The sequence below is a fragment of the Mandrillus leucophaeus genome, unplaced genomic scaffold (assembly GCF_000951045.1).
Source record: "Mandrillus leucophaeus isolate KB7577 unplaced genomic scaffold, Mleu.le_1.0 Scaffold143, whole genome shotgun sequence".
NCBI lineage: Eukaryota > Metazoa > Chordata > Mammalia > Primates > Cercopithecidae > Mandrillus > Mandrillus leucophaeus.
The window spans coordinates 4934647-5006735 of record NW_012101399.1 but is presented as its reverse complement, the minus strand read 5'-3'; the positions used below and the strand labels follow the sequence as shown (position 1 = coordinate 5006735).

General features: G+C 38.7%; 1 protein-coding gene across 2 annotated transcripts; it reads right to left on the bottom strand.

Moving 5' to 3' along the window:
* Positions 1–47730: 47730 nt before the first annotated feature.
* On the bottom strand, positions 47731–70019 carry SLC40A1 (solute carrier family 40 (iron-regulated transporter), member 1). 2 transcript variants are annotated; one of them, XM_011974258.1, is made up of 9 exons: positions 69951–70019; positions 67029–67126; positions 66445–66512; positions 61720–61879; positions 59381–59496; positions 58249–58375; positions 52484–52729; positions 50696–51343; positions 47731–49322 (listed from the first exon to the last, which is right to left on the bottom strand). In XM_011974258.1, exons 1-9 carry the CDS (start codon positions 69959–69961, stop codon positions 49009–49011), a joined length of 1788 nt encoding a protein of 595 aa, XP_011829648.1. In that variant the 5' UTR covers positions 69962–70019; the 3' UTR covers positions 47731–49008. The 2 variants fall into 2 exon arrangements, with proteins under 2 accessions (XP_011829648.1, XP_011829649.1); XM_011974259.1 differs by lacking the exon at positions 69951–70019 and having other exon boundaries at positions 67029–67490.
* Between the last annotated feature and the right edge of the window lie 2070 nt (positions 70020–72089).

Here is a 72089-nt window from a genome sequence, read left to right as displayed (position 1 = left end):
TTAAGTATGAAAACATTGATTTTGACAGTTTGTAGTCCAAAACACAGAAACCTCAAAGTTGGCAGAGAATATTATCTAGAAGGCAATGTCTGACTGAATACTGAATTATTATCTCATTCCCACAAAATATCCTATCAGTCACTTTTGTTATGATTCTACCATATGTTTGAAATTGAGAGGATTTTAATAAACAGTCTAATTTTTCCTCTTAACTTTAAAACAATGTTTTTGAGGGTCAGTGGAAATGACAATAAAGATTTGAATTTGTTTTCCTCTAGCCAATGCCAACCCCATTTTTGCAAAATCACCAACTGTGGTATGCTCTGCTTTCCCCCCTCCCCCGATAGAAATGTGTTTATGTATCTAACCAAAATAGAAACAATCCCTGTAATCAGTTCCCTCGGAAATGAAGAAAACATTGGCTCTTCCTTCAGAAAGAGGATGTTGGTTCGTGGGAACAAGTACCAGCAGTGAGTCCTGACCAAAATACAGGGAGCACTGATGTTTTTTAAAAAATCAGGTATTTGTATCAGAACAGGATTCAGCTACTTCAGAAGGTTTAATACCTGTCGAGAAGAAAAACATTTAAGTCTTGAGTTCATCACATCTAATTAATAGGTTCAGTTAATCAAATTTTTGAAGATGTATCATTTTACCCCTAAATCTTTTAACAATGAAAAAATAATCATTTTAACCTCTAACTTCAAAAATCCAGAATAACTTTCAAATATTTTTATTATTAATGCAGGCAACTGCCCAAGCAAATACATTAATCTTATTCGACATCTTCAAATCTTCAAATATTGTCTTGAGACCTGAGATCAGAACCACAGATCCTACAATTCTCAGATCCTACAATTCTCAGATTCGTTCTGAGGTCCTGGAGCATGTCTAACTCAAGAGCCAGTATAATGAAATGGAGCAAGGGGATGGTTCAGTGAACAGTGAGACCAGCCCACTGTGAATAAGATATAGAAATAAGTGTTAATGATGAGAAAGAAGAAAATATGGCAGATTCTAGACTTGAGTCGAGCCATAGACTATTTTAGGACACTAACCCAAGGAGAGATGTCTGAGGTAGGTACCTCATTAGCATTCTTGAGTTGAGAGCAACTTGACCAAAAAGGGCCAGCCCTGGGCAGGGAATGTTCTGCTTATTACTCTGAGCAAAATGGTCTCCTTTTTACCTGTTGCACGTCCATCATGTGTGCTATCTAGTGATACAGCTGTCTTCTTATGCATCTTGAGGCCAACATCTGTGCCTTATAATATATACTACCATGTATCAATGCCTGGCACAGAAAAATATGCAAAAATTTTTTAAATGGATGAATAAATGAATGTTTATAATACTCAAGTTATAATACTTGAGCTTCAATGGAACAAATCACTGAAAAGTATACCTTTGGCATCATTCAAACTGTATATTTAGATTATATACAATTTGTTTCTTAATTAATGCCTTTGAATTCATGAATTTAAGGAAAGTAGTAAGTCACCAACAGAAAAATGTGAGACCATGTCTTCTTATTTGGAGTATGCTGGTATTTAAATGGAACAATACTCAGCATTTTAAAACACTCAGTTCGAAGCTATTTCTGCTTTCTCATTTTTGCTTATCTTCATCCTTGTCACCAGCACAGTCACACCCTGTTTTTATTCTACAGCATTAGTTCACCTTTAAGCAAAATGTGGTGCTTCCTCTCTTTGGCGATCTTCTGTTCCAGCTTCCTCCACAACTACCCCAATCATGCTCACTAAAGCCACCTTTCACCATCACTGTTCAATAAAACATTTATTAGCAATAAGAACAATATTCATTGGCCTTTATTATCTCTGGAACATGACAGATTAGATTAGCTAATCTTAAAACAATATTTTACAGATAATAAAGCTAAGAGTTTAGAAAACTTACATAAATTGTCCATGATCACATGGATGTCAAAGCGCTGTCCTTAAAATATAAACGGAACTCAAAAGAGGGGTTAATGTGGGAGTAGTAAGTTTGGTATTAGCAGGTGACGACACATTGGTAATTGTTGATGCTATGGAAATGCATGAAATAACTAATTTAGGGAGAGAGCATTGAATAAGAATAAAGGATGCCAATGTTTACACAGCACAACCCCTAGTTGCAAAGAAAAAAACTGAGTGACAGTGTTGATTTTACAAAGAGGTCAAGAAAAGTGAGGATTGAAAAAGCGGTTCTGGACTTGTCAATTATACAACTACTGGTAATTCTAACAAGGTCATTTTCTAAGAAGTTGTGGAGATAGAAGTCAGTTTGCATTAAAAGATCACGAAGGTAAGAGAGCAAATACAGATAAATCTTATACAAATTTTGGTTTCAAAGGGAAGAAGAGACAAAGCAGTAATTTGTGGTAAAGGCAGAATCAAGAGAAGATTCTTTTAGTCTTTTTTTGGCTTGTTTTAAAGGGGGAGGAGACAACTATAAAATATGAATATGAAGTCACAAATAATTGACTCAACAAAGGCCTAAAGCAGGAGGGGAAGGATTAGCTCAAGGACATGAGATGGGAGGAGGTAGTGGTGGGTGACATTATAAATACTGGAAAGATAGAGAAGGGAAATCATGGGCTTTATTTTATCCATGACTTCAGAGGTAACATCATACAGTCAAAATGAGAAAATGAGTAGGATAAAGAATTACAGGAAAATTGAAAACATTTGAAACTATCTTAGCATAGAAAAAGAAAAGAAACTAAAAATAAATAAAGGACTGCCTGGAAGAATCAAGAGCCCAGATGGAGAATGGGAATCACTATAAATTTCTCAATTTTCCCTACAGAACCCAAGGTTGGCAAGTTCCCTGCCCATCACAGCTCTTAAAATCATTCTTTCTAGTAAGAGGATTTGAAGATGGGAAGCCAAATTGGCCAGATCGGGAGGTTCCACTCTGTGAAATCAGCTGCATTCAAGACACAGTAAGGGTTTAAAAGCTAGATGCAGTGCTCAAGTGGTACGACAAAGTAAACGCCTAACTTTATCTTTGCCTTCTCCACCTCTGTCTTAGTCCTTCCCAGAGTATGGTTATCCTTCACTTTCCTTTCTTTCTTCTCACCTATTTTTCCCCAAACTCTACCCAAGTTGTGCCAGTCATAAAATTACAGCAGAAAAATGCCTGTGTGTTGTTTACAAATTCATCACGTGGTTGGTGAATATTTTTATTTTATGTTGTCTCGGGTCAATGTGGAGGATAGAAAGCCAGTCACAAGACTGAGCAATCATTCCTAAGACCTGCCAAGCAAAGAATCCCGTTGCAGAAATGTTGATGATGTGGGAGCACTTTGTGGTTTCACTGGGTTGCTAATCACAACATTGCAACTTTGAATATTTTCTTTGGACTTGTAATTCCACATATATTAATAGCACTCCCATGTCTACAATGTGGGTTTAAAATCATTTTAAATTAACTTGCACTTATGAAGTAAAAAATTATATTCAAATATCCCCCACCCCCTACACACACACATTCACCTTTAAAAATTATCAACTTCTCACTAAGTCAATCTTTTCTCTAGTCGAAAATTTCAGGTAATTTAGACATAGGCTAATTTTAATTTTATTTTTAATATTTTATTAATTCAGATGGTTCACTAATTCTAACTAGTCTTGGTCATAGTGTTTTATTATAACTTTATTTTAGTTTTATCTTTTGAAGTATAAATTCACTTCATTCCTATGAAATTCCTGAAAATAAAAACTTATTTCAAAAATGTCAATCTATAATGCTTTATTTTTGGATCAGAGGTTTCATTTTAAAAGAAGTAATTTTCAAAAGCCATGAAAGTTCCTGTCTTATAAGCCGAGTTAAAATAAAGAAAAACCTTTACCAGACAGCACTTTTCAAGCCATGTATGAGATAGTCTATCTACTTAAATAAATCACATCTGTTATAAAAAGACAACAATAATTTTAGTATTTACATTTTGCATTAATTCTGTTAAATTATTTTTATTACATTTTTGTTATTTATTGTGATATCATTTTAATGGAATTTTACTATAAGTTAAATAACCTTAACTTTCTCTTCTATTTCAGAGTACTTGCCTAATGATGAGCTCTCTAAATTTGCCATTTCTGCAATCTACACTAATTCTGTTAATACTTTTAGAATGGCCCGATTATAATTCCCGATAATGCTGCAAACTTATTCATGCTACAAACGTAATTTGAGGACTAGCCGGACACTGTGATAGACACAATAATCCAGAAATGCACCCTACCTTTGCCCTGGAAAGCCTCTCTTCTCCTCTCACAGACCCCAACCCTCTGTGTGAGGGATCCTCAAGGCCTTCTCCTTCAGAACTTGGCTCAAACATCCCCTCCCCAGAAAGGAGACCCGTGCACTGCCCCCATTGAGCTGTGACAGGTGCTTCCCTCACCAGCATGTACTTTGAATTACTCTCATAAAGTCATCTTCCTTCATGAGAATCTATTTTTCTGATTGGATCCTTCACCCAAATGCAAGCTCCTCCAAGGCAGAATGCATTTCTGGACAGCAACTGGGGATCCATGAAAAGGTCAATATGGCTGGATTTTTGGGTGCAAAGGAGAAGGAGAGGGGCTTATTTTCCCTGATTTTGTAGTTATTTGAAGATTGGATTTTAATCCTAAAATTCAAGTTGCTTCCACATTGAGAAGAAAGTTTATATCTAAGAGTTTGAAGTCACAGCTCCTCCATTTTTGAAAACAAGATGAAAAATTGTCTTTTAATCATTTTTGAACTTTGGGAAAGGAAATGTTCAAAGAATAAAATTTTAAACTGTGGTGCCCTTCTGAGGAGGAAAGTCACATACAACAGAGGGAGCAGAGGGTCTGCAACGCCGGCGGAGCAAGAAGCAGGGGAGCTTCAGGACTGTGAGTTCTTTAAGAGCACCAGGTTGCAGTGGCTTGACAGGGCTGTCCCAGAGATGTTTCCTAGTAATGAAGAAAAGCCTCATGAAGGGCTGTCTCCTTCCTGATTATTTTACTTTTAACCCAACACAACAAATAGAAGGCAGATTTCCCAAACACACCAAGGAAGTTGAATGGCCTGAAGAAAATCTGACATCTGCAAATCAGCATGGACTAGCTCTCAAATACTTTGCATGAATAATAAATGAAAATGGCAGCTCAAGCAGGACAGGCAGGTGAGAAAAACAAAACAAAAAACCAAAAAGCAAAAACCCAAAAGCCTGGCCAGGAGATAAGTACCTGATAAAATCATTCTTTTCAAGGAATGCCAGGAACCCAGATTTGAAGGTTGACCACGTCAACCCCTTCAGTCTCTGACTCCTCTCAAGAAAAAAAATGTGATAAATAGATAAGACTAAATTATAATTAGCATTTCAGTAGTTGTTTATACAGTACTTCAAGGTCCTTAAAAGCAGTTCGTTCTAAGCTTCTTAAATGTTTGGGCATGCTATTAATTTGTGTTATAAAGATGACAACTTATTTAGCAAATGTACACAGTCTAGCCAATTATGATGAACTTCAAAATAGTAGAGTCCAAACCAATAGACTTTATTGATGTGTGCTTGCCCACACTACTAATTTAGCATTTGAAGTTAAATTTAAAGGCAAAGCCCTTAATGTGAAGCTGCATCAGTTATTAACTAAGGATTTATGCATTCTTACACATTGAGTACATATATACAATGCATTTTAAGATGAAAAGAAAACTTTAAACAGGCTGGGCACAGTGGCTCAGGCCTATTCCCAACACTTGAGGAGGCCGAGATCACACCATTGCACTCCAGCCTGAGGGACAAGAGCGAGACTTCATCTCAAAAAAAAAGAAAAGAAAAGAAAAGAAAACTTTAGATAATAAAGTGTGATGAACTCCTGGTCAATTGGCAAGTGCTCTCTTTTCCTAAAGATTCAAGCAGAGGAGGATCAGTCATCGGATAGGAGGTATCCAAGGCTCCAACTGCTTGGGAGGCAGAACTCTCTAGATCTGGGAATCACAGCTCTAGGTGGGGGCCAACTCAGGAATTACTGTGAAGCCCATGAAATCTTCAGATACAAAATATACCTTAAGACATTCTAATACAAAGTTTTGGGTAGAGGTCTAGAGACAGCAGATTTAAAACATGGGTGAGGCTCTGACAAAACTTGATGATAGTGCAGATAGTACACTTTGCTGATGATTTCAAAATCTAAGCTAAAGCACTGCTCCCAAACTAAAAATTAATGTGCTACTATAAGCCTAAACTTATAAAAAATCATGGCTGAACTCTGCTTTCTAAGTAAGACCTTTAGGGGTACTTTAACTTTTTTACTTGTTAAAGCCAGTACTAAATTGGATATTATCTCCATGCAACGTAAATGTGTTCACCATTTTATAGGTGGGAAGCATGAAGCCAGGGAGATAAGGCATTTTCCCTACATCATACAGCAAATAAACGACAGTTTGTAATATAATTCAAATATCTTCATTCAATAACTGGAAACCACAACAGTCACATAGCTAACCATTCTTGAGCATGGTTTTTAATTCTTCACATGATTTTTTGTATTTATTTTCCAATATATAATGTAGGTACTACTCTCATTCTCATTTCACATCTGGGGAAATGAAGCACAGAGTGGCTATACAATCTCTTTGAGGTCACACACAGCTAGTAAAAAGAGAGGCAGGAGTGAAATTCAGGCAGCCTATCTCCCCAGTCCATGGTCTTAACCACTATACCCTCACCCTTTATTTTTCTACCAACTTCCCCATTGTAACTGTTTGTGGGTGCTTTATTTATTAAATAACCATAAACGACCCAGGTGTAGAGCAAGTCCTCCAACAGTGTAAAGGCAAAATGAAACCACTAGGCTGTCTTTTTTGTCTAATTATCAATAACCAGGATCTGCCCAAAGGAGGCAAATGCACCCCCAACACCCCCACTACCCGCAATTCTTGTCATCACTTGTGGTCTCTTGGTTCAGGGCCTCAGTGCTCTGAGAATTCCTAACTCTACCAGAATTCACATTAATTTTACTGAGGCATTCTCTCTATGTGCACAGTTGTTTGTTTTATAGAAACGTAAACACATTTCACCACTCACTGTTGCTTAAATACCCTCTATGATATTCTTGCCAAATGGCCTAGAAATTTGAAACCTCCCATGGTAGCTCATTCCATGTTTGAACAACTTTAAATGTCAGAAATTTCTTCCTCACATTTAAACTAAATCAATCTGCAGCTGCCTTTTATTTTCCCTAGTTATAACTTTTAGGTTTCATCTGATTTTTCTTATTTTGAGCATTAAATAAAAAAGACAGGCCTCATCTCCAGGAAAAAAAAAATTTAGACATGAATAAAAACTTTTACAATCTTTTGGGGAATTGCAGGGTTCTGAAGGCCTATGAATGGTCTATGGACTTTGGGCTTAGACACTCTTAATAACAGCCCTTCAAATACCTTACGACAAGTATGTTCCCCTCTTTACTGATATACTGTGTTCAAGTACTTATACCTGTCTTCTCTCTCCACAGAATTGCATCTGCTTAGATTTTGCTGCTCATTTCAGCCCATGGAAACCTTTCTAAATCCAATTCTATGATCTAATTTATTCATTTCCCCTCCTTGGAGTTGCTTTTAGGCTTCATCAGCATGCTCTAGTCTTTTCATTACAGCCAATGGAAAGATACGGGTTGGGAAACAGCTGGAAACAAAACACTGCAGTTGGCAACTAGCAACCTGCCTGTCAAAGAATGTCATTCAGTGTAAGTAGGATGTGCCCACGACATTTTTTGCAAAGATCATTTACTGGGACCAAAGTCCATGAATACACAAGGAAGTGTGCATATTTAACAAACAGAATATAATCATATGCAGTTAACTTTATTCCCGAAAGAGATCTGCTTTTGTTCTGTTTTCTTCTAGGTTGGCTTAGGTCAGGAATTGGACTAACCAACTCAGGGAGTATGAAAACACTTGAGCCACATGATTAAGAGTTTAAGTACTGATTGCAAAATTTCCTTTCACAGTCTAGCATGTGACCTTATGAAGCTCACATATTTTCCCAGGTCTGAAGACCCCAAAACTTTTAGCCTTCCTACATAAACAGAATGGCTACCCAGTGGCCATCCTTTTGACTTGAAAGATTCTCATGGACACTAATTTAAATGCCATGTTTGGTATTAGGGGATACTTTAGTAGTTTAATTTACTTGTTTTAAAATAAACTTTTTCATGCTTTGAGGGCAACTTTTACTTCTAGTGTTCTAGAGTTTTATGGACAAATTCACATTCACCCTGTCCATGTACTCCATAGATTTTATAAATGAAGTCATATCCCTTTTAGTGTTTATCACTTCAAAACTAAGAGTTGTAATGAAGCCAGCATTGGGGAGTAGAAAGAAAATTGAAAATGATCTGTCAAGGCATCCTATTCTGTTATTAACTACCCAAGAGATTGTGAACAATTAAATTATCCTTTCTGGGCCCCTTATTTCTCATATGTAAAAAAAAAAGAGATTGTGACTTCTTCTCTAAGGCCTCCTCCTTTTTTCAAAATTCTGTCTTTTCTCATTTTCTTAAATTAGAAGGGCATACTAAACCATCAGAAGTAAGACAAACAGGCCCGATGCAGTGGCTCGCGCCTGTAATCCTAGCACTTTGGGAGGCCTAGCGGGGCAGATCGCCTGAGGTCAGGAGTTGGAGACCAGCCTGGCCAACCAACATGGAGAAACCCCATCTCTACTAAAAATACAAAAATTAGCCAGGCATGGTGGTGGGCACCTGTAACCCCAGCTACTCAGGAGGCTGAGGCAGGAGAATCACTTGAACCCTGGAGGCTGAGGTTGCAGTGAGCCAAGATCGCGCCACTGCACTCCAGCCTGGGAGACAGAGTGAGGTGAGACTCCATTTCAAAAAAAAAAAAAAAAAACTAAGACAAAGAGCAGCATCTGGATTCCTTCCTGTGTATTAAACTGCAAACTTCAAAACAAAGTATTATTTTAATACACAAGAACTATCATACAATATAATTTCATTTTATTCATGGTACACAGGAGATCACAGGATACAATCCCTCTAACTCAGTGGTTCCTAAACTTGGTTGCAGGTTGGAAACAACTGGGGAATTTTTTAAATGGCTTTTGCCTATATCTTAATGTATTAACCCATGTTCACACTACTATACAGATACTACCTCAGGTTGGGTAATTTATAAACAAAAGAGGTTTAATTGACTCACAGATCTGCATGGCTGGGGAGGCCTCAGGAAACTCACAATCATGGCAGAAGGCGAAAGGGAAGCAGACACCTTCTAGGCATCAGGAGAAAGAACAACGAGCAAGGAGGGGAAACCTCCACTTTTAAACCATCAGATCTCATGAGAACTATCACAAGAACAGCATGAGGGAAACCGCCCCCATGATCCTCCCACCAGGTTCCTCCCTTGACACAGGAAGATTACAATTTGAGATGAGATTTGGATGGGGACACAGAGCCAAAATCTTACCCTCAAATCGTCTGATTTAATTGGTAAAGGTAATAAGGCCAGATGGAGCAGCAAGAGTATAAAAACTTCTGCAGGTGCAAACAATTGCTCAAACTCATAGTCCTCAATTCTGGCTGCATACAAGAATCACTTGGTGATTTTTCACACCTGCCAATGCCTCGCCCCACCTCCAGATTCTGATTTAATTGGCCTGTGGGACCTGGGCCTTGTAGGCGTGAAAACTCTCCAGGTGGTTCTGATGTGCAGTCAGCGCTGAGAACCATTCTTCTATTCCCTACCACACAAGTTCTATCTAGTTGATCATCCTGACCTCCTACTCCACCCCACACTGGCCACTCATTGAATGAAAGAACCTTGGACCTTATTACAAGGTAAAACTCTACCTTCATTATATCAACCTGGTGCCAACTTCCTGCTTTTTCTCTAGGATTATAATCCTTTTATCTTGTCAATTAAAAACTGCTCCTTATCCTGTGACTTTGTTTTTTGATCTCTCAAAAGCTTCTTTTCAGATTGCAACCCCACTCCTTTCTATCACTTCCTGTCTGCTTCATTCATCACTCTCCCCAGTAGTTTGAGTGCTTTTGCCCGTTACTTCAAACTTCTGGATTATCCTGACCAAATTTCTCCTATGATTCCAAGGAGAATTATTGAGAATCTAAATAATACTAAAGAGAATCTAAAAGAGACATCAAACTGAAAAAAATCTCATTATGGCCAACAACCAACCAAATGCCGGGCATAATGTAGCAACAGAATTAAAAACTCACACACATGCATTAGAATGATTTATAAAATGATGACACTTTCTTCCATGCAAACTTGGTTGTAGTTTTGGCCATGTGCTTTAAGAAAAATAAGGATCAACCCAGAAAAAGAAGAGAGATGAGAACTGTGTATTATCAAGGGAATTAATAAGTTACCAAAAGAAGACGAAAGCAAAAGTTAGAACTTTATTACAGAAAAATGAAGGCTGGCCGGGCGTGGTGGCTCAAGCCTGCAATCCCAGCACTTTGGCAGGCCGAGACAGGCGGATCACAAGGTCAGGAGATGGAGACCATCCTGGCTAACACGGTGAAACCCCGTCTCTACTAAGAAATACAAAAAACTAGCTGGGCGAGGTGGCCGGCGCCTGTAGTCCCAGCTACTCGGGAGGCTGAGGCAGGAGAATGGCGTAAACCCCAGAGGCGGAGCTTGCAGTGAGCTGAGATCCGGCCACTGCACTCCAGCCCGGGCGACAGAGCGAGACTCCGTCTCAAAAAAAAAAAAAAGAAAAAGAAAAATGAAGGCTGAGGGTGAATCGCTTGTAAATGGGGACTAAAATTATATTGTCTCAACTATGGAATACAAAGGTGAAAAAAGAATGTTCTAGGAAAAATGAAAGGTAATATCACATAGCAATTATTTGTGAAACCCTAAAGTACTTGTACAAGGTAAAAAATAAATAGGTTTGTTGAATGCGTAGGTAAATTTTTTTTTTTTTTTTTTTTTTTTTGGAGTCTCACTCTGTCCCCCAGGCTGAAGTTCAGTGGCACGATCTTGGCTCACTGCAGCCTCCAACTCCCGGGTTCAAGTTATTCTCCTGCCTCGGCCTCCCGAGTAGCTTGGGACTACAGCTGCGCGCCACCACACCTGGCTGATTTTTGTATTTTTAGTAGAGAGGGGATTTCACCATGTTGGCCAGGATGGTCTCGATCTCTTGATCTTGTGTTCCGTCTGCCTCGGCCTCCCAAAGTGCTGGGATTACAGGAGTGAGCCATTGCGTCCAGCCAAATTTGATTGTTGATTGAGGCACAGTGGAGTTTGCAGAATGTAAGAAAAAAACACTAACATTTAGGGAGACCTTTAAGAGTTTTTAAAGCATCTTCATATGCATGTTCTTCTTCAAGTTTTATAGAAAAATCAGAAGTTAGTGGTGTTCTGAATAGTTTGAGGCCAGTATTGTGAAGGCATCTGTCATCTGCTCCCACAAAAGTGCCTTTAAGATGCTGTCTGAAATGTCATACTGTGCCAGTCAGACCTTTACTCTAGTGGTGTTTCTATTCTTGTGACCAGAGGTGAATTTACCACGAAGCTAATGAAGCTTTAAGGTTTAACCTCCTTTTTTGCAAGAGGCTCTTTCCAAAGCCCTCAAGAGCCTGGCAATGGTTCCCACAGTCATATATTTTTGTGAAGTAGCAAACATAAATTATTGTAATTTGTTGTAATTTTTTATCTTAAATGTCTACTTTTGTACATAGTCTGCATTGGTAATTTTGTATTATTTTTCTTAAAGATGGAATATGTACCCACTTCTGCTTATGATCCATTATCACTAAGTCATAGAGTCCTGCTAACCACCGAAAGACCATTAATATCCCCTCCTCCTTCTCCAACAACACTCAGCCTTTGCATTTTAGCCATTCCTTGCTCTCTCCTCAGCCATCTTCCTCATTTCTGATGACGGCCTCCTCACAGAGAATGTCTTTCCAGAGAAGACACAGAGCATTAGGTAAAGCCTTCCGATTATTCTTTTACTCTCTACATGGTCTTTCCCTGTACCATTTCTTGTCCTTTTCCTCCATCTTAGAGAAGCCGAAGAACTGGACTTCTACCTCAGAACTCCAACCTCCTCCCTGCAGGACCAGCTCTCCCCTCTCAGTCCAGTCACCCTCCCTTCTCTTGCTATGACAGACGGAGTGGGGGCTTTCCTGTTGCTTTTGGATACCCTCAGCATTTTCAGCTCTTATGGTCTCATTTAGCAGTTTCTCTCTTCTAATTTTCCATGTCGTTAACCAAGAGGAAAAGTACAGCAAAAACTGAAAATGCCTTTCATCCTGAGCTGTTTTGGCACAAACGTCCCAGAAGGGAGGGAAGAAGATTTGTAGCAGCTGATCCTGGACCAAGCTTGGGAGCATCTAGTACTTTCTCTCGCTGTAGATGTTGCCAAAATAGACAGTGAGAAACGTAAAAAGGAGAAAAAACAGCATGGTAGTTTTGTGGGTTTTTTGTTTTTGTTTTTTTATGTTTGTTCCCCACCCCCACCCCCGACAAAGTGTGGTTTAGGTACACCTAGTTCTAAAGTCAGCCTGAGTTAGAGAGAAAGGACAGTCTGGGGATGTGCGTCCCCCGAGGAGGGTTTCTTTACACACCTCTGCATGCCATAGAACCAGGTCAGAATCACTGCTGAGCACTGATTCCAAAGTTCAGCCATGAAGATTTGAGTGTGTTCACACCACACTACCCACCCAACACAGAAAAGGGGTAAACTTTTATTTAGCAAAGATTTCATAACACAGGCTTAAGCACAAAGAGCTGTAGTACTTAGAAGTTTGTCTAGAAGATGTATTATGTACACTATCTCAGAATATTTTTGTTATCATGGTTTATTCTGCATTAACTGACAGTTAATACTAACTAGTGGTTCTGCAAAATGTTTACAATATGTTATAATGCTATAATCTCTTAATTTTCTTCCCAGTAAAAAACTTCTGTTTAAATCAGATTAAATAAAGATTTTAATAAAAAGACATTTAAATAAGAGTTCAGGGCGGGATTAGCATTGTGGTTGAACAGAAACACACAGTCTGCCAAGGAAAAAAAAAAAAAAAAAAAAAAACACAGTTGAAGGGATTTGAACTTTGCCCTAGATTTTAGTCTATGAATTTGCAGTACTTTAATGTGGCATATTTTGTTCAACCTACAAAAATCCACAATGTATATGGCAGTCCAAGACAATGAACTTTTTGTTGCTAAATATTTAGTACAACAAAACATTAATGCTGTGCTAAAGTTATATGTTTTCACTTATTCAAGAAAAAAACTGCTGATTTCCCAGGTGCAAGTGATTTAGTAATTAAAATAAATTAAATTACAAGCAAACACGTAGCCATAGATATTTTTTCACATGCCATTTGATAGTTCTCCAGTACTAATTTGAGTACTGCTGTGCTGGGGATTTAAAAAGAGCATACAAATAGTAACCAAAGCCTGAAAACTCCTGAGAATGTTAACATTCTTAACATAGAATCATTTTTGCTATGTGTATGCATCTTGACTTTTGCTCACTCATCACTGTCACCCTGGCCACTTAACTTTCAATATTAGAAGGTGCACATTCACTGAAAATGCTGAAACACAATGATATGAGATAGTCATGCAATCTCTTGCTTAGAATTACCTAACAAAGAAAGCTCGATGACTAACACAGAATTCAGTCTATTACTAACATTGGCTATTTTTCACTCTATTCTTCACCTGAGTTCTACAAGGCTACACTGCCTGTAACATGAGAAAACAATTGGCCACACAAAAATACAGGTCATATTTTCTATTATATTAGACTAAGGCTTACAGCATAGCATATGCATGTCTGTAAAAGACAGCCAAGATATACAAGCTGAAAACAATAACCAGCATGACAACACTTTCCTAAAAGGATTGGACTAGTTCCTTAGAGTTTATGACAATGGAAATGAACTCATATTCATCGGTCATCAATGCCACTTAAGGCATATGCACACTGAAAGGGCATTGTGGCCCAAACATCATGGAACACACAGCACAAAAAGTTGGGCAGACCCACCTCCTTTATAGCAATAGCCACAGCAATCATCTTTCGAATGAGAGAAATACACCAGTACACCAGTACTCAGGTTAGTAAATATTGGTTACAAAGGGTTGAAAACAGTTTGATGTATTCTGTGTCTCCTTTTTGCCCACTGTACCTCGCTGCCTTTTTAATTCTCTTACTTCTGTGCTTGGCATATAGTAGAGTTTTATGTACAATATGCATGATAGGCAGAAAAGTGGATAATTTGGGATACAATGTAGCTAGGTTTAATTCTTAAAAATTAGAATTTTTAAGGATATTTGAATTGGGAGAATTATCCAGAGGGGAACTCTAAAAGGTGACCTATTTTTAGTGCAACTCAAAAAGGTGTCATTAATTAATTGATTCATTAATTCGTTCAACAAATATTTATTGGCTATCTTTTGTATACAAGGCATTATGCTATGCTCCTATGACTCAGTGATCAAGGGGATTGCTGTAGTTTGAATGTCTCTTCCAAAATTCATTTTGAAATTTAATTGCCATTGTGATGGTATTAAGAGGTAGGACCTTTAAGAGGTGATTGGATCAGGAGGGCTCTGCCCTCATGAATGGATGGATTAATGCCATTATCATGAGAGTGGGTTACTTATTGTGGGACTGGGTTCCTATAAACTAATGAAGTTTGGCTCCCATCCTCTCTGTCTCACAAGCTTGCTTGCTCTTCTACCTTCCACCACGGGATGATACAATACGAAGGCCCTGGTCGGATGCTGGCACCATGCTTTCTGTCTTTCCAGCCTGCATGAATAATAAATAAATACATTTCTGTTATTAGTTACCCAGTCTCAGATATTCTGTTATAGTGGCAGAAAACAGTTTAAGTCAAGGACAAATCTGGACACAGATCTCACCGAATTTACATTCTAGTGGGGAAAATAGTTTTTTTAAAAAGAGCACATAAATAATGACCTAATTATAACTGTGATCAGTGCTAAGATGGAAAACAATGTTGGAAAAATTAAAAGGTGAGCACCCAATCATGCAGGACCTTGTAAGCCATATCAAGAATTTCTTTTGTATCCTAAGAGAAATGGAAAACATTTTAGGATTTAAATCAGGGATATAACTTTTTTTTTTTGAAATGGAGCCTTGCTCTGTATCCCAGGCTGGACTGGCATGATCTCAGCTCACTACAACCTCTGCGTCCCAGGTTCAAGTGATTGTCCTACCTCAGCCTCCTGAATAGCTGGGATTACAGGCCCCCACGACCATGCCCGGCTAATTTTTCATTTTTAAAGACTAGTGGTCTATACGTAGAAAAAAATGGAGGAGATGAGCAAAGAGAGATGATGACAGCAGTGTGGGTGAAAGTAAAGGTCCAGTTGGGAGGCTATTGCTATAGTTCATGAAGGAGATGGTGGCAGCTGAGCCAGAAGCACAGCAATGGATATATGAAGAAGTAGACAGTTGCAAGGTTCGTCTACAAGGTAATGCCTTGACAGATGTTTTAAAACAGACAAGAGTCAAGGATAACATTAGCATTTCTGTTATGAGCAATTGGGAGAATGGGGGGTAGGGAAATTGAGACTATATAAATTAAGAGTAGATTTGATGGACTAAAAAATGAGTTCAAATCCTGACATGTAAAAAATTGAGATGTATGGGCTGGGGATGGTGGCTCATGCCTGTAATCCCAGCACTTTGGGAGGCCGAGGCGGGCGAATCACGAGGTCAGGAGATCAAGACCATCCTGGCTAACACGGTGAAAACCCATCTCTACCTAAAAATACAAAAAATTAGCCAGGCATGGTGGCAGGCACTGTAGTTCCAGCTACTCAGGAGGCTGAGGCAGGAGAATGGCGTGAACCTGGGAGGTGGAGCTTGCAGTGAGCTGAGATCCGGCCACTGCACTCCAGCCTGGGTGACAGAGCAAGACACCATCTCAAAAAAAAAGAAAAAAAAAAAAATTTTGGATGTATGAAAGGTATCCAAGAGTAAGTAACATTTACTTAGTAACACTTACTAAGTAAATATTGCAGGTATGTCTTTGAAGCTCAGAAATGTCTGTGTTTAATATTGGTGTATATTATGTATATATCAATCTCTAAATCGTTGGTGCATACATAACATTTTTCATAAGCTGTGGGAGTGTAAGAGCCATCATAGGAAAATAATGTGAGATTAGAAAGAAACAAGGGTCCAAGACTGATCTTTGAAGAACTTCAATTTCTAAATAGAGAAGGTGGCACTCCCGAAGTAGAATGAGAAGGGTTGGCCAGATGGGGTAGCAGGAACACTAGATTTTTGTGTTATAGTAAGTTGTGTGTTACAGAAGCCATGGAAAGAAAGACTATCAAATGAGGAGAATGATCACTCAGGGAAAACCAAGTATGGGGAAGATTGGGAATAGATATTGGATTTTGTAATATGGATACCATTGAGATCTTAGCCAGAACAATCTGAGTAGTGTGGTGAATTGGGGGAGACTTAGCTATGAAAGGGAAGTGAAGGCATTGGGGAAATGTGCACAGATAACTCCTTCTAGAAGTCTGATTGTGGGTAAGATCTTGAGGTTCTATCCTGGGTTATGTAGCCTGCATTTCTCCATTTGTAAAATGAGGATGTGAATATAACCATACTCAGAAAACAACTTGAGAAAAACAAGGGTAAATCCCTGTGCTTGGCACCATTCTGATCAATTAAGTTCACATAAGATTTACTGTGCATGTGCTAGATTCCAGGATAAAAAGATAACTAGGACGAGTGCACTCTTGCCAAGAGCTTATGATTTAATGAGGGAGACAGAATAAAATACATGCATTTAAGAAAATGTGGTACATTTGAAAATGAAAGTACACATAATGTATTATGAGAATAAGGAAGACAGCATTTCTCAACCAGGGAATTTGAGAAGCTTTCTAGAGAAAAAGACACGTGAACTAAGTTATGAAAGAAAAAATGGGAATTAGGTGGTGAGAGGAAGCAAACATACACCAGAGAGGGAAATTACGAACACAAGTAAAGGCTCAGAGATATAAAACACAATTAAAATTCTTCATACACCCTGCCCATGTACAGGGAATCTACAAACACATCGGTCACTAGAATATATTGTTGCAGTATGAGAGTTAAGTCTGGAGAGGCAAGCTCATGGATCATTTGTGTGCCATGTTAGGAGTATTTGACTTTATACGCAAGTAACTGGGTTCAAATCCAAGATCAACAACCTGTTAGTGCTGTCATTTTGGGTGAGTTACTTAAACTTCCTGAGCTTCAGTTTCCTCAATGAGAGTGTTTATTTTCAGTTTCTTTAAATGAAAACTTAAATAATACCTACATCCTAGCAAAGACATCATTAACTCTCAATTAAAATTAAAAACTGTTATTAGAGGAGGAAGTAGCCTTAGACAATTTCATCCAATCTGTTTATTCTGCATATAAGGAAATTGAGTGCTAGGGAGATTGATAACTTATCCCAATTAATGCCTTGAAGAAGCAGTAGAATCTGCAGCAAATCTAAGTTCTATTATCTAATGCTATGACACTATTGAATATCTCTTTCTTCCAGAAGTTAAAGGCTAAAGTAACCAAAAAGTGAAAATGCAGGCAGAGGACAGGTTGTCCAATGTCAAAGGGCCAGAAGAAATGCAATTTTCTGATGTTGAGCTACAAACTGAAGGTGGAAAATTAAGACAGGGACAAGAGGCCAGGTGCAAAGGCTCACATCTGTAATCCCAACACTCTGGGAGGCTGAAGCAGGGGAATTGCTTGACCCCAGGAGTTCAAGACCAGCCTGGGCAACATAGTGAAACCCTGTCTCTAAAATAAATTAGTCAGGAGTGGTGGTCTGCATCTGTAGTCCCAGCTACTTGGGAAACAGGATTGCTTGAACCTGGGAAGTTAAGGCTGCAATGAGCTGTGATCGCACCATTGCACCCCAGCCTGGGTGACAGAGGGAGACCTTATCTCCAAAAATAAATAAATAAATAAATAAATAAATACAGGGACAAGAGGTAAGACATAGTAGCTAGCTACCCTAGTGTAACATATATATATAATGTAACTTACATGCACATATATATGTGTGTGTGTATGTTATATATATATATATAAAAAACTAGGAAGGAAAAGATATCTGAATATCTATATCCAGGTATCCAGATATTTTATATATATATATATATATATATATATAACGAGAAGCATGGTTTTGACAGAAACAGATATTTTATGTATGTATTGCAAGAAGCATGGTTTTGACAGAAGCCAGGCCAAGCTCATAGTATTTCCATTCATCCATTTACTAGTTATGTGACTTGAGTCAACTATTTTCTGTATCTGTAAAATCTGAAACTGATGTCTTACTGATTTCTAAAGAAGCTCAAATAAGTTAGCATGTGTGAACATGCTTAACAATTACCCAATACACAGGAGGCACCTAAACATTTTGTAAAATTCTTTCTAACAAGAATACCAGGCAGATTGCCACAGACACAAATTGAGTATACTTAACAATATATACCCAGACAATTTATTCTCAAGACACCACAGAGAATCTGGAAGTGGGCAGTAGACTATTTTATAGACCATTTTCTATCTTCCAGATTCCAGACTGACATGGCAATTCCTGGACAGCTGATGTCATGCTAGTCAAAAGCTGAGAGACCAAAGATCAGAGTCTGTACTGGACGTGGTGGTGCCTTTAGCTAACAAGAAAGGGACATGTGATGGGTTAGTAAGGCAGGTGTGGCACTTATCATAGAAATAAATACAACCAAAGGTAAGAAAAGTTGAAACTGGGTAAAGTAGAGAAAGAAGCAGTCCACCAATGCTCATCATGTCAAACACAAAAAGTGCTTTGGCTGGGCAGACATAAAATGCTTTCTCTGTAATTATTAGCAGCTGTTGCCTGACAATTATTTTGAGCTTACTCCAATATATAAAGTAAGACAGGACGAGTAAGCACTTTTCTTTAACTGCACGACATTTAAGGAAGAAAGCATAGAGATTTGCTTGAAGCAGTCATAGGAAGTATTTCTGTAACCTTCACATGATTTGGTATACTCCATCTCCCTGATGAAGAAAGGACGGGTCTTGACAGAACAAACTCTGAGCACAGTGTACATGAACACTTGAACCGTGTTTCATTGCTGCTTCTTTCCTTTGCTGAAGTCCACTAACTTCTCTGTCATGGGCATTTGCTAACACACCTCTTGTTGAAACAGCAAAGCAAAAAACAAAGGTAGACAAGCTCATCACATCCTTTTAATCTTTAGCCTTACAAATGTTTTATCAAATTCGTACCACCTGACACCTCTCTTTGCCTGAGATTAGACAACTAATTAAGTGTCTAGAGTGAGGACAAGAGAGAAGTAGTGGAATATAAATACCAATTGAGAGCTTTAGCTCCTGGGTAGATGGTGGTGAAATTAGCAGAAGTAGGAACATGGAAGGACATAAGGGGGAAGATTCATCTGAATGCCCCATAGGACACTGAGTTGGTGTTGTCCATAAGTACTTAGATATACATATGGATCATCGGCCAAAATAGAGAAGTAACTGAACAAGATCAACACAAACCTACAATACAATGCTAGGAAGGCACCAAAAAATTGTGTGTAACCTTCTCTGTCTCTTAGATGTCAGATTTGCTTAGGAATTCAAGTAGGAACTGTAGTGGTTTAGAAAGCAAGTTTCTATCTCACCAAAGGAGGAACAGAAGACAACCAACCACAAAATCTGAAGAAGATAGACTGATTAACCTGGGGGATAAGAGAGATTTTCTAAGCCAAAAGATTGAGATCTTCACAGACAGGTAGAAAGATTAAAATGCCATCTTGAAGACCAGAAGAGATTGATATGACAGGGAAAGGACACCCCCACCTTCACCTGCCCTTTTCAGGGGCTTAGAAAAGGGGAAGATGGGTCAGTTGCTACCAAGTAAGAAATTGTGACCTCTTGTAACAAAGGAGAAGACAGCTGAGAAAACAGAAAACTATTGAGAAGCATTTTTAAAGCCACAAATAGGAATGAAAAATTGACTGGGTAAGCTTAAATATTGAGAGAAGTCTACAAAGTGATTACAGAGTATCTGGACTGATATGATGGGGGAAGATGAGGAAGAGCAGCCTCAAAGCCTTAGAGCATATTGGGTAACTAAGCATAAACAATGAATAAGCAGAAACTCTAGGCAAATATGAAGTGGTAAAAGTATATTTAGAATAAAGGGTGACATGGTTGATCAGGAATTCCTAGAGCAGTACCAAGAGACAGAAAAGAGCTGAGTCACTATTAAGAGGGAGAACTGACTCTCAACCTTTGGACACTGAGAGAGCCATTAAATAACTCAGGTCCCCAAGTGTGTTTCATTCCCCATGAGGCCCACATATAGAACTACTCCTGTGCTTCCATGAGATTTCTGTTGCCTTTCTCCTACAATTATTTTTTCATGAAATCCCTCAGTACTTAACAGAGTCTGACGTAAGTTGTCCCTTTTTCTGGCAGCCAAAATTGCCTAACATACTAAGAAGTGAACTTCATCCTTCTTACAGTGTAGTGGCCAAAAATGGATAAAATCCTATAGATGTATGCTGCCCAGTGAGGAGTAAAAAGAGATTATTACCTTCTCCACTCTGGACATTATCCCCTTTATCCTTTTATTGGCAGCCTCATCAGATTGCTGCTTATACTGACCTCTGTGCCAAGAATCCTCAATTCTTTCATTACTTATGTATTCATTCAACATATATTTATTGGGCTCCTTGTATGTGCTAGGCACTGTTCAAGGCACTGAAGATGCAAAAGTAAGCTATACTGTCCCTGCCCTTATGGAGTAAATTTAGCATCTGGTGGTGGAGACAGACATTGAACAAGTATCACACTCATGGAAGTTGATTCATTTCACACAAGTGAGGAGATGGCCCCAGAACCACTCATGCTCACCATGAGGCTGTCCGCCATCATCCTCCACCCCTCCACTGGCAGCAAAACAGAGGCGCTTTCGAGCTCCCTCCCAATGGAGACTCACAGTCTCTACCACTCTCTCTCTTTATCCTCACTTACTTCAGTCAGCACAAAAAACTCAGGCCTCTCAGGAGATCCCACAAACCCAAACCCCAATATCCATAAGGCTGTAACTCCAGCTCCCACCTCATCCCCAACTCCTCCAACCCTTCTGCTGTACCCTGAAGAGTGCTCAGTGCATCATCACTACCCAACATCCTCAAAATGTCCATGAATGCTCCTCTCTCCTGAGGGCTCCAACTAAAAGCCGCCTCTTCCCTGAGTTCCCTGCTTCCTCTCCAGTCCTCTCAGGTTGTGGCCATTACAGGTCTCTAGTCCTGGAGGTGGGAAATGTGTCCTCCTTGCTCCTCTTCTAAATCTTTTTCCATCTCTCCTCCTAACCCCTACACACACACACACACACACACACACACACACACACACACACACACACAGAACTTTGAATCTTATGTCATCAGACAACACTATCCAGTACCTTCCCTACAGGACTCATTTATTCACCTGTCCTTTCCTCTTTAAACTTCTCCCAACACCTTTACCCCACCTCTCTCCTGCTACTCCTAACTAATGACCCAACTCCCCTTTTCAATGATAAAACAGGAGAAATCCGAAGAGAACTTAAATGAGCTCTTCACATCTACCTGCCTAATTATATCTGAGTCATGTACTCTCCATTTTTGTCACTACTGATGAATTATTTGTATTCTTACTTAAAATTACTTGTGTGTCTACTCAAGGGCTTTGCTTTAGCAGCTCTTCCATTTCTTGTTCACACGGGGAGATGTTTCCCAATAGCTTATAAAGATAAACATGTTACACTATATATACTATATATACTCTGGAATAGATATATAATAGTGTATACCTATACTCTGGAAACCTAGCTGTCCACTTAAAAATTAGGTTGCCTTTAGCAAGCTTTGTTATGTGTCTAATTTTCAATTTCCTCATCTATCCAATGTGAAAATTAATGCCAATTTCATAAAGTTGTTGAGCAGGTTAAGTGACTTATCATATGCAAAGTACTTTATACAAAAAAAGCATTCAATAAATGTTAGCTCCAAATTTCCTTAACACTGCGGGTTAAACACAGGTAAACAATGGAGAAATGAAAACATTACTTTGTTCAAATGAACTGCACTCAAGCTATTCTGATAACACACTGTACAAACTTCTCGTTATCTTTCACTTCCAGCTCCTGTCTTCACAAACCTATTATTTTGACTCTACCATTCACTACAGCCAAGACGAGACATCAAAATGGTATCTATTTTTAAACACTTACTAAAGGATGCAGAAAGGAAAATCCATTTCTAATGATTTTATGCCTAATCCATGACACTTGGTAGATGAAAAATCGGTCTCCTTCTTCAACTGTAACTGTTCTTAGAAGTCACTTAATTTAAAAATATATATTAATCAATATAACATACACACATGGTAACAAAGCAAATAGGATATATGATAAAAAGCAAAAATAGCACCCATATCTTTCTCTTCTTACCCCCAATACCACATCCCAGAAGCAAACTCTTCCAATTGTTTCTGCTTGTAGTTTTAGTGGTTACCTCCCTAATTCCAGATACTATGATTTTATCTCTGTTTTGATTTATCCACTTTAGATAGTATCTAATTAATCCCATACATGAGCGCTTAAAATTCAGGTCACTTACTCATCTCTACTCTTCTCAATATATATTATTAGTATTAATAATTCTATCAGTTACCTTTATATCTTCAAATAATACATTTAAACCTCTATTTCTTATCCCATCAGCTTTTGCAGTATCTCTTGCAACTCACTTATTAAAAGCATAATTTAATGTAAGCTTCATAAGGGTAAGAAGTTTTGTCTTTTTCACCTTTCTCTGTATCTCAAGTACCTAAAACAACATCTGCACCCAGTAGGTTCTCAGCAAATATTTATGACTGCATTAATGGTATCAGTGTATTGGCATCCTTACCCTTTCTTCTACATGTTCTATTTTTCCTCTTATCCATTATACTTTGGGGTTTTTTTTTTACCATGTAAATTTATTAATATTTGCATTCAGTCCTGCAAGCACAGAAAAGCCTTCTATGCTTTATCCATAGGTGACTAGGACTAGAAGTCTTTGCTTTTCCCAAACATTGTTCAGTTTTAGAGAAGAGCCACCTGGTGTTTTGCATGTTGGTTTGGGGAAGAAGGACTGAGGTATGTACTGGTTGCAGCAGCTTCATTGCAGACTTCAAACAAATCCCCTGATTTCAACTCCAGTTCTTACTCCCTTGCTATGGACTCAGGCCAGAGACTTTCTGGGATTTTGCAGAAGAGATTGACTAATATCTCCTTGTAGCTTATCATCTATAAAATGATGAGTTTCTTAGCCTATTTCATTCACCAAGATATTCCCATTCATTTGCAATCTCCCAAAAGTTTATTAAAATAATTTGTTGGTTTATCCACAATTTCATTGTCTACAATGTCATTAGTTTACTTCTCTTTGAGCATCTCTACTTTTTTCTTAGTAGATGTTAAAATGAAATCTTGCACATCTTAAACTAGAAGCAGTAGAAGTAATTTTTAAAGTGTTCTATTTAATTTGTGTGTATGTGAAAGAATTATGGGATACAGATTATTTGTTTTAGACAACTTCTTGCCTTTCTTGCTCTGACCCTGACTTCTGACATGAACTATAACATACAGTTGATCTTTGAACAACAAAGGTTTGAACCACGCAGATCCACTTATACATGGATTTTTTTTCAATAAAAGTTACACCAAGTATGCCTTACTCTCTTGCCTCCCCTCCCACCTCTTCACCTCTTCTGCCTCTGCCACCTTAGGACAGCAAGACCAACCCCTTCTCTTCCTCTTTCTCAGCCTACTCAATGTGAAAATGACAACGATGAAAACCTTTATAATGATCCACTTAATAAATGGTAAATATATTTTCTCTTCCTTATAATTTTCTTAGTAACAGTTTCTTTTCTCTGGCTTACTATATTTAATAATACAGTATATAATACATGTACAAAATATGTGTTAATCGACTATTTGTTATCAATAAAGCTTTGAATCAACAGTAGCCAATTAGTAGTTAAGTTTTGGGGGAGTCAAAAATTATATGCAGATTTTTGACTGCATGGGGGAGCTGGTGCTCCTAACCCCCATGTTGTTCAAGGGTTAACTGTGTTTAATACGTTAGTGTTGATTCTCTTAATTTTCCTTTCTTATTGTTAATTTATTTCAGAGATTTATGTTAATTATGTAATCCATCTTTTAAGACACCTTTTAAATTTGACAAAAATCTAGTTAATAAGAAAATGAATTTAAAAAATAAAACCTCCCTCCCCTCTACATACATACTGTAGATAAGCTCAAATCCTACCTCACAGAGAATCAAGAAGAGGGAGGAGTGAGGAGGGGTGAACAAGCAATTATGACCTGGCTTCTTCCTCATATGGCCACAGACCCAATGTATGGATACAACCAATGTTTCCAAGGTGATGAGTCTAGAGAATTCTAGAAAAAATGTCCAAAGACTGCCTACACTTATCATACTTCTACAGGAAGAGAAGCAATTCCCTTACCAATATTTCTTGATTTATCCAATAAACATTATTTTGGAAGGAAGGAGTGTCATATTTATTGATTATACTATGTTCTAACTCTTCTACCTATGTTACATTTTCTGATTGTTACAACAAAATTAAGAAGTAGGTTTTATAGTAGACTTGTCATTTGAAGACTTAACCTTGGGGATCTTAGCTATTTGCCAGTAACCCCAAAAGTGTATAATGTGTAATTTTTCAAAAGCATTCATTTGATGCTGATGCCAAGTTGAAGGCTGAAGTAGTTGAGCAAGTCTTTAATCAGGGAGTAAGATGGAATTATTCTGAGCACCTCTATTTCAGCTTGAGTTTGTCTTCTCACCTCTCTATTGTAGCTCTCCAGAAATATTCTGTAGTATTCTCACATTTGAGGATTCCCATGCCTCAAGATTGTTACTTAAATGTTTCAAGGGTCTATTATAATCCAGAGGTAAAATAATGTGACGATGTTCACTCAAGAAAAATGTCAAACTAGTATTTAAGATCATTTTATTCTGGCCTCCAAAATTCATGTTCTTCCTTGGCTACCACTAAGCTTCCCTTAATGCTGGAGATAAAACTGCAGCATTAATTCATTGTTCCCCACAAATCTATATCCCCATAAGGAAGGGGGTACCTCTCGCAGCAGCACACTATGCTTCAGGCAGGCCGAAGATTCCTCCAGAGTCAACCAGGCAACAGTGAAGCTTTGTTACAAAATTAACTCCCTCCTAACGACCAAAAGGATAAGATGAGCAAATGCAAATCACTCAATTAAATCAGTCAAGCAACCAATTTAATATCAGGTAGAGATCTGTGACCTGAGGAGAATATGAACTAATTATGAAAAATTAACAAATAAACCAAAATTGAGTTAAGAAGCAATGGCCTAAGTTCTGCCAAATTCAGAGACAGTCTATGACTCAGGCAGCCTGTGGTTCACCAGCTTCTTGGTACATTGGAGGAGTTTCATAAAACTCCATTGTTCTAGTTCATAATAAGGTGGAGTGTGAAGTGTTCCAGTTGTTTTCAGCAACAAGTAAACCAGTGCCTTTGGGCATGGGCAATACTTGGTCAATGACTGAATCTGTTCCTCCCTCCAAAGTATCTCAGCTTGGTTTCTTCAAACCAATTAACTCCGTTTTAGTAAGAGTAGGTTTGCCCATGCCTTCTTTAATGAGATTAGTAATATCAATCCTTCCATAAAATCACTAATAAAACAAACCCAAATCTTCATCCTCAATTGACTCCTGCAGATATTTATGAGTTTTTCCTACTGGGTGTCACGTATGCTGTTTGATATGGATGTGGACTCAGTTCTGTTCTTTTTTCCAAGGAAAAATTTCAAAACAACTTTTTAAAAAAAATGACATATGGGCCCTATGCCGCTTAGTTAGCTGAGATGCCCTTAGATAAGAATTGTAACCATTTAGAAGGCAGGTAGGTCAGTTAATCAATGAAATTATCAGTGTTTTCTGTTAAAGAAAATAGTACACAGAAAAGGTAAAATCTAACTCAAATTGCATATAATAACCACTGAAGACATTTACATGACACTTCAGAGTTACAGAATACCTTCACATCCATGACTTCACTGAATCCTTAGAAGATTCTTGGGAGACAGATGTTTTCTTTTTACAGGTTGAGTATCTTGCCTGAGGTGACACAGGTGCTGCATGACCACAGCCAACTCCACTTATATATAGTTTCTTTTTTTTTTTTTTTTGAGACGGAGTCTCGCTCTGTCGCCCAGGCTGGAGTGCAGTGGCCGGATCTCAGCTCACTGCAAGCTCCGCCCCCCGGGTTTACGCCATTCTCCTGCCTCATCCTCCCGAGTAGCTGGGACTACAGGCGCCCGCCACCGCGCCCGGCTAATTTTTTGTATTTTTTTTTTTCAGTAGAGACGGGGTTTCACCGTGTTAGCCAGGATGGTCTTGATCTCCTGACCTCATGATCCGCCCGTCTCGGCCTCCCAAAGTGCTGGGATTACAGGCTTGAGCCACCGCGCCCGGCCTATATATAGTTTCTTTACTGAGAGCAAACCTGACCCCTGCTAAGTGAGGTACTGGGTTTACAACCATGAATAAGACAATGTCTTTCTTCACACTGTGTTTGCAGTGTGCGTACACGCATTCTCAGTAAAATGTCTAATACTTGTTGGAATCAGATAGAAAGCCCAGTGCTTTTTGCCAACACACAAGAAAACTCCAGCCAGACATGATTCCAGTTCAGCTTGACCCGACCCGCTTCAGTTTTGACCTGGGCAGATCATAAATCATGATGAAAACATTGCCCAGTACTTGTGCCCATTACCTCTTTGCCAGATCCACATGAGTTGCCAACAGACTGATTTATCAGATTGTTGTTATGAGGACGGCTAATGCCACATTCATTGTGCCAGGCAGCATCTGTGCCCAAGCTCCTCCCTAGGAAAAAGCAGCAGCAACAGTTAAAGTTGCAAGAACTAAGAGGAAACTATGACCTAAGAGAGGTCACCTATGACCACAGGTCAGCTAGGCGTGAATGAAAAATTATTCTGCTGATTTATGAAGTGGAAAATAATAACAGGAACTAGTGTTTAGTAAATTCCATGAATTTTACTGAAATCTTGTCAAAAACCAATATGTGAATCTTTCAAACTGTTATAGCCAAAGGCAAATGTTAGTGGTCTGATTAGTGGACAGTTATCCCAGCAGGCAGGTAAAATGTCACAAATGACTTTAACCTGTGTCAGCACTGTCCCTCCACCTGCCTCTCTCTGCACTGAGACACCTCCCTCTTGTATACTGAGGAATGAGATTTGTCCCTCATGTCTTTCCTGAACCCAGGGAGTTGCTCTGGCATCGCCATGACTCACTCTGCAGCTGGGAACCATCTAGAACTTGCACTGTCCTCATTGATGGAGGCCGCCCTTCCTTCACATGGGGCCAGCAACAGGAAAGGCTGTTGTTGTTGTTTTCTGCCCAACCTATTTGTTTCCCATAGTGTCACCCAGTACAAAGCAGTACAGGTATATCATTGTTACTGATTGGCAAACTAACCGAAGGAACTGGGCAGAAAAAGGAGTAGTTTAGTCTAAGAGAGATAGTCCAGGGGCAAAGCACCCAGCAAGTTGAGGGCCTTGCAGTAGTTCCTGCATGAAGCTTCCCCAACTCATAACCTGTTGCCCTGTCTGCACCTTTCTGGTGTAATCACTGCTCCTTATGTAATCTCTGAGATGCAAACCTCCACCTTTGTAAACCCTCACCCTTAATCTCAGTGGTCATCCTCCCCTCAAGGGTTAGTAACCCTGAGTCATTCCATCTAGAGCAAATTCCAGAGGTGCTCCAGCTGGGCAGTCCAAAGTGGTGCCGTATCAGGTAAGCATCATGTCTAGGTCCTCTCTGAGAATTTCCCATCAATGAAGGCTATAGACATTCCTCTTTCTTCAGCTATTATCCTGCGAATGACTGTCAGCCAAGATACACATATCTCTAAAGGACAGACATGCACTCTCAGGGATGGGATAGCCACAGTGTAACTAGAATCACAAAGTGGTAGCCACAAACATGTTTTATTTGGGGCTGCATTTAAAAAGAAGAGAGAGAGAGCGAGAGAATCAGTTTCTGGGGCAGACAGAATAATGGCCTCCTCCAGAACTCCATGTCCTAACCCAGAACCTGGGAATATGCTTATTTCCAAGGCAGAAGGGACTTTGCAGATGTGAATAAGTTAAGGATCTTGAGGTGAGGAGGTTATGCTGGATTACTCAGGCAGGCCCAATGGAATCGCAAGAGTCCATATAAAGGAAAGAAGCAGGCAGGAGAATCAGAGTGAGAGAAAGAGAGGTGATCACGGAAGCAGAGGGTCAGAGACAGAGATGTAAAGATGCTATGCTGCTGGCTTTGAAGGTGGTGGTGGAGGCCACAAGCCAAGAAATGTAGGTGGCATCTAAAAACCAGAGAAGGCAAGGAAATGGATTAGTCTCTAGAGTTTCAGAAGGGAGCATGGCCCAACAACACCCTGATTTCCACCCATGACAAACATCCGACCTCCAAAACTATAAGATGGTAATTTGTATTGTTTAAGGCACGGTCTGTGGTAACTTGTTACATCAGTAGGAGGCTGATACAGTTTCCACTATTTAAAAGCAGAAGTTTTGAGGTTAAAAAAATAAAAAATAAAAAATATTTCAGACTACTCTTAGAAAATAGAAAAAAGAAAAATCTCTCCACAGAAGGCCTACTTTCCAGGGCAGAATTGGCATAGTAGCCTGTGCCTCTGTTAGTAGGAGAATGGGGTCTGCAGTTCTGTACCACTCCTACCTTCGCTGTGTTCTCAAATGCTGAGGGCGAAGAGCCAGCTACAGATTACGATGGACTTCGCGGTTGCGATTCATGGCTGCCCTCTTCACTCAGTACCCCGTCAACACAAGTGGTCACACTATTCTTCCTCCACCCTTTTACTGACCTGAACAATAGCCGAAATCGCCAGTCATATGAAGTTTAAAAACCTGCCAGTGGAAGGCTTCTGCTTTTATCTTTGCCTCTGAAAGGTATTAGACAGGAAATTGGAATGAACCAGGGATGAGAGGTAAGTGTGTCCACGGGCAAGCGAGAAGGAGGGACAGAATCATCCAGGTAAGTATCACCAGCGTGGCTCTATATGATCCCGGGTTCAGACAGTTTACTTTGACAGTATTATTTCATAGGTCATTTGTAGTAATCACCTACACAAATGAGGATTCTGCAGATTATGATCACTTGAAGTCCTGGCTTTTTATTTTTTTCAATTTGAGGGAAGAGGGAGCCTAAATTAGATTTTAGCAATGTCTGGTCAGTGATTAATGTATACTATGTTTTATAAAATTATCTTTTAAATCCAGTTAATGTTAGCCAGAATCTGGGTTGTTTTGGCTGAAAAGAAAAGCTTTGGACACAAAACAATCTTCTAATGGTCTTGAAACTAGAAATGCATAATGCTGAATGTACTTAAAGCGTGCCCAAAGTAAAGAATTTCTGCCATGGAAACCACCCGCTCAGCAACTTGACCACTAAAAAATGTTTCCACTGTATAGAGAGAATCTTTGGCCAAGCCAGGAACACCAAAGATGAGCCGTAAATGCCTGCAGTTATACAAAAGGCCACTTTATAAATGGCATTTGGTATTTTTCTTTTCCAGTAACACTGAATATCAAAAGGCAGCATCGACAGTACATTTCCAGAAATCATAATCATTTCCTCAGTTAAATACACCTATTCAGAGCCTTCACCTATTAACAGGCAACTTCACCTGGCTTTATTTTTATAACACCTCTGATGGCTCAACTCTGCAACTGGCCAATCATTGTGGACAGACCAGTTCTATTATTAGATTGGTTTTGAAGAGTAAGCAGTCCAGAATAGTGGCAGAGATTTATTCTCCAAAATTGGCTGTTCCCTCTCAATGTAAACTCTAGTCAAAGAACTATTCTCTCTGGAAATGGATTTGGAAAATGAGGTAGTTTTAAACTGCTTGTGTGAATACATTTTTTCTTTTCTTTCTTTTTTTTTTTGTTTTTTGTTTTTTGTTTTGCTTTGTTATAGACAGAGTCTTGTTTTTGTCACCCAGGTTGGAGAGCAATGGCACGATTTCGGCTCACTGCACCTTCTGCCTCCTGGGTTCAAGCGATTCTCCTGCTTCAGCCTCCCTAGTAGCTGGGATTACAGGTGCCCGCCACCACGCCCAGCTAATGTTTGTATTTTTAGTAGACACATGGTTTCACCATGTTGGCCAGGCTGGTCTTGAACTCCTGACCTCAGGTGATCCACCCGCCTCGGCCTACCAAAGTGCTGGGATTACAGGCATTAGCCACCTCGCGGCCATGAATACATTTTTCCAGGAACTAAGTCACTCTTTTCTCTGTGGTACGTGAAATGTCAATGTGCACCACATGGGTAAGCACATTGTTAACCTATTTGTGTTTTGGAACCTGAATTAGTGTGCTAGGGCTGTCTTAACAAAGTCTCACAAACTAGGTGGCTTACAAAATAAATTTACTGTCTCTCAGTTCTGAAGGCTAGAAATCCAAGATCAAGATGTTGGCAGGGTTGGTCCCTTCTGAGGGCTCTGAAAGAGAGTCTGTTCCATGCCTCTCTCGTGGCTTCTAGTGGTTTGCTGGCAACCATGGGAATACTTTGGTTGCATCACCCTGGTCTCTTTCCAGGGTGAGGAAAGTCAACTTTCCTCCACGTTATACTCTGATCCTGTCCTCTTTTCCTGCTCTATCCCTTGTGACTGCATTTATTCCCTGGCTCCAAGATCACCTTTAGGCAGCTGATTCTGTATAAGTTGCTATTTCTAGCCTTGATTTCTCTACCTAGCTACAAACTCATGTTTCCAGTTGTTTGTATCTGAATGGCAGTAAAACTAAAACTGAAAACATCATCACATTCTCCTTGAGCCATTTTCTCCTATTACATTGTTTCTGTTAATTTATTATTCTTGCATTCAGCCAGGCGTTGTACCTTGTGGTCATCATACATTTTTTTTTTCTCTTGTTCTCTTATATCTCGTTTTTCTAGAAATCCTGTTGTCTCTGTTTCTGATATGTAAATTGTCTGCCTCTGACTTGTTCTAGTCCAAATCCTCATTACTTTTCACCTGGGTGGCTTAAATTGCTCCCTGTTATTTCAGCCTCTCTTTGCTGCATTCTAAACTATTCCCTGTTCATCCACTTTAACCTTCCAAAAGTTCAGCTGAAAAACATAATTGGTTCTCCCATTCTCTATACATTTTAAACTGAGACATAAATTTTAAACTTGTATTTGTAACTGCTATACTGTGGATATACTCTTCTAGTTTTCCTCATCACCTGCCAGTGCTGCACAGGTACCCACTTTGTATCAGTCCGTTCTCACACTGCTGATAAAGACACACTGGAGACTGGGTAATTTATTTTAAAAAAAAGAAGTCGCATTGACTCACAGTTCAGCATGGCTGGGGAGGCCTCAGGAAACTTACAATCATGGCAGAAGGAGAAGCAAACACTTCTTCACATGGCGGCAGCAAGAAGAGCGGAGCAAAGCAGAGGGAAAGTCCCTTATAAAACCATCTGATCTCATGGGAACTCACTATCATGAGAACAGCATGGAGGTAACAGCCCCCATGATTCAATTACCTCCCACTGGGTCCTACCCATAACACACGGGGATACAATTCAAGATGAGATTTGGGTGGGGATACAGCCAAACCACATCACTGTTCTTCGGCCAAACTAGACTACTTTCTTTCTTTCTTTTTTCTTTCCTTTTTTTTAATTAAAAGATTCAATAGAACTGGATTATTCCAAACTAAGCATCCTTTAAGGCCAAAGACTGACTTATTCCATATTCTACATAAAGTGGTTTTCTGACAGACTAACAGGATCTGTGATGACTAGTATTTTATTTGATGCTCTTTTATTCCACTTAACATGAGCCCTAATAAAGGAATGGGCTTATGGCATACACTCAACAAATTTAGTAGCTGACAGCCTTTAGCAATAGACCTTGCTTTAGAGTTATTAGCATGCTTATCTTATTCTGTCTGCTAGATTGTAAGCTCCTAGAAAGTGAGGATTCTATTTTATTCATCTCTATAAGCCCTGACAATGGTTTGTTCTGGGCCTCGAATAGACAACCAAGCAAAGACTATTAACTTAAACTAAAAACTGTACTGGAAAATCAACTTAACACACCAAGAAATTGTGTTCCCAGCCTATATGAGCAGAAGGTTGAAATTATTATTTGATCTTAAATATCTTGTTAAATTTGCATTAACCACTGGATTATGTAACTTCATCTTTGAAACATCATAACACCTCTCTTACAAAAGTTCCATGGGCTGCTAATGGCTGGGGACTTGGAAAAGAGGGGTGGGAAACAGAAGGAAGCTTCATATGCTTATAAACTCTGTTGAAAGTGGAAAAAGAAAAAAATAATCTTAAATCTTAGTCTCAAGAACGTCCCCATAGACAAAATTTGCAAACATAGTTATTTCTATCGCTCTTTAGTACAAGATTTCTTACAAGAGACAAGGCTTAGATTTGCCTCCTAATTATTTAAATTGAACAGTCAGTAATAAATGTTGGTCTTCTTGGGCTTCCCCACAAGCTGACAATGAATCATCCTAGTCTATGTTTCTAATTTATTTTGGAGTCTGAACTCACCTACAGAGGGATGGGAGACTACTTTCTTCAACATGACATCTTTGGTTTCCCCTCAGCTGGTGGGATACATATTCAGTCATAATGATGCTGGGATTTCGAAAAATGTAGAAGAACTTGACACTGTTACAGTTGTCAGAGTACCTTGCTTGAAACAAATGAAATCTAAAAATGTAAGTGAATGAGTATGAAAAATATTCACTATTTGTATCTATGTAGGAGGCATAGGGATCCCTTCCCACAGCAAGCTGCTCTAGCCTAGGATACTTTAAAATGTAATTCAAGTTGTAAAATGTGATAGACATTATTATTTCCAGAAAATATCTACCAAATGATAGATTGAAAATCAATTGTATGTAAGTCACTGTTTTGTAGATCCTATTTCAAAATCAAGCCACAACTACATGAAAGAACTTGTCTGGGTCTTCAGAAATGATCCACTATTCAGGATAATTATTGTTTACTGCGAAGGAGAGTCAAAAACCAAACCAGTTCTGAGTATTCAGATCAGCTCAGTGTTTCAGAGGTTAAGCGCCGGAGGCAGGTGTCTAGGCTTACTTAGATCCCAACTGTATCCCCTACTAACTACATTAGCCTTGACAAAGGTATCTAACCTCATTATGCATCAAGTTCTCATCTATCAAATAACGATGAGCATTGCCTTCCTCATAAGCTTACTATGAACATTAAGAGAGACTGTACATAAACGGCCTACTCCAAAGCAGCCACTCAGGCTACTTTAGCTATTTTTATTCATAGCAGTCAGTTACTCTATCAAATTAAGCTAACTGATAACTATGCTTCTTATTTTTATTTTTATTTTTTTGGCACTGAGGTATTTGGATTTCTATGGCTTTTTAAAAACAGCTTTATTGAGATATAATTCACAGACCATATATTTCACCCATTTAAAGTATACAACTTAAAGGCTTTTAGCATGTTCAGAGTTGAGCAGCCATCATCACAATCTAATTTTAGAACATTAAAAAAAATTTTTTTGCTTAATAAATTAATGAATCTTTAAATTGTCATATTATTCCTGCCTTTAAAATTACTGCTAGGTTCTCTGTAAGCATATGTTGAATGAAAGAAACCACTTTATTACTGGAACTGCCAGTATTTTTGAAGTTGGCGAAATGAATAAAATGTAATTAGCATGAGGACAATTCTGGATGAGTTTTGTCTTCCTGGCTGTGTCACAGGAAGTCTAAGACCAATCCAGCTTGTAGAGCAGAGAAAAAGGCACAGAAGTATTATTTTTCAACAGCTGTCTTGTAGGCTGGATAGGCTGCCCTAAGAATAGAATGAGTCTCCTGATTCAAATATATATAATATTTTTTAAAGTCTTGGGGGAGTAGCAAGGGCAACCCTATACTCCTAGGTGGTGTAAAGAGTAGTAATAAAAAGTCACAGTGTGGGAGATCATGGATCTCTTTAAAATTCTGAGGTCTGAAAAAGAACTCTGGATAAAAAGTACCTTAAAGTACATAACTTCACTTTAAGGACACGGGAGTCTATTGATGTTTATTTCATCCCTAGCTAAGCACAGATTGACTAAGATCAGCTATCCATGACTCGGCATTTGAGGGAGAGGGTTCTATTTAGTGTTAGCTTGGACAGGACACAGAAAGTTAGTACCTGGGCAGGAAATTGAAACCCTCGCAGTGGTATTCCAAGGCCATGGTTCTGAGGTTGAGGTGAGATGGGCTAAAAATGAGATCAAATGGCAAATGAAGGAAAACTGGAACTACTTCACAAACTTGCCCAGGTTGAGTTGAGCTCTGTTCAAAACACCCACAAACACACATTCACCCACATTCACACATTCCTTGGTTCATACACACTGATTGAAAACATATTAGACTTTGGATTTTTCTTAAATAAATCAATAGGTTCTTAGCAAGCTAAATACGTTTATTGTTAGCAGTCACCAGAAGTTTCTTTGGACTAGTTCAGGCAACAGCTGCATAAATATTTCTCACACTGGCTGCCTGCCCCACTCTACTTCTTTGCAGGAAACACCACATTTTTTTTTCCAGTTTAGTTCACTGGTTGTATCTCATGTGGACTGACTAAAGAATGTTATTTCTAAAACTAGGAGCGTTCCAATATAACTATGACTTCTGGCAACTAAAGAGAGGCCACTAAACGATTTTTTTCCTCCGTTTTGCTGATTCCTGTTCATCCTTCAAGACTTAGCTCAGAATATTCAGTATCAAGAGATGAAGACCCATATAAATAAAACTGTAAAGTAACACAAAGATTTGAATAAATGGAAGACATGCTATTTAATGGAAAGAAAAATTAAAAGGTTTGAAGTCAACTTTTCCAAATAACATTCTCTGTACTGCCAATCAAAATCTCAACGAGCTCATCAGGAATTGACAAAACGATTCTAATGTTCATATAAAAATGAAAATGCTGGCCGGGAGCGGGGGCTCAAGCCTGTAATCCCAGCACTTTGGGAGGCCAAGGCGGGTGGATCACCTGAGGTCAGGAGTTCGAGACCAGCCTGGCCAACATGGCGAAACCCCATCTCTACTAAAAATACAAAAATTAGCTGGATTTTGTGGTGGGTGCCTGTAATCCCAGCTACTCGGGAGGCTGAGACAGGAGAATCACTTGAACCCCGGAGGCAGAAGTTGCGGTGAGCCAAGATTGCACCACTGCACTCCAGCCTGGGCTACAGAGTGGGACTCCATCTCTAAATAAATAAACAAATAAATATGCTAAAAGAATGAGGAAAATTTTGAAAAAGAATAAGAACTTGTCCATGCATGTTATAAAGTTAGAATTGGTACTGACCCATGAATTACTAGACTCCAGTGAGTGCAACAATAGTCTAGAAATAGTACCACATATACATGTGAATTTGGTATCCAATAACAGCTACTATTTAGTGGGCTCTTATATATGTCATATATTTTTCTAAGCCCTTTACATACACTAATGTATGAATCCTGGAAACAATTCCAAGAGATACATAGTATTTTTATACCTGTTTTATAAATGAGAAAACAGATTCATCCAGTTAGTAAGCCATGGAGCCAGAATTCGATCCAGGCAACCTAACTGCAACACCTATTAATTACTATACAGCATTTTATATCAGCAAAGGAAAAGATTATTCAACATAGGTAACTAATATAAACCCCATCTTATTTTTTATATCACAGCTAATTCTACATGGCTTAATTTTATTTAAATAAAACTGTAAAAGTACCAGGGAAAAATATGAGTTTTTTAAAGGAACTCTATGTGGAAAGACCTTTTTATAGCCCATTCAAAACTCGAAATCAAAATAGAGAAGACTGAGACCCAATTCATAAATATTTTTAAACCAAAGTTAAAGTCAAATAAGCAGAGAGGTGAAATAGCCATAGGGCATACGACAGACCAACATGAACATCCCCAGCATACAAAGATCGTTTGCCAATCAGATGATGATAAACATGCCTATGAAAAACATGTATAATTCATAAAAATCAGAAAAATAGGCAAGAAGTATGAAAAGTTTAATCTTACTGTTAAGGAAATGCACATGCAAATAAAAATTCTTTATCAGTTTGACAAACATATAATAGATTAACAAAATCTGATGTTGACAAAGGTGTAGGAAAATGGTGATTCGAATTGGTACAACTTTTCTGGAATTTTGGCTTTTATGAATCAAAATTTCAAATGTGTGTAATTTATGATCTAGCAATTCTTCCAGAGACCTATCTGTGGAAATCATTGCTCAAGTACCCAAAGCTATAAACACAATGATGTTAATTACAGCATTATCTAAAACAGCAGAAGAAGAGAAAACAATCTAATTGTCCTCTGGCTAAACAAAGGCATAAAGCATGATAAAATACTATATGGCCATGAAAAATTGTAACATGATTTTAAATGTATTGATCTGCAATGATATCCAGGTTATGTTGTTGAATGAAAAATTATCAAGATACTGAATAGCATGTGAAGTATGGCCACATTTTTATAAAATTATCGGTAGGCAAACATATATACATGCATGCCTGGAAAGGTTATTCACTAAAATGTCGACAGCAATGATCTTTGTGAAGAGATTTTGGGTGAGTTTTACTCTCTTGTTTATATTTTCATGATTATTTGGAATGCTTGACTGAGCGAAAAACAAAAAAACCACTACACAAACAGAACAGATACAACTGAAGCATGTCTTCTCCAGGAAGCCTTCTCTAACTCCAGGTTGGTCTGGATATTGCCCTCTAACCTCCCATAGCACCCTATACACATCACCACAGCCCTTCCACATCACCATATAAAGATATTTATTTGTATCCTTTCTCCTTCCTTAAGAAACATCAGTAAATACATCTGATAACCTATTATGTTGTTTTTCCCATGCTGAACTCAGTGACTGACACATAGCAGGCACCAATGACTCAACCTATTTGGGAACTCAAACTAGCCTCCTCTAAAATTATATATTGTAGGAGGAAGTAGGTGTGAGTTTTACGAGATTAAGATGTGTATTTTTTCCCCGGTAGTTTTCATAAGCTAGATAAATTGTGGGGAAATACCAAGTAATGAACTATTTATACAGATCCACCTCTAAGCAAGGTTCAAGGTCCCACTAAATTAACATCCTTCAGAATTCTTATTGGGAGTACTGCTGTTTAAGTTTTGCTTGATACTGACACTAACTTGATACCGGGAATATGTCTGCTTTTCCGAAACTCTCACTTTCTGTATTGGGAAATTAGAAATGAGAATAATTCACCCAGCAACAGGAATGACTGGTGACGAGGAATAGCTAATAGAGTGTTTGCTCGAGGGCTCTATTTTAGGTATGCCTCAGTTCAGCTCCAAATTTTCCAGTGAACTCTGTATTTTGACATTGAAAACCAATGTTTTGGCACTACACTATACTCAGAGACTTTCACAATAAGCTCCTCTTATCAGTTCACCATGTGATGTTTTCCTTTAGCCAGATCACACATTTTATTCTGGGGTTAGCGCTTTTGGACCATAGTTACAGATATGAACTGTGGGTAGAAATGGTCTCTAACTAGTAACTATTATTATTTAGTAACATAAAATATAAAATACATGGAAGGGGGAGTAGGCAACATATTGGGGTACCCCGTATGTTACCTACCCAAAGGGTTAAAAGGAACCCCCTAACTGAAATTATTTAAAAGCTGAAAGACCTAACTAAACTCTCTATCCAAACTGTTAATATATTCATAACCATATTTTAAGGGATGGTGTTGGTTTTGTGGTGTTGATGGTTCTATTACTGCTTTTAAAAATTCAAAGACACAATGGTATTAAATGAAATTATAGCTTAACCCCTTGTTAGACTAACTAGAGATAAGCACTTGGCGTTATTTCCATCCTTAGGTCTTCAAGTAGTTATCATTAGTTTGTTTCCCTGTGTTTAGAAGGGTGTGATTTTCACATACTCCTCCAGCCAATGAAACACCAGTTTTCATGCAAACTGTGACTCATAGGCCAGGCGCGGTGGCTCATGCCTGTAATCCCAGCACTTTGGAAGGCCGAGGCGGGCAGATCACGAGGTCAGGAGATCGAGACCATCCTGGCTAACACAGTGAAACCCCATCTCTACTAAAAAATAGAAAAAATTAGCCGGGCATGGTGGCAGGTGCCTGTACTTCCAGCTACTTGGGAGGCTGAGGCAGGAGAATGGCGTGAACCCGGGAGGCAGAGCTTGCAGTGAGCCAAGATCACGCCACTGCACTCTAGGCTGGGCAATAGAGGGAGACTCCGTCTCAAAAAAAAAAAAGGAAACTGTGACTCTTCGCTTATAAATGTTGACACTGACAGGTCAATTCGTGTCTGAGTATTTGTTCAATCTTTGGAAGTCAAACTTGGAATTTCTACAATGTATTATGTTAAACACGTGTCACCATTTTGAACATAACATATTGCATAAAACTGTTTATAAGACCTGTATGCATTGCTAAACATTTATTTGCTTAAAATCAAAGATCTAGGAGTTTTAAGAACTGCAAAAAAATCAGAGAATATGAATGAAATACTGCCAGGAAAGAGAGAAAAATAAAAGATAATTACAACTGAGAAGACTAGGCCCAGCGTGGTGGCTCACGCCTGTAATCCCAGCTACTCGGGAGGCTGAGGCAGGAGAATGCCATGAACCCAGGAGGCGGAGCTTGCAGTGAGCCAAGATCGCGCCACTGCACTCCAGCCAGGGTGACAGAGCAAGACTCTGTCTCAAAAAAAAAAAAAAAAAGAAAGTGAGAAGACTGAAAAAAAAGCATCAGATGCAAATAACCTACAAGCCATAGTCAACACATTTGCACATGATGAAGACAGTATAACATAATTTATAACACATTTTGACATATATTTGTACTTCAATTAACTTCGTTCTAAGACCATACAATCTCTTCCTTCCTCTTTACGCAAATACACGTTTCACTCTTAAAAGAGGGCAATCTTACAGTCAATTTAATGACCATTAACACATCACAATAATAGACTTCTGAAAAAGTCTGCTTATATCTTCCTAAACCTGTATTTCCAAATGAATGGTGTAAGTTGTTCTCCCAATAAGTCAATCACTGGGCTCATTAAGATATGTATTTGAGAAGAATGAGCTTGTTAACAAACGTATAGGTAAAAGATTTAGGTAAGGATTAGGATCTGCTGAAGTGACTGATGTTAGCCTGCCTCATCTAATTCTCAATACTACTAATATAGCTCTATTTCTTGATTTAGCAACCAAAACAATGACCCACTGTGAAAGATCAGTGCTTCATCTCACTCGCTGCTTTCTCCCTAATCATTCTCTCAGGTTTTGTTGGTTACTGTATAACTGTTTATTAGTTACCTTTCATTATTTCAAATAATAAGCTTAAATTCTCTTTACTTTTTCACTAATTTTAGGAAGTATCTCAACTTCCTCTCTATAAAGTGAGAACGTATGAATGCTCCACTATCCTTCACTTCTTCTCACCTGTAGCTCCCAGGTTTTGTTAACTATATCATGATTTTTCAATTACTAGTATTTATAACATTTACAGTATACTCTATCTTTGTTTTATGAAGTCTTGGGTTTTTTTTTTTTCTTTTTTGGTTTTTTAATATAAAATCCTGTGGATTGTTTGTTTTAGAGACAATATCTCCCTTTGTTGCCCAGGATAGGGTGCAAGTGGTGCAATCATAGCTCACTATAGCCTCAAATTCCTGAGCTCAAGTGATCTTTCTGAGTAGTTGGGACTACAGATGCATGTCACCACACACAGCATATTTGTTTATTTTTTATTTCTTTAGAGACAGAATCTCCTGTGTTTCCCAGACTGGTCATGAACCCCTGGCCTCAAGCAATCCTCCCACCTCAGCCTTCCATGTAGTTGGGATTGCAGTAGGCATAAGCCACCATACCTGGCAAAGTCTAGTTTATATAAAGGCTTTTAAAATAAAGCCTTGTTTTTAAATACAGTCTTGGTTTTTAAAATAAAGTCTTGGTTTTTTAATAAAGTTTTGTTTTATAGAGTCTTGTCCTTATTTTATTAAGTCTTCTAAGCTTTGTTTACTGGTTGATTCTAAAAGTTAGAAATGAATAGCATATAGAACATTATTATGATGTTGATATTATTCAGTGCAAAATCAAGTATTACGATTAAACCTCAGAAGAAAGAAATGTAATCCTATGTAAGGAAAACTTTGCCACTCAAAGGAAATGATTTAAGAATCAAAGTATCCAGGCACAGTGGCTCACACCTGCAGTCCCAGCACTTTGGGAGGTTGAGTTGGGTGGATCACTTGAGACCAAGAGTTTAAGACCAGCCTGGCCAGCATGGTGAAACTCCATCTCTACTAAAAATACAAAAAAATTAGCCAGACGTGGTGGTGCATGCCTGTAATCCCAGCTACTTGGGAGACTGAGGGAGGAGAATCTCTTGAACTGACAATCTGGAGGCTGCAGTGAGCTGAGATCATGCCACTGCACTCCAGCCTGAGCCAGAGTAAGACCTTGTCTCCAAAAAAAAAAAAAAAAAAATCAAAGTGAACTTAATTTTCTTTTCTTTTACTCCAGTAATTCCTCAGCATCATGCCATATGAAACAGTTTGCTCTGTGGAACATGACTGTCTTGTACAAGTTTTTGTGTTTTTCCTGAAGTTTCTTGTTGCTTTTTTTCCACATTACACAAGAAACATATAAACTCTTCATCATTGCATTAAGGTAGTCCAGCTTCCTTCTCCTTCTATGTCCCCCACCCCTAGTTCAGCTCCTCTGTTTATCTGCTCTCTCTCACTTGACTTCTCAATAGAAAGGTATTTGACATCCTAGATTAATCTTTATGATCTCTTACTTTTTTTCTCTCATAGTTACTTTGTCTGTTTGCTCTACTTTTAAGCCCAGACTTTTATTAAATGGAGGGAGGGAGGGGCAATCATATTTTTAATTTCCTCTTGTTCTCTTTTTGCATAAAACCATGTACTTTCCTTATAGACACCATTCTTTCATCAATCTCTGAGGACATTAACTAGCGTTTTTAAAATTTTTTCTTCCCTAAATAACCTGTTTTCATTGGTCTATGACTTTCTTTTTTCATCTTAGTCCTATCTGATGCTGTTGATTTTCCCCAGATATCTGGCCATCATTGGTTATCTGCACATACTCATGAGAGAAAGACTAGATTGATGAATTCAAGTAGCTCGTGTGCATTTCCTCTGTTGTTAAGTGGGGTTTTTCTAAACAGATACCACACTGACTAGAAGGATTTCTGTGCTAGTGGGCAAGTCGTGTCACTGGGTAGACTTCTTTAAGATACGTGGGCAGAGAGCACAAAGGTAAATCAGGGTTCCACTCCCAATATCAGGAGGACAGGAGGGTGTGCTCTGGGCGGGCGTTGTGGTGGGGCATACCTTCACCAGGAGTACCACCCCCATCCTAATTGTTAACTTTCTTCAGCCATTCACTTGCAAATGTCACCATATCAGTTTCACTGCAAATGTGTTCTGCATGGGTGAACAGGAGCAGCTGTTTTGTATAGATCCTTCTACCAGCTTCCCTCACTGGTTCTCCTTATCTGTCAATCTAAACTACTCCGGAAACGATGGCTTGTACCAGTGTTACAGCCTTTTGTACTAGGACTTATGTATCAGTACTCACTCATCTATTAATGCTTTTTCTTTTTTTTTTTTTGAGACAGAGTCTCGCTCTGTCACCCAGGCTGGAGTGCAGTGGCGCGATCTCAGCTTACTGCAACCTCTGACTCCCGGGTTCAAGAGATTCTCCTGCCTCAGCCTCCTGAGCAGCTGGGACTACAGGTACACGCCACCACACCTGGCTAATTTTTGTATTGTTTAGTAGAGACAGGGTTTCACCATATTGACGAGGCTAGTCTAGAGCTCCTGACCTCGTGATCCGCACCCTCTAGGCCTCCCAAAGTGCTGGGATTACAGTCGTGAGCCACCGTGGCCCTATTAATACTTTTTCATGCCAGAAATTTGTCTTTGATCTGGTGATGATTCCACCCTAGGAATCCTCATTTGCCATAAACAAATAGGCCCCTTAGGATATTAAGGATTTTCTGGCACTTCTCATTAGAAAAAGCTCATGCCAGGGTTGTGGGATATGGAGGAGAGAAAGCCTTTGGACACAGACAGAAATCGTTTTAGATTCTGTTCTGCTACTTACTAGTTGCACAAGCACATGACATTTATTCTAAGAATGTTTCCTCATCTATAAAGCACACATAATATATTTTTCACCGAGTTATGGTGAGGACTAAATGAATAAAGTGTTGACAAATAATAGATGTTCAAATGTTAATTCCTTTCCACTGGAGTGTCTTTACTTAAATACCTTGGATTTAATAGGTAAGAAGATATGTATCTATTTGGTTAATACATAGTATTAAATAAAATATTAAATCTATCATTGGACATTCTTTTAATTATCTTCACATTAAGCTCAAATATTACTTTAGATAGGACTTAATATGTGACCATGTCCTGCTTATTTGAGATCATTTATTATAAGGTCTTTAAAACATAATTCTTCAAAACATGGATTTCTTTTGAAGTATTTTAGTTACCATAAAATATATCTATTCTCTTATATCTTCAATCTATTTAATTAGATTAACTTCTGTATTATCATCATTGCAATTGTATACATTAGTTTAGGACAACCACCAAGTCGATTTTGAACATATTTACTTCAGAAACTTTGCAGTGCACTTTTCTCCCAGTAAAATGCAATAAGGAAAATGTTCAAATAGAAAAATATATACTAACCTACATAGAGGCCAGGGTAAAGAACACGAAAAAAAAAAAGCACTTACTTGTATTGTACTTTGATCTCCCATTTGTCCATTCTTTAGATAAAATACTTGCTCCCTTTTGGAGTTGAAAACAAGTCTCCTTATAAGGAAGAAAAAGTCATTTAACTTTTAAAGTGTGACTAAGTGTACCCAGTTCAGACTTGATTGTGTATGTGTTGCCACAAGGTTCTTCTAACTTTTCAACTCTATTCTTGAATTGCTGTCCTATAAAATAAAAATTTCCCGATAGCAAAGATTTTTCTGGAAGGCGGATCAAGAGGAAGACGACATTATAAAAAGAAGGAGAAATACTTAACTGACATTACAGAGTTTGAAGTATCATTTGACAGAGGAAAGTAAAACTCAGCGATCTTTTTCCTTGGCTGAAAAGAATCATGGACTAAATTTATTTTTAATCACAATAAATATTAATATTAGACTAGATAAATTGTGTGTCTATTTTCCTTTGTTCTATGAAAGTTTTAAATTTCTGTATCAACAATCTTAATGCAAACATGACTTTTATTTTAACCTTCCTTAGAATGTGGGAAAAAAATACATAATAGCAGAGATAGAATCTTGTTGAGGAAACCAAATTATGATATAAAAAGATTTGTTTTCAAAACTTCAGTAAAAACGAACTATAAGAACAAACCCTAAACTGTTCACAGTGGATACTTCTGAGGATTCAGGGAGTGGAATGGGAGAAGTGGATTTTCATTCTTTAAAATTTGGTGCTTCTTTTCTTTTTCAAAACAGGAGTGCACCATCTTTATGATTCTGGCAACTTGAAAGCTTTTTCTTTTTTTTTAAACGTCATTATCCTACAGCCCAATAGTGCAAACACATGGAATAAAGGAACTATGTGGTAGAATTCATACTTACATCAGTATGGCAAGTAATAAATACATAGATCACTTGGCCTAAAGGAACCTCCAATAAAGGATGCTTAATAGCTTAATATTCTTTACCACAAATGTCTGCCCAGTTCTTTCTTGTTCTCCTTACTTTGCAATTCTTGTCCATTCATTCTGCTCTCTTCCCACACTTAGTAGTGAGAGGTGACAATGTGCTAGCAGCCCTCACTCTCAGCACCTCCTCAGCCTCGGCATCCACTCTGGCGGCGCTTGAGGAGCCCTTCAGCCCGCCACGGCACCGTAGGAGTCCCTCTCTGGGCTGGCTGAGGCTGGAAACTCCTCCCTCTGCTTCCCAGGAGGTGTGGAGGGAGAGGTGCCGGCGGGAACCGGGGCTGTGCTCGTGGGCCATTGTGAGTTCCGCCGGGCGCGGGCGTGGGCTCCGCGGGCCCCTCACACGGAGTGGCCAGCTAGGGCCGCCGGCCCAGGGCAGTGAGGGGCTTAGCACCCAGGCCAGTAGCTGCAGAGGTTGCGCCGGATCCCCTAGCAGTGCCGGCCCGCCAGTGCCACACTCAAATTCTAGCCGGGCCTTAGCTGCCTCCCCGCAGGGCAGGGCTCTGGACGTGCAGCCCGCCATGTCTGAGCTTCCCCCGCTGCGGTGGGCTCCCGCGGCCTGAGTCTCCCCAGAGGGCACGGCCCCCTGCTCCGTGGCGCCCACTCCCATGGACAGCCCAAGGGCTGAGGAGTGCAGGCGCGGCTCGGGACTGGCAGGCAACTCCGCCTGTAGCCCTGGTGCAAGATCCACTGGGTGAAGCTAGCTGGGCTCCTGAACTGGATGGGGACTTGGAGAACTTTTATATCTAGCTGGAGGATTGTATGTGCACCAATCAGCACTCTGTATCTAGCTAACCTAGTGGGGACTTAGAGAACTTTTCTCTCTAGCACTCTGTGTCTAGCTCAAGGATTGTAAATGCAGCAATCAGCACTCTGTGTCTAGCTCAGGGTTTGTGAATACACCAATTGATACTCTGTATCTAGCTAACCTAGTGTAGGCTTGGAGGACTAGCACTCTGTGATTCTGTGTCTAGCTCAAGGATTGTAAATGCACCAATCAGCACTCTGTGTCTAGTTCAGGGTTTGTAAATACACCAATCAGCACTCAGTGTCTAGCTCAAGGTTTGTAAATACACCAATTGGTACTCTGTATCTAGCTAACCTAGTGGGGACTTGGAGAACTTTTATGTCTACCTAGAGGATTGTATATGGACCAATCAGCTCTCTGTAAAATGAACCAATCAGCAGGATGTGGGTGGGGTCAGAAAAGGGAATAAAAGCAGGCTGCTCCAGACAGCGGCAACCTGCTTGGGTCTTCTTCCACACTGTGGAAGCTTTGTTCTTTTGCTCTTTGCAGTAAATGCTGCTGCTCACTTTTTGGGTCCACGCTGTCTTTATGAGCTGTAACACTCACTGTGAAGATCTGCAGCTTCACTCCTGAAGTCAGTGAGACCATGGACCCACCGGGAAGAACGAATAACTCCAGACACGCTGCCTTTAAGAACGGTAACACTCACCACGAAGGTCTGCAGCTTCACTCCTGACAGCGAGACCACGAACTCACCAGAAGGAAGAACCTCCAGACACATCTGAACGTCTGAAGGAACAAACTCTGGACACACCATCTCTAAGAACTGTAACACTCACCGCGAGGGTCTGCAGCTTCATTCTTGAAGTTAGTGAGGCCAAGAGCCCACCAATTCCGGACACAGTAGCTTTAATTAAATTATATTTCCTTGCTCACAAACAATCCCCTGAGAGAAAAGCTTTTAAAATGGCGTGTATTTTGTTTGGCTAGCAAAGTATTTTTAGCACTTCGAAATAAGTTGCCAATATTAAAGAACTTGGAGATCCCAGGCCGGAGGCAGTGGCTCACGCTAGTAATCCCAGCACTTTGGGAGGCCAAGCCGGTCAGATCACGTGACATCAGGAGTTGGAGACCAGCCAGGCCAACATGGTGAAACCCCATCTCTACTAAAAATACAAAAATTAGATGGGTGTGATGGCAGGGGCGTGTAGCCCCAGCTACTCGGGAATCTGAGGCACAAGAATTGTTTGAACCCAGGAGGTGGAGGTTGCAGTGAGCCCAGATCATGCCACTGCACTCCATCCTGGGTGACAGAGTGAGACTGTCTCAAAAACAAAAAACAAACAAAAAAGAATTTGGAGATTCCAGAATCCCCAGCTCCTCTTTGAAGATCAAAAGATCTGACAACACAGGACCCACATTCCAGCATGGCAATGGGGAGTGCTTACAGCTGACCCCTTACCCTGGGTGCACCCTATTACCACTCCAATAGGACTGCCAAGGCCATTGCCATTTAGCATGCCTCTTGCACTTTGTCTTACAGGAAACAGGAAAGAAATTTCTTATTTATACTCTTATTTTCTTAAAGGGTAGGGAAAAATGAAAAAAAAAAAACAAGCAAGCCAGATGTTTCCAAAAAAGGGGGATATTTCTTTATAGAAATGAAGATGATTTACCTATGTTTAATATGCAAACAAAGGGTGTGTATGCTGAAAGAACCAACTTAATCACCGTAAGAAGCCTGCATGCAACAGAGAAAAGCAGGAAAAAAATGTAATGAATTTGTTTTTAAGTGGGAACAAAATTAAACCCTTTTGTAAAATGCAATTACATAAAAAATAAATATTTTCCTATTTCTAAATCTACTTCATTCATTTCAATGACCTAATTGGCTCTGCAGTTATTTGAGTTTGACCCCATATTTAGAAGCTCCCGCATGACACAGCCACACGGGTCACCTACTCCTGCCCTACTTCTATGGTCTGAGGAAGTAAACAACAAAGGCTGTCCAGACCAGCAGTGATTCTTTTACACTTCCTTCCTCCTCCTGCTCCGAGCAGTAGTCTGCAAAGGTAAGAGCAGCAGCTGTAAAAATTCCTATTAACTCTTCAACTCCATGCTGCTTCTTCCTACACAGGGCCTCTCTCTCAAGATGCACAGACTAGCAAAATGCCCATATTAAGAGCTGAGGCCTCCCCTTGCTAATGTGGTTCTGTTCATTTTTCAAGGTCATAGGCCTTGCAGTTACAACTGCAAACATTCAGGACAGATCTTCAACCCCAGCCTTGACCCCTGTGGGAGAGAGCAGAGAGCCTGTTCCAGACAGCAGCCAAACCTAACAGAGGCATCTAGTTTGCACAATCATCATGAACAGATCTGTAGCTGCAGGGTGATGCCAAATGCTCTCAAGTTCTCAATTTTAGGAGAAAGGAAAGGAGACTCTGATCAACTATGTCTGAGTCCAATCTGCATCCTTAGGACTGATCACAGTTTAGATCAAGTCCCCAATAAATGTTTCCTTTATGTAGAATGTGGCTCTACTCTGTAGAGCCAGCAGACATCTGTCCTCAGCTCCCTGTCATTACTAAGGTCCAACCTCTAGTAAAAATGCTAGCTTGTCTTGTAGTCCACAAAGTGATTCCACATGGCTTCTCTTATTTTATTCAACCAGGGAAGTTGAAAGGTAGGTAGGGTTGTTTTATACTATCATCTCCCATCTACAGAAAGGAAAACAGAAGTGAGAACTTAAAAGTGCTTAGTGTGGCATATTCAAAGTCAAAGAGAGAGTGCTGGGCCTCATGTTTACTACACTTTTATCCAGGCCACCATAAACTAGAAATATGAACAGGGAGATAACACTAAAAATCATGACACTGTAGCCCTTTATAGAGAAAAACAAGTTATCCAAAACAGATGTTCTGTAACAAAAGCCTTGTTAAATAATTGGGGAACAGAATTCAGGAAAAAGAAATTAAGATTTTAAAAATATTTTTATATAGAAATTTTTTACAAAGATTTGACAACATAGCAAATCATTATGTCATACTGTAGAAAGATTAAGCAAAGGATTAAACTCCAAGGATAAAGAAAGTGCTCATAGCAACGTATTGCAGTCTCCATGAAAGTGCATATAAACGGTTAAGGCAAAGTACCATCTTGGTACAGACATGTTGCAAACTGACTTTTAATACAATTTTTAAAAATATATACAAACTTTTTTTCTTCTGTTCTTCTCAAAGCCATTTGAAAGGGATACTTTTATGAATATTCTTGCTGTAGAACAATGCAGAAATAACTTCTGGGTATAAAACAGTAAAAATAAAAATATTCTACCTGAGTGTGTTAAAAGTAAATCAAGTGATTCACAACCTTTACAATTGTGGGTTTTCTACATGTAACTTGCGAGGCTGAAGGCTTACACCCTCATGTTCTACAACACAGATCACTAATGATGGTAACATGAGTTAAATTGGGATTCTTGCCCTTCTATGTGGCTTTTGGCTTCTAGGTTCTATGACCAAACTATTAACATATTTGAAGTCTGTATGCACTCATTGTGTGATAAATCTACTTTACAGCTTTGCTTCTACCTGCAGCTTACATGATAACCATGCTGTGAAGTGCTACATATGCTTAATACAATATGTTGCCCCATCTGATAATAAAAATACAAAGATGCTCTTTAAGCTAAACCATAAACCTTATTAGAGAATTCTAGTTAAGTGTTTTGTTTTTCCACATACATGTGAATACCTTCAGATCAATAGGATCAATAAGGAAAATATTGGTTATCAAAATTTAGTCTTCATACTTGAAGAATTTGTTTTTAAAATATAACTAAATAAGATGCAAAAAATAAATTAGCTAGTCTTGAACAGGAGTGAGTTTTGCAGAAAACTGACATATCTGAATTCTAGTACAGATAAGAATCTGCCAAAGGATAACTGAATTCACTCTTTCAGGTAAGATTGTATCTACTCTTGAGAAATAGGGGAATTCAGTGTTATCATTATAGTCTCCGTATTTAAACTGAGTTTTTCTTTTCCAATATTTTTCCATGCCTAAACATAAGGGAAGTTAACCAGTTCATTTCTGCTGACTTAGGTTTCCTAAATAGCTTTTAGTCCTCAAGGCACAGCTGTGGTAAAAACGGAGAGAAACACCTAGCCATTTATTGGAATTCTGCAGTACAAAATAAGCACATGTGCTCTATACAATCTAGTAACAGGATAGCAACAGTTAAACTGTCTCAAACAACAGATGTATTTGCTTGATTTTCCTTCCTAACTTCTTTTGCATCAGGACCACAAGCAAAGAGCTTATTTCCCAGAGTATTGTGGGCAAATCGGAAATACATAATGTGGCCCATTGCCACAAAGGAGACTGAAATCAATACGAGCAAGCCAAAAGCTTCAGGATTTGGAGCCAGGATGACCATGATAAAATGCAGAAGATCAAGAAGATAGTTCATGGAGTTCTGTACACCATTTATAATGCCTCTTTCAGATTCAATTACATTTTCTTGCAGCAACTGTGTCACAGTTAAATCAAAGGACCAAAGACCTATAATAAAATATTTTTTTAAAGATTAGATTTTAGTTTACAGGCATACATTTCAAATTACAGATAAAAATCAGTTGACATATGCAAAATATACATTTCAGCCTGACTGTCTTTAAGCCACCTTAAATATACCATAGCCTTGCCTCAGATAATTATTTTTCATAAATAAATATTCGGTTATTAGTGGCCTCAATAAATGATTTTTACAGTCAACAGACAAAAGGAAGTCTAATCAACAAACTTCTTAGTTCTGTTTTTCTGTGATACAAAAACAAAACTTTGAAGTCAGAGACACACTAAATCCCATTATAGTATAAATACTAGTATTTTTAAAGTTTCAAATGACCTAATAAATGGTTATGGTTAAAGTGTAAGGAAACTTTAAACCATTGTTACATTACTGCTAGAGTTCTAAAGCCCAAACAATAAAGCTGTCTTGCCTGGAAATTAATACCTTCAATAAATCAATGAACTGCTTTGAATCACAAGATAAAAACAGTTTCATTTCAAGAGTGAACTCAGAGATAACTCATCAGTACTCTATTAATGATTACTTAAATGTTGCTTTGAAAGAAGTCTTTATGTTTCCTTCCAGGGCTATAAAATCCATTTGTGTGGCAAAGTATATAATAAATACATATTGGCTAGAGAAGTCCTTTGAAGGATGTTTTTTTCTTACTTTCACATCTTCTTTTAAACACTAAAAACATTATGTTTTTAGTGTTGTCCCATGGGAATATTCTCTAAACTACAGTTTTTTTTGTTAGGGTTATTGCAGTATCAATACTCTACTAGATGGCAGTATAATTAATATAGCTAATATTTTTTATAAATTAAGTTACATTTAAAAAGTAATCACACTTGAGCTCAGTAATTCAAGACCACCTTCGGCAACATGGCAAAATCCCATCTCTACAAAATACAAAAATTAGCCGGGCATGGTGGCGCATGGGTGTAGTCCCAGCTACTTGGGGGACTGAGGCAGGAGGATTGCTTGATCCCAGGAGGTCGAGGCTGCAGTGAGCGGTGACTGCACCACTGCACTCCAGCCTGGGTAACAGAGCAAGACCCTGTCTCAAAAAAAAAAAAAAAAAAGGAATATTTAAGAGACTCATTTAGAAAAAATGTTCAAGCCTGAACCATGTTTTAAGTATATGTACATAATAAGGTAAACAAATACAGGTTTTCAAACTATAAAATAAAATATAAAACAAAATACATATATAAATATGTAAAATAAAAATTTCATAATAGTGGATTTTGCTTAAATTAACATCTAGGGAACATTTCAGATCATTTTATTAATGGATTCTCTGAACCTACATTACAAAAAGACACTTTAGTTCATTAATATATAAAAAGAGATTTCTTACCGATTCTAGCAGCAATGACGCCTGCAAACAGCAGACTGACGGAGATTATGGGCACAGATTCAGGACTTGTCTCTGGGACAATATTAGCAGAATTAGACCCATTAGACATGTATATTTCAGTTGTAATAATGGTTTCAGGTATCTTCGTAGGTGTAATTGACTCTCCTTGAATGAACCTTGATCGGATATCTTCAAAAGGAGAAACGGACAAGTCCAGGGGGCTTCCAGGCATGAATACAGAGATCACACACAAGATCAAACAGGAAAGCTGTGCCAATCCTGAGATCAGACCTGTCCGAACCAAACCACATTTTCGACGTAGCCAAGTAAAAGCTACAGTTCCCATTATTCCAGTTATAGCTGATGCTCCCATCAAAATACTGAGGATGGAACCACTCAGTCCCTGAGTGTAGGCGTACCCTGTGGTGATGCAGTCAAAGCCCAGGACAGTCATATAAAGGAAAGCAAGACCCATGCCAGCCAGAAACACAGGCTGGTTGTAGTAGGAGACCCATCCATCTCGGAAGGTACGGAAGGGCTCAGCCATCTGGGAGGCACAAGTAGGTTCTTGCTCATGTTCAAGCTCATGGATGTTAGAGTCTTTCACACCCATTAGATGAGTTCCCTCCAGGGGTTTTGGCTCAGTATCTGTTAATAAAAGGTATCATTATTTTGTTGGGGAGGACATGTAGAAATAAAAGCCAATTATTAATAGTATTTTTTTCCTTCCATTCCCCTCCCCAATGGGTACCCTTGGTTATACATTATAATATGTATTTTCTTTTGCTAATAATCTAAGAGTTCCAGCCAAGGAATAATCATCAAGTGTCATTTTTATTAAATAAACAAAATACTATTGATCTAGCCCTCTTTTTTTTTCCTCTCTCTCTCTTGCTCTTAGGAATTATACTCCCACCAAAGTAAACAGCAGGAAAACTCACCAGATAAAATATAAAAATTGTCTAAGAAAACACAGCATATTGGCTGGGCGCGGTGGCTCACGCCTGTAATCCCAGCACTTTGGGAGGCCGAGGAGGGAGGATCACAAGGTCAGGAGATCAAGACCATCCTGGCTGGCTAACATGGTGAAACTCCATCTCTACTAAAAATACAAAAAAAGTGGCCAGGCATGGTGGTAGGTGCCTGTGGTCTCAGCTACTCGGGAGGCTGAGGCAGGAGAATGGCATGAACCCGGGAGGCAGAGCTTGTAGTGAGCCGAGATGGCACCATTGCACTGCAGCCTGGGCAACAGAGCAAGACTCCATCTCAAGAAGAAAAAAAAAAAAAAAAAAAAAGAGCATATTATTTTCTGGGTCCCTGCAGAGTAGGGTAAAATATTCCATTTACCCAGAAGCCCAACTTCCTCTTCTCCAGTGAAATACCCATCTTTGTGTCCTCACTCCCTTCCACTGTCCTACAAATGACCACATAACTCCCTCCTCACAGACTCCAAGAGATTCTTTCATTCTCTTTTTTTCCCCACTTTTGTTTCCCAGGCCTGACTTAGCTTTGCCCAGCCATCTCTCAAGTAATTGAACCTCTGTGACTACTGCTAACATCAAGGAAGAGGGCTAGGCGACCCATTCCAACTCCACCAGATTCAACCCAGATTTTTTCCCTAGATCCTCAAAAGCCTGCTCTTGCCTCATCTACCAAAGTGATATATTTAACCTCATCCGGCCCCCACTGATAATAAAACCTGATACAAATTCAAAATAGTTTTGATCTTCACCAACATTTAAGGTCTGAACATGAGAACAAAAGGAGTGATCATGGTGTTCAGTTTACCTTTGTGTAAATTCAGCTGTTTCAATTCAGTTTCCTCTTCTTTAAAAGCAGCTTTCACAGCTAGAGCTGGGGTTTTCTGGTAAACCTTCCAGAGCAGAAAGTACTCCACACACATGGATACCAAGTTCCATCCAGAAATAAAACCACAGCCGATGACTGGGGAGCCAAATGTCATAATCTGGCCAACAGCCATGGGGGCCAAGATGTTGGTTAACTGGTCAATCCTTCGTATGGTGGCATTCATGTCTAGAGAAGCAGGTGAAAGAGGCACGTAAGTGTGCAAACCCATCAAAGACTGCCCATTTACACAATACAAACCTGTAAACCAAGAGTACAGATTACTAAAATGTGGTTTTCTAAAAGCACATTTGTAAGAAAGCCATTTTGTTAGAAAAATATTTGTTTGGGTCAAGTCCCACTAAATTTGCTTCAAAAATGATAATTCGCTTGGAATTGCATAAATCAGTCTAACAGCTTTTTTAAATGAATACAGCAGTAACTCTACATTCATTTTTTTCAACAAATATATGTTAAATGCCTATTATAAGCTAGGCATTATTCTCAACAATTCTTAACACTGTAAGGAAGACAAGTAACATCCTTCCCTATCTTCACGGAGTTTATATTCTCACAGGAAAGAAAATACAATAAATCAACAAGTGTGTGTGTGTGTATGTGTGTGTGTGTGTATTCAGAGAAGGACTCACTGAAAAAAAGAGCATCACAGCAAAGAGAAGCACTGAGAAGAAACACTAGCTTGGTCACATGAGAGATTCTGGAGACCTCAAAAAAAGGAGAACGATAAGGGCAGTGCCTGAATAAAGCTGATTTAAGAGACTGGTGCCAACCCCAGGGGACACCATTTGTATTTTCAGTGAGTCATACCCTGGAGCACAATGTGAATGCTTCCCGTGGCCTTATGGAAAGCAAGGTACTTCCCAAAAAATGGAAGTGGAAATAGACAAGTCTTTTGGATATGTTTTCACAAAAAGAAGAACAAAGAACTAGAGTACCAGAGAAGGAAGTGTGCTAAAGATAGGGATTTTTAAGAGGAGCAAACTTAGAGCAGGATTATGTGCTGCCTGGAATGATACAGTAGTTAAGGGATGTAATCTGAATCTACCACATAACTGAAGGAGTTGTTCTTAGACAGGAACACAATTCATCAATAGTAACAAGAGTAGAGGCCACATATATAGCTTCAGGTACAGGTAGGAAGAGAGATATGATGGTGGAATCACACAGAAGCTATCTTCTCATTTCTTCCATTTTCTCAGCAAAATACAAAGCCAGGTCATTGATGAAAGTGAGGATGGGGGAGAAGGACTTGAACATGCGATGAGAGAGGAGAAACAACTGTGAATGGTCCTCTAGGAAAGTGGAGAAGGAAAGAATCAGAGAAAAAAAAAAGTGTGATTATCTGGAAGCATGAAAGGACCAACTCTGTGGCCCTGAACCTCAAGTGAGAATACTGAGCAAGTTTGTGCATTTTTTTCCAGCCATGCTCTACTGTGGAGAGTTGGATCTAACCATAGTCTTACCAAACAAAAGTGACAAAATGAGAGGAGGCCAACTGAGCTAAGGGTATACGCCAGGAGATGATCATATAATCATGACTGGCCTTGAAATTTAAGCTGGGTAAGAAAGAGACAAGAGAGAGGTCATGGACAGTGAAAAGGCAGTGGAATGAATGGTTTGTAGGTGCCAACCATATTGATGGATTGTTGAGGCTGTGGTAGTGAAGAAGTTGCTGGAAAGATAGGTGATTTTTCAAGATATGGATGCCTAAGACTGAGATTATGGGAGGAGAGAATTTAGGGGTGATAACAGTCTAGAATTTGACTATGGGAATGTATTCCTGAGTCAGAGTGGAGGACAAAATAAATAAAGAGGAAGTTAAAAAAATGTCCAACACAAAGAAATGATATATGTTTGAGATGATGGAGATGTATCTCCATCTCATCTTATCACAACATCACTATGTACTCCATAATAAGCACAATTATGTATCAGTATAAAAAATTAATTAAAATAAAATAAAACCAAAAGTTTTAGAACAAAAAGAAAGTGATCTACTTTCTCATTCCCTGTCTCACAGAACAGAGTGAAAATTAGTGAGACAAGTCTTAAGCAATCATTTGGGTCACCTTAAGGGAAACGCAATACGTGACAAAGAAGTACATTAACAGAAGATTGTCTTTATTCCTTCTGTAATTCTTCCTGGTCCTCAATTGCTTTCCAATTAGCCCTATGAGTACATATTGCATATATGATAACAGGAGAACTTTGACATATTTCACCTTTCACTTGAGAGGCAAAGGCAGCCTTCATTGATCTTACACTGGACTGCCATTGCAGAGGCTTCACTACCATCTGCCTCCCACTAACTAATAAGTTTCCAACTCATAAGCCAACAGAGAAGTGTGGAATTTATCCAAATAACTCAATAATTGGAATCCAAAAAGCAAGTAACTAAAGAAAACATATATTTGAATCTTAAAGTCCCAGAACGACAACAATAAATTATTTTAGTTAAAATTATTTCTTACTCTTTCACTACTTCAGTTTTCAAGAGCTCGTGGAGCTTCCCAATGTCACCAATTTCCATCTTTTATATTATACTTAGGAAGTTAATAATATGTAGGTGTCAGTAGAAATGTTGTATTAGAAAACAGCTTTTAATTTTTCTGATTCAGAATGGATAAAATACTTTTTTTTAAAAAAAAGACTTAATCATCTTACTGGTAGCAGGCTAGAAAAGAATCAGTCTTATGAATATGCAAATATATGTTCTTTACCAATTTATGTTTAGTCTTACATAAGCACAAAAATATGTGTTCATTTGATTCCAATTTAACTGTTCTCAGCTACAGCTGTGGCACAGAACATGACATTAAATAACTACTTATATTATAATGGGTATATTACCTCTCATAGAAGAAAAAAAATTTTTAAATTTGCTAGCAGGTTTGTCTACTTCATATATGGAATCGATTTTTAATCAATACCACACAAACACAAAATTTATCTGCCATACTTGATCAAGCTAACTGTCAGATTATTTTTTAGAATGATGGGCAAGAAAAATCTCAGAAGATGCTAATAAAGAGTGAGCCTCAAAAGAAATGGAGGAGGAAAAAAAGCAATAGATGGAATTAAAAAGTCTGGGAAAAGGAAGTAAGATTCAAACGTGGCACAAGAGAAAGTTATCGTAAAATATTGTACTAAATCAAGCACCTAGAAAATACCTAGTTAACAGATTAGTTAGCAGTATTTATATGAAAAAATAACACCTTTTCTGGAACTTTCTAAACTGGATAATGACTGCTGTGTTTTGGACTGATGTCACTGAAATTCTAAAACTTTTTAACCTTGGCAGGGAAAAATTCCTCCTGTTCTTTTACCCTCAGTGATACAGCTTCTAGTTTTAAAACAATCTCTAAAAGTAAGAAACACTGTGATGAGGAATGGGAGCAATCAGCTCACAACTTTTACTTTTCATGCACTTACCTCTCCTCTTTCACCCTCTACACATAACACACAGGTGAAGGCTGCCCGACCTAGGCCCCTACCTGGGTTTCTTTGCCACAACCTCAAAAATCAGCCTGCATAAACATAAACCATTCCTGCCTAGAGTAGGTGCGTCTGTGTACAGAGACACAACCTCACAGGAACCCAAGGCAGCAGGGGGAGTCCCTTCTAGATGTACTTTCCCCCTTCTTTGTCCCATTTTTTTTTATCCTCCTCCTTTTTCTCTGTTCTCCTTTAACTCTGCAATAGCAGAAATGGCACAAAAAATCCATAATTAGATACTTGCTGAACTTCAGAACTAAAGAAGTTTCTGTTTCCTGTTTTGAAACATGCAGAAAGTTTTCCTTCACTAGTCCACCAGCCCACACTGCTGGCTGGATGTGAAAGAGCACCACTTACTAAAAGCTAATGTAGAGTGGACAAGAGTTCAACAAACATCTCACTTCCTTTCCTAAACTTGGAAAACATCAGAAAGTTAGAAAAAGACTGAATAGCCTAGATTCTTCCACTCTGCAATAATTCATAATATAAAGAGAGACAGCTGAGAAATGACCAGTCATATTTTTGTTGTTATTCTGGGACATCACTTCATAGAAAAATCCCACAGAGTTATGTGGGATGTTTGTATTTATATTTATGTGTGTGTACACAAACACACACATACACACACAAGGACAAATTACAAGTTATTAGGACAAGTTAAAAATTCTGGTTAACTTTTTCATATTTCAGACTTTACAGAGTCAAATGAGTTAGTTAAGATCAGTTAAGTGAAAGAAAATTATTTTATTTTATTTTCATTTTATCTATAGCTGCTGCATAAATTACAGAATAATCATTGTAAAAGTCAACTACATTCCAACAAATATATATGTGATCTATTGTCAAAATATATCCTTTTGTACCCTTTGAATTTTAAAACATGGATATATTTTACATGCTTTAAATAGTGTGTTAAAAAGAGAAAGTAAACAAAAAAGGACAAGTTCGTCTAGTTCAATGTGACAAAAAAGACATGAAATTATTCCTCATTATAAATGATCACAGGAAGAAAGTAAATAAGAATCATGATTTTAGCTCCAGAGAGAATTTCCTGTGATACAGATTCACACATGCTAAATTCATCTTACATACACACCATCCTTTATATCAATCACTGTGGGATTTCTGACTTAATAATAATACTGCAACCACAAAGTGATGATTCAGGCAAATTCTTCTTCTTCTAGACCTTCCACAGACTTTGTTCTCCTTCACTCACCCCTCCTTTCTAACTTTTTTTTTTAACCAAATGGTCCAAACAAAGCTGCTTGCTAATCCCAGCACATAATCTTGCCTTCTGCATCCTGGGATAAGCCATTTAAGTCATCAAGAATGGTTTACTTGTCTGTCAGGAGAGTTGGGTAATGTGTGTGTTATACGCATTATCTCAGTGATCAGCAGAGTTGACTCAGCTGATCTGACAGGTAGGGAGGTGTACTCTTCCTCCTTTCCCCTGTGTAATTATCAATCCAAATTCTGTCTGTGTGTCATGTGAAGGGACGGCAGGCAATAATGAGTGAGGGGGGTTATTCTGAGCCTAAGTAATATTGACAGAATAGGACATGTTGTTTGTAAGCATTCTTCAGATGTTCTTTGACCACTTATTTATATTTCCAATGGACAACTAAGATGGTAAGCTTCTTAAAAACTATATTGTGTTCTCTATTTCTTTGGTATTTGTAACAGCAATTATATTACATTGTACATAATGTAATAGAAGTTGTAGATTATAACTTTAAAGTAGAAGAAATTAACTTCCAGAGTCTCTCCTACAATTAAGTTGTTTCCATTTTATTTAGAGAAAAATAACATCCATATGATTGATAAGCATCAGTAATAACATTCATAGGTATGACCAGTAAAATCTCATGTCAGATTTGCACTGTTCTAAGTATTAACATTTAGAAAGTTGATTGATTTTTTTTTTTAAAAAAAGGAAAGAAAAAGTTATTCCATTTGCCAAGTTTGCGCAGGATAAAAGAGAAGTTAGCTATCCTATAAGTTAACTTCATAACAGTGAGATACATCAGCACTAAAACTGACAATAAGGTAAGAAAAAAAAGTATGCTTTCAATTTATCATTCTTAAAAAATACCCAGAACAAAAATAAAAGGCTTACAGCCTCATTTATCATCACTGATTTAAAGTGAATCCTAACATGCCCATTTAATTGAAAGAGAAAACCAAATTACTTGCTAGTTTGCTTCTGTCTTCTCCTGCAACAACAACAATCCAATCCCTTTGGATTGTGATTGCAGTAGCTGTACTGGCCAAATTTGCAATATTTGCAATAGTGATGATCAGGATATAGCAGGAAGTCTAAAGAATGACAAGAAAACATTGAGTTATAATGTCAGTTTACCACACTGTACATATGTCACTAAACAAGGTAGTTTAAAATGGTCTTTGGTGAAATAATAAAAAATGTATTTTGATTTCATTTATAAGAAATCATTTTACGTTATATATATGAAACAATGAATGAATACCAGTAGTCAAGGGGCATAATGTCCTAATCATATCATCTAGATCATCTGTAGTACACATAATATAAAAATTGTAATAGTCAGGTGAATACGGCTATAAAATGTAAACACAATGGTGGTTTTGAACACTTCTCCCACAAATATTGCCTTTGAAAAGAATGCTGAAGGGGAATTGAAAACACCTGTATTTAAGTCATAGTTCTTACACCTTCTAGTTGCATGACAATGGGCAATCAACTACGTCACTTTGCCTTAATATTTTCAACAAAACAAAGGCAATAGGCTCAAAGATTTCTAAAGTCCTACCTGGCTTTGCAACTCTATAATATCAATCCAAATATACACAAGAAGATTCAATATGACACCAAATGCATGGTTTATACCACACCCCATCCCTCTCCTCTTTTCCACCAAGCTTTTATGAAATCACAACATGAAAAGTTATCTGGTTGACATTCCCAAACAGAAGTAACAATTATTATTGGAGAAACACAATTATGACTGACTAATATACAAATGGATAACATTTCTTAAATAGCACGAACAAAGTATAGGTCACTAAAAAGTTGAAAACAAACAACTGAATTCTACAGTAAACTCTTAGAAATGCCAATAAAAACCAATAGGACAAAATTTAAATTCAAACAATACTTAATGAGTGCCTGTTGTGGGCAAAACAACAACAAAACAAACTATAGGGGATATTACAGTAGACACAGAAATCAATATTAAAAGGTCACATTCGCAAAAACAAAAAAAAAAGCTTCAAAATATTTTCACCCTTTACCACTACCAGATATTCAATTTTCTGCCATCAAAAATCTCATTGAGAACTTACGAGAACCCATCCATGGTACATGGTCAGAAGCTCATGTTTATGTAAGAAAACCATCATCAGGATAATTCCACACAGGATGACTGAAACATTCTGTACCACCAGCGAGGTCTGGGCCACTATGCAGAGGAAGAGACAAAGTGTACATTACATCAAAATGTCTCAGTGGGACTGTTCTTATTCACACATAATTGTTCTACTATAATACATTAATACACAGACATAATTATTACCAGATAAAAAGAAAATCTTTCTGAAGTCAGTCCTGCCTCAACTACTTCCAATACGACCCCGAGGATCACACCAGGCCAGTAAATATGCAACCAAAATGATGAAGTACCACAAGTTTCTCTGTTTATTGAAGTCTATCATAATGACTACATTTTCATTTGGCTTATCTTCTTAAAAGTTTAACATAAACAGAGCTGTAGTATGATATAGATATGATCCACATTTCAGCTCTTTGTTGCTTAAGGTAAAACAATAACATGTACGAGGTTAAAGAGGAAGTTATGAAACCTACAACCTCCTACATGGCAGGCTGAATCTGATAATAAGGTATGGATAAATAGAAAAGACACACACAAATTTGCCAAGAATAAATCAGCAGTGTATTTCTTTGCATACTAATGCTATTTGCCATTGCTACGAAATTATAAGCTACCCCTTCCATCACAGATGGCAATTCTTTTAACATGAGGCACCCATATAGACAAAGCGCTGGAGTAAGGACAGATAAAGACAACTGGTAGCCTTTCCTCTGCCACTCAATAGGTAGATGATCTAGGACAGGATACTCCCTAATGTCTCTTATGCCTGTGTCTAGAAGGTGAGGATGGTAATACCTGTCTTCCTTACTTTATAGGGTCATAATGATGCTCAAATAAAACACTTATGAAAGCAGTTTGGAAAATATGAAGTTCCATATGTAAGGGATAATTATAGCTCTTGTCTTCAAGGATAATATAGTTCATCTTTGCTTGGAAGGTCATATCAAAGACCCAAGAAAAAATAAACTGCTTTCTGAAAGCAGTCTGATATAAAATCCCAATATACAACTCTTTCATTCACTCATGCATTCATTCACTGGATAAGGATCAGATGTCAACTAAATAAGGTTCTTAGCTTTTGGGACCCTACAGACCAGAAGAAGAAAAGATACGTGAACAGATCATTGTATTTGTGTAAGTGCAGAGGTGTTAACAAAGCCTCAGGGGAACACAGAGGAAGAAATGGTAAACTCAGCCCAGAGGTATCAGGAAACATTTTTCATAAAGAGTAATATATGAGTTGATTATATAGGATTAAGTGGGAAATTGTTATCCTACCACACTTTTCTTCATCCAATTCAATATTCTTTCCTAATCTATGATTGCAGTGCTCAATAATCATTAGATTAAAGGTTTCTATGTATAATATTCCTGTGTTCCTATGTATAATGATACAAAGAAGTTAATTTTTTTCTAGATTACAGAACTTTTTTCTATATGTGTTCTGGTCTACTCATTCTAAAAACAGAAATATGTTCATTCTTGACCATTTTCCTACTAGTATCAAGTCCTAGAATTTGATAAGCCTGTTGCTCTGTGTCCAGAAGCAGTCATCTTGCACTGAAAGAATGAAACCTCAATCTTTTGCCAACACCTAAGTCAGGCATGGTCAGGTCTTGGCATTATCAACTGAGCAATTCAAGAAAATTTACCCTGAATGATTATCCATATTTCCCTTATATACTGGAAAATTTAATTGCTCAATTACTTTCTTTCCTGTATAAAATGACATGATTTCAGGACTAATGCTTAATATCAATATATTATTCTTTCTTCTTTTTCCCTACAAAATTTATAATTCAGCTCTTTGTGATCCAAGCTCAACTATTCTCCCTTGAAGCTATTCTTAGTTTTCAATTCCCTTATATACACTCTTACATGAAACATAGTAACCAAAGAACAGATGTTAAAGCTGTCTCAGGAACATCACACTAAAGGGACTCCAGTGCAAGTCATAGTTAGGCAGCCTGAGTTAAGCAAACTTTTAATGTTTAATGTGGTTCTCAGAAAAGTGCTACAAGGTTAATCATTAACATATGAAATTTATGAACAGCCAAAGATAAAAAATCTATTAGGTCAACGTCCAGGCATCCCAACTTTGTGTGGGAGCCATGGGACCCTCCATCCAGAGGTGGTGCCATCTAAGCCCTCGTCCCTCAGGTGTGGCGTGCAGACATTCCCTGGGTTGGCCACAGCTGTTTCTCTCTTAGTTTGCTGTTTCCTTCGTTACAGAGGTAGCTCAGGCATTGCTCCCATGAATATAAGGGCTTTTAATTATATAACAACACTCACCTTTAAGTCTAGCATTCTTGTCCACCCAGTCACCGATGATGGCTCCCAGGACCAGAACAGACCCTGCCACCACTAGCCCGTAGACTGCTGTCAAAAGGAGGCTGTTTCCATAAAGCTCTACCAGAAACACAGACACCGCAAAGTGCCACATCCGATCTCCCTTAAATAAAAAGAGAAAATGTTTTGATGGAGTATTTTTCATTCCTAGTCTATTGTACTCAGGAAGTTGCTTCCTTATCAAAAGGGCACTTCCTGGCTACATTATGAGACTTTCAAAGTCAGTAATTACTCTTAGATTGAATACTGATCAGATGTTGAAACTGTTCATCCCAGCACAATGGAAAATATTCTTGCCCAATTATTAAGTAAACTTGAAAAGGCAAGGTATTAATGAACGGTACATTCTCTTTGTCATTCTAGAAACAAAACGCAGTTTCCAGACACAAGATGGCTTTTTGATACAAAAACGTGTTCTCCTGTGTGGCAGGTTTCTCCTGAGGCCTGGAATTTGCCTATCTTGATTGCAGAGGCATAAAGTAGTTTGCTATTGCACCAGAAATCAATCACAGTATAGTTCACAAACATTAGAATACCTTGAACATCAAGAAAAAGCCAGTTTCCCAATTTGTAAAATGATAGAAATGGACTATCTGATCTCCAAGGTTTCTTTTACGTCTAATATCCTAAAACCTATGAGATTTCATAAAGTCATAATTTGAAAGTCATAAAACAGCAGAGCAATCGGAAAGAGGAGAGTAATAATGGCAAATTCTGGCACTGCATAAATAGTGACATCAGAAATAAACTTAAATGCATAAGTAAGTAGTTAACATTTTAATACAGATGAGTTTTGAAAGGGGGGAAAAGGTACTTATTTCTTCACACAAACTCTGGAGAATACAGGGAATTTTGGAGTTCATTACCGTGAAATGGGATTTAATAGAAACTTTTAAGTGAATTAGGCAAATTAATGTCTTTAAAAATCTACAGTGGACCTTATTATCAGATTTTAGACTCCATCCTCGACTTCCGAAATTAACATTAAGGAGGACAACCATATTCCATCATAACTTATCTCTGGGAATCAACATAGGAAACCAAATTCCAGACCTCATAGATTTGACACTATGGAAACAGTTATACTCCTAGTTCTTCCCAAAGTCTGTTAACATCTTCATGAAAAAATCCATGTATTAGAAGCAAATACTATCCTGGTATGTCAAATTATTTTAAAATTTTAATGAAGCCAGGATAATAATTTTATACATTCGAAACTTAAATTGATACATGTTAGCAATCATTTACAAAAATCTTTGTGTAGACCAGTAGTTCTCAACTAGAGATGACTTTGCTTCTCCTACCCACATCCCACCTCCCCGGGGGATCATTTGGCAATGTCTGGAGTAATTTTGAGTTGTCACAACAGCAGGGGGGTGGAGCTGTTACTTAATCTTTAACCTGAAAAGCAAATTTAGATTTGATTAGAATAAAATGGGATGGGGAGAGGGGAGGTAATTTATTCTAATCTCCATTCCTCTGAATAGCTCCCAAGGAAAAGACAAAAACACATAGATGTCCCAAATGATAGGTTGCCTCTGTCAGTGAATTTTCTCTTTCTTAACATACAGGTTAAGAAACACTTTTCTAACACTGTTGCTTCTTTCTTTTTATCTTACTCTTATTGTATTTTTAATTGTCTTAGAGTCCTCTAAAGCGGGCCATCAAGACAAATGCTATTAAAGTTTTGAATCTTGCTTATTCTTGTATGCCATACCACTTCTTTGATGGAAAGAAAGAAATTGCTCACATTACCCCAATTTCCAACGGGTTTAGGCTTTAAGAAACAAGAGATTCTATGTTCACAAAAAGCCCAAGATTTGCGCAAAGTCTGTGTAAATATTGAACAAGTGCCCATCCTTCCTTATTTCTATTTCTTGCCTTCCCACCTATCCTCACCAAACTTGGATGACCTGTTTATGTGTCCATGTACCCCCACTGGACTGAGAGCTGAAAGCAAACCTAATAACTGTCCATGAATGATCATGGTCCTTAATCCACTTAATGAATACTTACTAAGTGGCTACTATGTACCTGACACTTGCAGGCATAATGAATACTTACTAAGTGGCTACTATGTACCCAACACTTGCAGGCACTAGAGCTTCAGCAGTGCACAAAAATCACAGTCCATGTTTTCATGCAGCTCACATTCCAGTAAGCAGAGACCAAAAGCAAATCTAGCACAGGGCACGTGCTGCTATGAGGAAATATAAAGTAGGATGGAGCTGGTGGTGACAAAGGCCTCCATGAACAAAGAAGTGAGGGCTGTTGGAAGCAAGGGCTGGAGAAATGCAGACATACTGGGGTTTAAATGGAGAGAGTCTATAAGATCATGATATCAGATATAAGCAACTGGCCCCTCTTTTTCACTGTCTTACATTGTCATTTTTTGTTATTAGATATCTTTTCTAAAGTCCATACTAAATCGTATTATAAGCTCCTTGACAATAACAATAGTATCCTTTTTTTTTTTTTTTTTTTAGACAGGGTCTTGTTCTGTTGTCCAGGCTGGAGTGTAGTGGTGTGATCACAGCTCACTGCAGCTTCAAACTCCTGGGTTCAAGCAATTCTTCCACCTCAGCCTCTCAGTAGCTGGGACTATAGGTGTGCCTCATGACACCTGGCTAATTTTTAAATTTTTTTGCAGAGATAGAGTCTCTCTCTGTTGGCCAGGCTGGTCTCAGACTCCTGGACTCAAGCAGTCCTCCTGCCTCAGCCTCCCAAAGTGCTAAGATTACAGGCGTGAGCCACTGCACCTAGCCAGGATCCACTTCTTACACTACTTTGTATTTTGACAGTATAGAGTAAAACGCATTGATCCATTGGCAGATAGAAATGAAGTCAGAAATAAAAGGCATTCAACCCCATACAAAACTAACCTGAGGCAACCTTCTACTCTAATGCCCCTATGTTCAGTGTATAAGAAATCATGATTTGGCAGGGTGGGATGGGAAATGTATATATATATAAAATACATACACACACACAGAATACAGAAACATAAATGTTTTGTTGTAATAAAATCAGGCAGAGTGCCACACAAAAGAAAAAACATAAAAAGTATAATTACCTAGTGTTAGACACATTCCTCTTTTGCACTCCTTTGCAGTGGAAAGGAGTAAAAATCCACTAAACCTTATATGATTGTAGTTGCTGCCGTTTGTTTAATCCAACTTTCTCATGAGAACTTCCTGTGCTCGACTTACTGTAAAGTTGGGATAAGCATGTGTCACCTTTCTTGTGGGACTTTTAATGAACATGACAAAATATCCTCCTGGAACAACGACAGTGCCACTGGTTTTCTGGCAAATCTGACCTCCTAACCTATTAACCAAAGGTCACATAAACCATAATCAGTATTTGGAAGAGAGGCAGCTTCTTCCTCTAAGAGCTAGGCCAGACCACAGGCTGAGAATTTCAGATACTATTTCCATCACCTGTTATTAATACTTAATATTTACTGAATTAAACTGGGGGAACAAACTATTGCTTTTGATTTATTAAGGGTTGTTTCACTAGGTTTCTACTTAGCATCATCAGCTGTTGGAATTAAAACAAACTCACACCAATTCCACTTTGTTTACATGTATTTGCAGAGTCATCCCTGCGTAAGCCTCTGGTAAGATAGGCACTTGCTTTTGTAAAATGTCATCTATAAACTGCTATTTCTTAGAGAGCCAACAATGTAGATTAACAATTTCTCAAAGGCATTGGGTATAGATTTCGTCTTCCAGTGGTTTCCATCCATGTCTTAAGGATGATCCAATAAAAGTTTCCAATTTAAAAGGAAAAAACATTCAAATAATTTACTCTCAAAATTCTTTCCATTCTTTTTAGTTAAATATATATGAGCCATGGACAGAATATAGCCAGATGTATTGCTTTTAAACAATAATTGTTTAATGTTAAAGATTTTAATCATCATTAAACATATATCTAGCACCCTTCTAGTTTATTATTTTGGGGAGAGAGTTTTAGGAGCCCAGATCTACAGAAACACTAGGTCTTTTCCAAGATGACCTAGAAAGTCAGAGGGAAAACTGTAAATCCATTGCTGATATTCATTGGATGATTAACTTTAAGATAGCCTCCAATGCCCCAAACTTTATCTAACTATAGATAACATTTTTAAAGATCATAATTTTTGTCATTCAGATATTTGTTCTGGGTTCATTTATGTTTCAATTAATCTTAGACTGTTATTATTAGCCTAAGTCAGTCACTCTACCATTCTATTATATTCTCTTGGTGCTGCACGCTGGAACTGAATTTTAACAAAAAAAATTTTTTTAATGTGAAGAAGAGAAGGTATATGAAATATCCATCCATCTTTTGTAGCAGATATGTCTATTTACTAAGGCTACTAATGCAACATACAATTTAAAATGTAAAAACAAGGCAAATATTCCTTTCCTTGTTAATCTTGTCTGGATAGTTGTCTGTCTACATAAACTACGATGATCGGATAATTAAGTTGTATTAACTAACACTGATGGAGAAAGATCTTCGACGTAAATAACGTTTTCCATTAAAGCATGTGTACTTGGATGATTTATTTCTTTAACTGCTTGACAAAACTGGAAGTTGGCTTAATACAACTGGCTGGAACGAAAGGAAATAAAAAAATTGCGCAACTATGTTGTAAGACTATGCATTCTTACTCACCCAAGTAGACAGAGAATGACCAAGGTAGAGAAGGAATTTTGCAGAGGTCAGGTAGTCGGCCAAGGATCCTGCAAAGACACAGGTGGGGAGAGAAAAAGCGATTGTAGTCACTTAATGAGCTGAGGGCAGAATGCTTATCCATTTGATCTTATTAGAACATGATTATTAAAAACTATTTTGCGGGACAAACCACGTACATTTTATCAAGTTACCTATGAACCGATGTATTTCGTTCACTTAATACCATTCACTAAATTCAGCATGACCTAGTCAATAACTGCCCAACTTCGCATTTCACATACAGTGAAGAAACTCTCGTTTCAACATTCTTTTTTGTCTTTTTTTTTTTTTACACAAGGCAATCCAAACTGCCCAGCCTACTCCATCCGCGCCTGTGTGCAAGCCCCTCTTCCTACACTCTGAAGTTCCTTTCTTCCATAACGTCCACCAAATATAAGTCAAAGGATCTTTGACAAAGCTATGGTTCACAGCAGAGCCACATTCCTCCAGAACCTGTGTAGAGTTGCTTGTCTCCAAAGCCCAACCTGGGTTTCCACCATATGCATTTGGTCAACGCCACTCACCACAGCATCCTCTCTGGCGGTTGTGATCTCCTGCCCTGGTCATGACACTGGGCGACCCCGCTGGCTCTTCTGCGGCGGTTGCTGCTCTCGCTGAGGTGCTTGTTAACCGGAGTGCAAGGAACTGGAGATAGCACCTCTAAAAACACAACAGCCTTGGGCAAAAGGACTACAACGACGACTTTGGCAAAGAACAAAAGAAAAGGGGCCCGGGGATTTTCTTTTTTCCTTCTTTCCAAACTTAGCTAACACTGTAGCTGAAGTTGGAAAGGCAAAGCCTTATGGAAGCGGGTTGGGAGGCTCAGCAGGTCGTCCGAGCCTAGCGGACGCCCAGAGCCAGCTCTCCGCCGCCGCCGCCGCCGCCGCCGTGGGCCGGGCCCAGCTCTTATACCGAGTAGAGGGCGGAGCTCCCTGAGACCGCCGACTGGGGCCGCCCCGTCCCCTTCAGGGCCGCCCGGGCGTCCCCGCGGCGCGAGGCGAGCTTCCGTCAACTCTGCGCGCTGGGCCGTCCCCACGCCCTTCCCCGGAGGAATCGCCCGCCCCGGGCTCAAGCGCCCAACCGGCCGCAGACACCCTGCGTGGATTGCGGAGACCTTCGCCTCGACCCGTTCCACTCCCTGGGTTTTCCCGCCCTCCAGGAAGCCGCGAGGGCAACCTCGGGGGTTGGCCGTGGGGCTGGGAAGGGGAGGAAGACGCGTGGAGCCGGCGGGGCGGCGTGGGGAGATTCTGCGCGAAACCAAGCGTCAGGTGCTGGAAGAAAGCGCTGCGCATCGGCTACCCGGCTATTCAGGGAAAGGGCGGCTGCCGAACAGTCGCAGTGCAAAGCTCCAGCCCGAGCTTGGTGGGTGGAGATTCCTTTTTTAATGAAAGTAATTTTTAATACAGGTATCTAAATAAATATAATTCATGCCACAGAGGCCGCTTTCCTGGCCTTCCCATTCCGGCCCGCGTGCCGGCAGAGAATGCCTTTCCTTCCACGGACTGCATAGCTGGGCTTCCCTCAAAGAACCAGAATCAAAGGGCAGGAAGGGGGCGCAAAGATCAGAGTCCATCCCTCTTCAGAGGGATGGCTTGCAAACGGAGACTTGTAAAGGTGAAGTCCCGCGGCGAGTTGCAGACCTACCCGTATCGCCAAACTGGGGCTTCCAAATCCGTCCTGGAGACAGAATGAGGACGCTGCAGCCCCAGCAAGCCCTTCACCATCATTCCTTCTCTCTCGGTACCCTCTCACCCCGCCCCAACGCGCGCGTCCCTTCCCCACCTCACCTCCAGATGCCCCAGTGACAGGCTTACCAGGAATACCGGTTGTCCCAGTTGTGTCCCTGGATCTGTCCCTGTCCAGATAAAGCCATTCGGTGGCCTCCTGGAGGGTGAGGTGAATGACTCTAACACCAGATTCTAGCCTTGGTTAACTTCGTTTTTCTCCTGCTGTGCCAAACCAACCCCTGGGGCATACCAGCCCCTTTTGCCAGTAGGTTTCCTTATCCTTCTCAATCTCACCAAAACCCTGGGAGTGGACCCTACATACTGAAACTCCAACCAGAAGCCACACCTTGAGCACAGGCCAGACTGACAGCCAGTAGTAAAGGGAGCCACGCATAAGTATGTGCCCTGTATCTGCACTCTCAATCAGGAGCCCCAAAGGTCTACGGGTGGGTGCAGCTGGATTCGGTTGGGATGTGGTCTGGTGAGTAGAGATAGGGGTTACAGTTTAACTTCTGCTCTTCACTGCTTTTTTCCTTTTCAAGCCCTCTTTTTTTCCTTTCTTTCACACGGCATTCAAGTTCTTTCTCCCAGTTTAGAGAGGTTTTGGTTTGCTGACCGTGGAGAAGAGAGTCATTTATACATGCATCCTTGAGAATAAGCCCAAGTATATTCAGATGAGTGAACTAAAGTGAAGGAGTGAACTGGTAAATAAACCCCTCCACTTTATGGCGATCCCTTATTAGAGACGAATTTTTTGACAGGTCCTCAAGAAAGGCACAAAGGATAATGATAGTTTGCACAATTTATCAGAGCATGTCTCAGCAATAAGGACCTCCAAGTGCTTTACATTAATTATTACATGTTATAAGAAGGCGTGTCATGCTGTTCCCAACTTCCAGATGGCTTTTTAAAAGTTCGGTTGGTTTAAAAAAAAAAAAAAAAAATTACTTCCCGTAGACACTGTTTGAGAAGTATTTGTGGAAAGAGTGGCTAAGTCAGCATATACCTCAAAATGTGATATGGAGTCTCTGTTCTCCGTTGTCACCAAGGAGTTCCCAGAAGCCAAAACTGAGAGAATGTTATAAAGAACAGATGGGATACTGCAGTGAAGCAAGTAGGAAAGATACTTTGGAAAGAAAACAAGCAAGGTTCCTGACACTAAAATCAGTGAATGAGCTGTGAAAGGGGAATCTTAAATCCTAATTAATGGGAATAGTTGAGATATGTTAGTTGGGGCTTATGAAATGGAAAGGAATTGAAAATGAAAATAGAATAAAAATCCTCAAACTATTCAGAAAGTGCAAAATGACAGAGCTCTTTTTGCTTTGATATGCTAGATTACAAAGCACTGCTTTAATCACAAGACCCTTCAGGCTCTTCCTCCTTCTGAGAAAACATTTGACCAGTTGGAAAGATTTCTTCCAAAAGTCATATATATGTTTTTGAGAACACAGAATATACAATTTTCCCGTCAATTTAATCTAACTAAGAAAGTCATGCAAGTTTTAAGTCAGTTTACAAAAAATAATAAGATACCCTAAAGACCATTTGCCAATTCATTTTCAACATTTTTTAAAGTTTGTAACTAGATTAACCAACTTTTTAAAAATCCCAGCCAGAATAAAATGTATATAGCTATTTAAAATTCATTTAAAGTGTTTATGGTTGGGAAATACAAACGGTTTTATCATTTGATTTTTAAGTTGCCTTTTCACTTACCAGTCAGGCATCCTCAGTTTCCTCTGCCATATCAGATGTGCTCACCAGGACAAAGGCAGAATAAAGAATGGTCAGTATTCCACTGCTCCAAAGAAAAAAAGTAATAGGATTATCACCAACTATTGCAGGAAGGGCTCCAATCCAGAACAGTGCTTCTGTTGGATGTGAACCTTTTTACATTAACTTAGGAGCTATAAAGCCACGTTTCCATTCAAAAATCTTTCTCAGTGTTACAGGCAAATTTGAAGAACTGTTTTATATTTCTGTAATATGAATGAATGGCTCTTGAGAAGTTTAAGTTCAACATCCACCTTAAATTACAGACATCCTATTGAAAGATAAATATCCTCCCAGGTTTTCATTGGAACATTTCAAGTAGATTTGACCTTGCAAAATTTCTTGTGACTGCTGGCTCTCATTGGGGGTGCTCTCTTGCTTCCTCTCTCTCTCTCTCCCTCTCTCTCTCTCTCTCTCATACACACACACACACACACACCCCCAAATATACACAGTAGTCTACAGTTTCTAGTTGGAAAAATTACATACAGAATTCAGTAGATTCCAAAAGAAATATGCTCCTAAGGCAAATCCATAGAGACAGAAAGCATAGTGGTTGTTTTCAGAAGCTGAGAGGAGGGAAGAATAGGTAGTGACTGCTTTATGGGCATGTAGTTTCCCTTTGGGGTGATGAAAATGGTCTGCATCTAGATAGTGGCAATGGTTTTGCCACATTGTGAAATAATAAAAGTCACCAAAATGACTCAAATGGTGAATTTTGTGTTATGCGAATTTTACCTTGATTAAATATGTGTATATATATTCTTAAAAGAAAAGTTTGCCATTTTTCAATAATGGTATTGATTGAGATAAATGTAGGCCAAATGTAGTCTCAGGAGATCTTAATCAAATAGAAAGAGACTGTGGAAAGAAGAAAAGAGAAATCTTGTCCATTACACTGACTGGAAACTAAAACATGGAATTAAGTTAACTGTTTAGTTTTCTCCATATACAGCCAAAAGATACATAAAATTATATTTAATAAATATTTCAGTCTCTTTACTTTTACCATGGATCGTTACTTTTGCTGTCTAATCTAACTCTCATATGACAATGTCAAATCTGTTCTGTATTCTGTCTGAATTCAATAGCGCGCAAGACAGATGCTTGGTATCACCACAACAGTATCCTCTGCACATTCTCCAGATGCTGCTTAGCCTTGCCTTCCTCAGGTTGTATAAACGGGGATGGATTTCCCAAGTGTTCAGCCATTTTAGCTGGTCTTCTTGATGCCCTTTTCAACTGCAGTTTGATTGCAAGCCCCTCACAGAAGAGAGCACAGAACACCTCATTCATCTAAGCAGAGTTCCTGTTACACATTCTCAAATCCTCAATCTTCCCTTTCAGACACTTTACACTGTTTCTAAGCAGCACCTTGAAGATGATCCCTACTAAGCTGACCATAAACTTGTATTCATGAAGTTTGCATTTTGCGCTGCTGTCAAAAAGTTCAGAGTTCCTTAATGTTTCGTTTATGACATAGTTCATGTTTCCAGTGCAAGAGTCCCTGTTTCCAGCTCCCTCCCCACCCCAACCTCTTAGTGGTATTATCTTTGTGTCTGTTCTTCTATTTTGTTTTTTTTTCCCAGTAAATACTACTTCCATACTGCTGATTTTTCCCTTATCAAGTCTCACAAAATACCCAATTATTACAGCATGTCAATTATGAGTGCAAGATAGTAAAAGATAATGATGTCTCTCAGTCATAAAATCCCTAGACAATATCCTTAGTCTTGGGTCCTTAATTTGTGCTCACACAATAGTGTAATGAGGAAAATCCTAGAACTATGAAGACTTTTATCAAGTGACCTGGACAAAGCCCTCTTCTCTGATGCAATTAGGAAATACTGGCTACAGTAATTATATCAGCATTTAAGAAAAGTTAAAAATACAGTATGAAGGCCCCTCCCAAGGATGTCTGTCAGAAACATTTCATTGCAGTGTTATCTACATTGAATCAACATATATAACAATAGACACCATATATTTGGAGCACTATACAAGTGGAAGGTATGACACAAGGTGTTTATCAGATATTATTTTATTTTCACAACACCCTATGAAATAATACTGATATTATCC

Bases quoted from the DNA above. Each gene is read 5' to 3' on its own strand.
- SLC40A1 (XM_011974258.1), bottom strand. The intron at 58,376-59,380 runs GTAAGTTCTCAA...GTCATTCTTTAG, and splicing joins TGTACCATGGATGGGTTCTC to ACTTCCTGCTATATCCTGAT. The intron at 51,344-52,483 runs GTAAACTGAACA...TTTTATTAACAG, and splicing joins ACAGCTGAATTTACACAAAG to ATACTGAGCCAAAACCCCTG.